The sequence below is a fragment of the Benincasa hispida genome, chromosome 6 (genome assembly GCF_009727055.1).
Source record: "Benincasa hispida cultivar B227 chromosome 6, ASM972705v1, whole genome shotgun sequence".
Lineage (NCBI taxonomy): Eukaryota > Viridiplantae > Streptophyta > Magnoliopsida > Cucurbitales > Cucurbitaceae > Benincasa > Benincasa hispida.
The window spans coordinates 3,298,523-3,352,780 of record NC_052354.1 but is presented as its reverse complement, the minus strand read 5'-3'; the positions used below and the strand labels follow the sequence as shown (position 1 = coordinate 3,352,780).

General features: G+C 38.0%; 3 protein-coding genes across 3 annotated transcripts; 1 reads left to right on the top strand and 2 right to left on the bottom strand.

Annotated features, from left to right (window-relative positions):
- The first annotated feature begins 20,239 nt into the window (after nucleotides 1-20,239).
- LOC120080099 (U3 snoRNP-associated protein-like EMB2271) lies at nucleotides 20,240-27,767 on the top strand. Its single transcript, XM_039034658.1, has 8 exons — nucleotides 20,240-20,499; nucleotides 21,423-21,825; nucleotides 22,449-22,791; nucleotides 23,282-23,506; nucleotides 23,675-23,903; nucleotides 24,255-24,433; nucleotides 25,243-25,308; nucleotides 27,364-27,767. Exons 2-8 carry the CDS (start codon nucleotides 21,428-21,430, stop codon nucleotides 27,439-27,441), a joined length of 1,518 nt encoding a protein of 505 aa, XP_038890586.1. The 5' UTR covers nucleotides 20,240-20,499; nucleotides 21,423-21,427; the 3' UTR covers nucleotides 27,442-27,767.
- Nucleotides 27,768-29,831: 2,064 nt separating this feature from the next.
- LOC120079956 (probable carboxylesterase 18) lies at nucleotides 29,832-31,227 on the bottom strand. Its single transcript, XM_039034434.1, has one exon. The coding sequence runs from the start codon at nucleotides 31,099-31,101 to the stop codon at nucleotides 30,049-30,051; it is 1,053 nt and encodes a 350-aa protein (XP_038890362.1). The 5' UTR covers nucleotides 31,102-31,227; the 3' UTR covers nucleotides 29,832-30,048.
- Nucleotides 31,228-32,854: 1,627 nt separating this feature from the next.
- Nucleotides 32,855-42,276, bottom strand: LOC120079671 (30-kDa cleavage and polyadenylation specificity factor 30-like). The gene is made up of 7 exons (XM_039033974.1): nucleotides 41,664-42,276; nucleotides 40,238-40,624; nucleotides 39,217-39,379; nucleotides 38,994-39,104; nucleotides 38,761-38,829; nucleotides 34,255-34,341; nucleotides 32,855-34,047 (listed from the first exon to the last, which is right to left on the bottom strand). Exons 1-7 carry the CDS (start codon nucleotides 42,068-42,070, stop codon nucleotides 33,142-33,144), a joined length of 2,130 nt encoding a protein of 709 aa, XP_038889902.1. The 5' UTR covers nucleotides 42,071-42,276; the 3' UTR covers nucleotides 32,855-33,141.
- Nucleotides 42,277-54,258: the final 11,982 nt, after the last annotated feature.

Here is a 54,258-nt window from a genome sequence, read left to right as displayed (position 1 = left end):
GAACAGACACACCGCCAGTCGCCCAGCTCTCCACTGCACCTCTTGCCGTCGGTCGCACCACTATTCAGCTTCAGTGTGCCGTTTTCGCCCAGGTCCGAGCCTAGCCACCGGATCTGTGTGTCCGCCGCCCTGCTGCCGTCGCCCCGCTGTCGTCTGCCACCGCCGTCATCTTTGGGTTTCACTGGATCTGGCAGTTTTAGGTAAGCCCTTTGTGAAGTTTTGGGTGGAAGTTTGGGCCCCCATTAAGTTTGAAATGAAGGTTAACTTATTCGAATTATTTTTGGCCTTTGATTTGAATCTAGGAAACTGTTAGAGTGGCTGTCCAGCGGGTTCGAGATCGTTCGACAAGAGTTTTGGTAAGAGATATAGTCCTTATTGTTGGTTTGTGGGCACGCTTTGATTACTAAATTAAGTTTGACTTAACCCTTATATCTTTAAGGTTCTAAGTCGTCGTCCATTGGGAGTTAAAATTTGTTGGAAGGAGATTTTTGAGTGGTTGTTAATCGAGTTCCTTGGGTAAACTTTTGGGTATTGTGGTTGTGAATCTGAGATGTCGCAATTATTTTTGGACTGAAACTTAATGGTTGTATTCATATGTTAGGGTCATTTTTTCAAACCGCGGCCATCGTTTGGTTGTCTGAGTTTATCTTTGGAATTTCGATTAAGGTAAGTAATCTTACCACTGGGACTGTCCACAGGCTAGGCTTTAGTTGTATGCTAGCATGATGAGTGTATGTTATTGTAAATGTTAGCATGTTGATTGATAGTATGACCTGAATCAAAGTATGTTCTGGCACGAATTCTGATTTGTTTAAATATACACCTAGGCACTTGATTGTTAATATGAGGTGGTATGTATTTCCATATGTTGGTATCTGATCTGCTGGTGTTAAGGCCTACTTGTATGTTGTGAAACTATGATGTTAAGGTATACATGAATGTTGTAGAATATGTTGTTGAGGATTATGTGTATGGGGTAGAGCCATGGTATCGAGGATTACATGTATGTCATAGATTCGTACGGTGTTGATTTTTGAATATTGAGACTGTGTGAATGTTCTTACTGATTAGTTAGATGCTCACCAGTTTTGTGTTTCCTTCGGGATTCACTAGTTTTGTGTTTCCTTCGGAATTCACTAGTTTGTGTTTCCTTCGGGATTCACCAGTTTTGTGTTTCCTTTGGGATTCACCAGTTTGTGTTTCCTATGGGATTCACTAGAGGTAGTGGGCATACTTAACTACAGTAGGATATGACTCAGTCTCTTACCTGTTTCATGTGTATATGTGTCATAGGTGGGTATCTAAAGGACATAGATGCCTAGCCTGACCCTAGTGGTGGGGTTACTTACTGAGTATTTCATATTCATTCTTTCTTATGTTTATATTTCAGGTAAGAGTAAAGATGTACCGGCAATGGCGCAGCGGAATCCATGATCGTGCCACTGGTACTAGTTTTTACGCTTCCACATCATGAAATTTAGAGTCCTTATTTTTTTTCCTTAATGTTTAGTTTTACTGTTTGAAACTTATTATTAAGGATTGTTTCTTTTATATACTTTTAATAGTTTTTACGAATTATGGGTACCCTATTATTATTTTTAAAATTGCATTTAGTAAATGGCTTTTGAACTTCCCTTATCTATTTAGCATTTATTTCAACATAACGGAGCGTCGTTTTTAATCCTATGCATGCATTTATTTTAGTAACGGCCTAACGTAAGTCCTAGGGGTTCGAGTCATTATAAGGTCTACCTTGTAGCACCGTTCGCATATCTTGATCGTCATTGGAGGGGCCCTGTAAGGCTTACAACTCGCTCATGCTTTCACCCTAGGGAGGATTCCCATAAGGTCTACCTTGTAGTACTGTTAGCATAACTTGATCGTTATGAGAGGGGCCTTGCAAGGGTTACAACTCTCCCATGCATTCACTCTAGGGAGGATCCCGATAAGGTCTACCTTGTAGCACCGTTCGCATATCTTGATTGTCATGGGAGGGGCCCTGCAAGGCTTAATACTCTCCTATGCATTCACCCTAGGGAGGATCCCGGTAAGGTCTAACTTGTAGCAGTTCGCATATCTTGATTTTCATGGGAGCATCTCGATTGCCCTAGGAATAATCTGATTGTTTTTCTCTTCTTTTTTTATTTTTGTTCAATTTAATGACGATTTATTTATGCTGGCATGTTTTCTATGTCAGCTTCCTGTGGCAAAATCGTTAGCCGGTCTTTTCGCTGATCGCTGGCCGAGTTTAAATGACAAACATGATCCTTTCCAAATTATCGATGGAAGTACCCATGATCTGAGGAGAGCGTGCATGGATCATGTGATCTTCTATTCATGAGGAAACCCCTAACCCAGATCGAGTGCTAACTCTCGGACGTCGCATAATTGAGGGTCAGGTCCACTAGAGCATTGGGACAAAAGTCCCTGAAGAATTCGGCTTCGTTGACTGTTACTGGAAGTGGCTTAAGGTTGTAGTAGGTCGAAACAAGCGATTCCTTCGTGACATTAATTGTCTTGACGTAGTGATGGCCTCCCTATACACATATGATATAGTTCGAGCTTTCTGTGAAGCCTGGTGCCCTTCAACCAACACTCTTCATACTACGGCGGGCGAAGCGTCAATTTCCTTATGGGACCTTTGGTTGTTCAGGGGCCTTCCTGTCTCTTATACACATCTAGATGTGTATAAGAGACAGGTATACATAAGATCGCAATGGTGACATAGTTCGAGCTTTCTGTGAAGCCTGGTGCCCTTAAACCAACACTCTTCATACTGCGGCGGGCGAAGCGTCAATTTCCTTATGGGACCTATGGTTGTTGCGGGGCCTTCCGATCAAAGGAAGCTTTTACGAAGAAGTGATTCCCTCCCTCAAAGAGCTAACTGGTCATCGTGACAAAGAGAAGTATTTGCCGAAAATGTGTGAACACCTTTTTTGGGAGTATTTTTTTATAGTGTGCTCGCAGAGAGAAAAACGCATGACTCCTACGAAACATGATTCCTCAGTGTCTATCAACTCATGGATCTCTTTTTGGTTCTTGGGGGCTCGCAAATATGACAAGCTCATTACACGGAAGCAAAAGAAAGCCTCTCGGTCTCGGTCCATGCAAAATCCTGACGGTACGTAGATCACGTTTCGAGATTGGTCGAGCAGAGAGAACATGCTATTCGCGGAGCTAGAGGTAGGAGACGAGTTAAAGGACAAGATCTATCTGGCCGCCTTTTTATCCTGTTGGTTATGTCTTTTTGTATTTCCCCAGAAGGGAGGTTATCTTCGCCCCAGGGTCTTTAAAATGGCTTGCTTGATGGCTCACGGAACGTTTATAGTCTAGCTGTTCCAGTCCTGGCCAACATCTATTATGGCCTAGGGTTGTTCCTGCAGATGTTCGAGGTTCTAAGATGGCCCACTTTTCTGTCGAAGGTAGCTCGATTTACTTTAACGAGTACGAGGCACAGAAATTGATCCATAACGGCGCAAGTATTCAGTGGCATGTAAGCATTCACAACAAGAGCAGGCATGAACGCCTAACTGATTGTAGAGACCTGCCTCTCCCGAAGTCCAGTTATTTTTCCACCATGTAAACAAGTTACTTATCCTCCCAGTGTGGGGATGTCCGAATAATAGAGTCATATAATCCCTTTCGCTTCGGTCAATAATTTGGCTTCCATCAGGACATTTCGAATGATATAGGGGGAATAACTCCCGCCGTTACGCCAAAAAATGCTTTATATTACTAGAGAGCGTGTATGAGACAATGGCCCTCGTCTCAGGTATTCCTGCCGGCCTGTACATTGGATCCGCACACCCATGTTACCCCACGATTTAAGGATTGGTGGTTAATGAAGCACGGGAACTACTTTGAAGAGAATCGTCATCTGTTAGTGATCAATGCTATCCTTTCTCCAGCATCACCAAGACTACACAAAGGTAAAGGAACCAACCATGGAGGGAAGCAGCTTCGCCTGGCTGAAGAGGCGGCAATGATCGCATAAAAAAACGCGTCCAAACTGATTGAGAAGGACAGTAAAAGTAGTACTGGTGACCACTATTGGAAGCGATGCTCCAAAAAACACAGGGCATCAGATGCCAATTTTTTTTAGCAGGCTCAGAATGATCCGATGGCTCCTAACGCTCTCAACTCATTAGTACGTCATTTTTTTTGCACAGTTTACATTCAGTCTCCTTCTTTTTTTGTAGTCGCCTCTGAACCTTTCTTTCCAAGGACTTGAAGCATCATGAAGTAAAGAATCTTTAATGGGCCCTTTTGTCGTTGACTCAGTCGTTGAGGGAGTTGGTACCTCTGAAGCGCTTCTAGAGGATCCCGTGCCCAAGTCCTGTCAAGCGCGTGCTATCCCCAGATACGTCCCTCGTGTCAATGAGGCGGTGGTTGTTGGGAACATTGAAACATCAGATTTAGTAGCCAAGGAAACTAGTTACCCCTTGGCGCCTGTGGTAGGAAGGGTTCTCCAACCCGGAGAAGCGTCAAGGGTCTTGGCAAGTCTAAGCGACAGTAAGCTCCCGAGCGAGCAAATAGGGCACCACCTCCGACCGTTCCCGAGATTTCTGAATTTTGTGCTGCCACTATGGTTTCCGACATCCGACGTCATGCAGCCTCAGCCATGTGGGAGACTATGCACAAGAAGATCATGCGTACTTCTTTCGAGAAGGTTCTTAGTCTGGAGAAAGAAACGCATGAGATATTCTAAGCCATTTCCGACATTTATGGTGCAAACCTCCTTCATAAAACTTGTAGATGAGTACTTCCGAAACGTGGAGAAATATAATCAGTTTCAGTTATCATATTCCTCTTAGTTGACTCAGACAAGTTGGAAGGAGGCCAAATCTGATATGGAGAAGATACTGTACGATGAGAGTAGTGCTTTTGCTAAACGAAAAGCGTTCCTTGAACCGACTATCAGGCCTTACAAAAAGAAGAGAAATTGTTAGCCAAGTTGGAGATCATCAGGGTTGAACGGGCCGAAATATCGCAGTTGATTTTCGAGAGCGAAGGCCTTTTGACTCGGCATAAGCTTGAGGCCTCGAAGATGCGAGGGGTGATAAACGAGCTCGAGACCACCTCAATCCTTTCTGACAAGGACGTCAAAGCTTTGGGTGCCATAAGTCATGTGTTAAAAGCCATGCAACAGGAGCTGGGGAGCTACAACTTGGTACCCTGACTTGACGTGTTTTTTCCTATTGGACTGGGCGTTCCTCAGTAGGAAGTGGCGTTGGAGTTTTTTTTTTAAAAAAAAACTAATGGAGTCGACTATTGTAGCACTGAAGTCTCTTATATGAAAGTTTTTTTTTGTTATTTCCTCATTTAAAATTTTGCTTCTCCTATTTTCTTATCTCTCATTGGACTCATGTACATGCACATATATATATTTTTTTATCACGTGACTGAACTTAAATTCTTTTAAACTTCTTACGTACCCTTTATAATGATAGGGATTAAGTCATAACGTAGTTCGTACAAAGGTTTTTTTTTTATTTTTTATGTGTGATTGAACTTAAGTTTCTTTAAGTTGCCTACGTACCTTTTATAATGACAGGGATTAAGTCGTAATGTAGTTCGTACAATTTTTTTTTTAACATTTATTAAGTGTAAAACTTCTTGAGAAACTTGTCATTGATTGGGTCAATTCTTAGCCCATCTTGATCAACTATCTTGTACGCTCCGGTTGTGTAGACTTCTTTGACGACGTAGGGCCCATCCCATTTAGGAGTAAACTTATTCCATGTATGTCTTGTCGTGATAATTGGTCTCCTTACGGCGAGCACTAGATCACCGACTTGAAAGGACCGAGGCTTTACATGCTTATCGAAGGCTTTAGACATTCGCGTCTGGTGACATTCCAACGCTTGTTGAGCTTTTAATCGTTCTTCATCCAGTGCTTCCAACTCTTGGATCCGCAGTTTGGCGTTGTCCTCTATAGTCAGCCCTTCTTGTACCGCCATTCTTAGCGATGGAATTTCTCCTTCCAAAGGAAGGACAGCTTCTACCCCATAAACGAGAGAGTACGAGGTGACTCCTGTAGGGGTACAGTGAGTGGTGCGATAAGCTCACAACGCTTCACCGATCTTATCTTGCCAATCTCTCTTTGACTTGGAAACAATTTTCTTTAGCAAGTTGCACAATGTCTTGTTAAATGCCTCAGCCAACCTATTTGCGGCGGCGTTATACATGGATGACTTGTACTGTTTGAATTTGAATTTTTCACACAACCTGTCCATCAAATTGTTGGAGAATTGTCTCCCGTTATCCGTCACGATTCGATGGAGAATACCGTACCGATAAATGATATGAGTGCGGATAAAATCCACCACGTTTTTTTTCTTAACTTCCCTTAACGCGACAACCTCAGCCCATCTTGAGAAATAGTCAGTGGCTGCAAGGATGTAGGAGTGCCCTGTTGACGACTTAGGTGTTATAGGGCCGACCAGATCAAGCCCTCATGTTTCGAAAGGCCATGGAGCTATGGTCGGATGTTTAGGCTCGGGCGGTTGATGAATGAAATTCGCGTGATATTGAAAGGCTTCACATTTCTTTGCATAATCCATTGAGTCCTGTATCATTCCCAGCCAATAGTAACCCATTCTTTTCAACTGGAATTGTAGCTTTGGTCCAGCTTGATGCGTGTCGTATATGCCTGAGTGTTCTTCCTCCAAAGCCTTCGCTGAATCTTCTTTACTGAGGCATTGAAAGAAAGGTTCTTTAAGGGATCGACGGTATAGGACCCCTTTGTAGTAAATGAAATGCGTGGCCCTCCTGCGAACCTCGGTTTTACGACGGGGGTCATTCGGGAGCCTTCCATGCTCAAGATAATCTATGATGGGTTGCCGCCAGTCTTCCTCGTCAGTTAGGTAAACTGATATCGCATTCTTTTCCTCATATGTAGTCCCAACCGGAGGTACAACCCATCTCCGCCAAAGCGATATATTAAAGGGCACATTATCCAGGTCCGTTAAGGTAGTGGCTAGGTTTGCCAAGGCATCCGCTTTCTTGTTCTCCGACCTCGGGACATGTTCCAACGCTATGCTTTCGAACTTCTCCATCAACTAGCAAGCATAAGTGAAGTAGGGTTTCAAATCGTCATGTTTCACCTCGTACTGGCATAAGAGTTGATTGATTATCAACTTTGAGTCACCAAAGATTTCTATACAAGCTACTCCAATATCTAAGGCTATTTAGAGACCAATTATCAAGGCTTGGTATTCAGCGATGTTGTTTGAGCATAACTCGACAAGTGCGAAGCTATAAGGCAGCATGTGCTTTTCTGGCGAAATGAGGACGATACCTTCCCCCGCACCACTTTTTTGTGCTGCACCGTCAAAGAACATGACCCACAACCCTGAGGTTTTTGTGAAGAGAACTTCGTCATCGGGCAAATCTTCACTTTACTTCCAATCCGATGGAACTGGGTGATCTGCCAGGAAGTCAACCAATGTATGCCCTTTGACTGCCCTTTGCGGTACATAAACAATGTCGTACTGTTGAAGCATGATTGCCCAATTGGCTAAACGTCCTAAGATGATCGATCTGGACAGAACGTACTTGATGGGATCGATTTTCGCAATTAAAGGGACTGTGTGAAGGCCTGATGTAGTGCCTCAACTTATCTATGGGGAAAAAGAGCGCAAGACACGTCTTTTCTATAGGGGAATAATTGCTTTCGTCTCCATTCAGGTTCCTACTCAAGTAATAGAGAACGGGTTCTTTTCTCTTTTCTCTTTCTTGTGCCAATAGTGCCCCTAATGATCTCTCTTGCACTGCAATGTACAGTATCAACGGCTTGCCCGTTACTGGGGCTCCTAAGACAGGAGGGTTAATCAGGTACCTCTTTATGTTATCGAAAGCATTCTGGCAGGCCTCATCCCATTCGAATTTCTCTCCCTTTCTCATCAGTCTTTGAAAGGGTTGACACTGCCCTGCCAGGTTAGAAATAAACCTTCGGATGTAGGCCAGACGTCCTTGCAAACTTCTCAACTCATGTAGATTCCTTAGCCTTGGCATCTTCTGGATGGCATCGATCTTGGATTGGTATATCTCTACCCTTGATGTCTCACAACGAAGCCCAGAAACTTTCCTGAAGTTATGCCGAACGCGCATTTGAGGGGGTTTATCTTTAACTGGCACTTTTGCAGGAGTTCGAACACGGTTCTTAGATCTTTCAAATGGTCTTGTCGTCGCTTGGTCTTGACCCCAAGGTAATCCACATAGCACTCCACGTGTTTGTGCAACATATCGCCAAACACCTTCTACATGGCACATTGATAAGTCTCGTTGGTGTTCTTCAACCCGAAGGGCATTACCTTGTAACAATATATCCTTTTTGGGGTTCGAAATGCCGTCATTTCCTCCTCTGTGAGGGCCATTCTTATCTGGTTATACCCAGAAGATCCGCCCATGAAGGATAAGGCCTCATGTCCCATTGTCACATCGACCATGATCTCTGTGATGGGCAATGGAATATCGTCTTTTGGGCATGCGCTATTTAGGTCACGAAAATCTACACAAACACGAAGTTGTCCATTCTTTTTTCTAATCGGGACAATGTTGGCTATCCATGTTCGATATTTAACTTCGCGAATGAACCCAGCCTCAATCAGCTTATTGACCTCAACCTCAATCTGGGGAATAAGTTCTGGCCAAAAGCGTCGTTGAGCCTGCTTAACGGGTCGACACCCCTGTTTGATCGCAAGATGGTGGATTACTACTTTTGGATATAGTCCTGGCATCTCTTTGTATGACCAAGCGAAAACATCCCTGTATTCGGTGAGCAAGCTCATGTATTCGTCCTCTTTCCCTTCCGAGAGGGATGCACTGATGAAAGTCGGACGCGGTTCTTCTACAGTGCCCAAATTCACATCTTTTAGCTCATCTACCGTGGATTGACCAATATCCTCTAGACCTTGCGGAGTGTCCTCCACTTTCTCTTCGGTCATACCCTCTTTGGATTCTTTGGTGATGGGGATGTGGTGGCACAAAGACTTGCCTTCCTCCTACTCTAAATTTCCATTATGAGAATTGGTGAAAACGACGTCGCGCCTCTTTACTTTGAGCAAGCCCTCACTTGTGTTTAGAGTAACAAAGGTCTTTCTCTTTATGCGTGAGGGGACGGTACTATGGATTTCTCCATCACTTCTTGCCTCTCCTGATGGCTTCTGACCCGTTCACCCTTCAGCATTTTTAAGGTCGATTCGTCGCCAGATGGACGCTCGGGGTATCGGCCCCCTCTTTCTTATAGTCATTTCGGGGGCATCAGCGTAGGCTTTTCCCTTCCTCTTTGTCTCACTAGGGACATATTGGTCGAGGGGATCTTCATCCCTCTCGTGCTTTAGGCGATAAAAAATGGGAGTGTGGGGTTTTCTTTCACTCTTCTTTGGAACTGCGCCTAGTCTTTCAAAGGTTGCGGTCACACCACCACCGACAATTAACAGATGATTTCCTCATTTCCTTCATTCGGCAGAGTTAACCTTCAAAAGACTGAGCGTCGAGTAGCTCTGAGAATAGTATGTGGGCTTCCTCTTTCTGCTTCTGCCATGCTTAATCTTTCAAAGACCAAGGCGCGTGCGGCAGATAGTCTAATACGGTCGAAAGTTGAGGCTCTTTTATCTTGTATCATCGACTTCTTCTACAGTGATATGATTGTTGTTGTCCACTTTTCCCTTCGCCTTTCTGATTATGCGGATTGGCTCTGACGACTCATATCCGAGTCCTACCCTCGACGTGGGTATAACGTGTTCTTCTTGCAAAAGTTTCTTTTGGGTCGGAGAGAATCGGGGTTGCTCATAAATCTTCAAACTCTTGAATTCAGTGTGAGTTGTGAAGTCGTAGCCCACCTTCGCCAACAGCTTGTAAGCCTTGGGATCGAATCCGCCCTCAGTTTGCCTCTCGGCAGCTTTAACCCGGTCACTTCTGCCTCTGGCTTGTGAACTTCATGCTTCGTTATCGGCGTGAGGGGTGTGATGAAACTCACCTTTAGAATTTCTATGTCACCGACCTGTATACCTTTTGAGTATTCCATAAAAGGTGACTCACCTTTTTTTCGTCTCGACAAAGAAACATAGTGCAGAATCGGAGGTCTTGAGGCTTTTTCGCCCCTCACCACGGGTGTTTCTTCAACCCCGAGGGATATTCTACTCTCATTTGGGTTGGAGGCTTGTACCTTGCTACCTGCCCTTTTCTCTATGTCTATTGGCGACCTCGAATGGGATCCACCTACTCTCTTTGCCAGCAAGATTTCTGCCGACATAGTCTCACCAGAATTCTCACTCTTTTTATGCAAAACTTTGCATCTACGAAGTGAGACTCAACCTCAGAAAATAGATTAGAATCTGTTTCAACCTTCTTAATCCCATCTTGGTAAAACTTGAAACACTGATGTAATGTCGATGTAATCACACCATTCCCATGAATCCAAGGGCGTCCCAATAATTGTAGGTGGTCTTTGAGTCTATCACATGAAACAACGCGTCAGCCTTCAGATTGTCAATGAGGAGCTCCAAACGTATCATGCCTATCGTCTTTTGGCTACCTTGATTGAAACCCTGAATTACTAATTTTCTGTTTGATAACTCTTCCATGAGTATGGCCAATTGTTTCATAGTCGTCTTAGGCATTATATTGATGGCGGATCCATTGTCGATGAGGATTCGACCCACTCTCTGTTCTCGAATGTATCTAGAGACGTACAAAGGCCTATTATGAAATTTGGATCCCAGTAGCAGATCTTCGTCTGAGAAGCCTATGGATGTGCAACACGCGGCATAAGCACGTGTTGCGGAGGTCGATGCACCAAAGGCGGTGGATTCTAATAGTGCCTCGATGAGGGGTTGTCTTAGCTTCTCGCGAGAGTGAAAGCAGGTCGTATATGTTGAATGGTGACGAACCCTTTGGTTCTCCTGTCGACTTTAATGGGCCTAGAATGGTGTCTTCTTCCTCCCTGACACTGACAACATGACATGCAACAGCCTCTGGTATCTCCTCTGAACCCCAATTGCAGAAGTTCTTCGGGAGGAAATCTGCTAACGTCATCTGTCGTCTAAGACGAGGAACATCTTCATCTTTCTCGTCAACAGCCTTGGGCCTCCAAGCCTTTTTTCTACCATTCCTTTTTTGTGTCTTGCTCCCACTCTTGTACCTTTTATGAGAGCGTAGCTCTTTTTGGGTAGAGTTTAGTCTTTCCGTCTTACGGTGCGCCATAAAGATCCAGTCTTCGTTATCGTCATCGTTGGCGCTCTCTCTTCTGTTTTAAGGATCTGTAGTTTGGACCTCCTGCTGAAACTGCACTACCACAAGTTCGAAGGTCCCAAACTGGACCGAACTCTCCCTTTCTTCATAATATATGATTGGTGTCGCCACGCTTGGAGTTACCATCACCGCAACATGATTTATTTGGACCACCTCGTCTAGATCTAGCTCTATTTTCCTCTCACGGGCCAATTTGAGGATTAATTCCTTTAGTACAAAACATTTTTCGATTAGGTGGCTAACGACTCTGTAATACTTGCAGTAGTTGGGATCATCTACTTTGCTGGCCTGTTCTGGTTGTTTACATTCTGGTAGCTGGATAAGGTGGTTCTCTAGTAGTTGCTCAAGCATATCCGCAACGTCAGAGTCGGGGAACGGGTAGACTTTTTCCTGTCGCTCCTTCAAGGTTAGGTGACGTCTTTCGCCTCCTTCATCTTTCTTTTCTGCCTCTTTCATCTTTCTTTTCTATCTTCTTTTCTTTTCCTTTCGAGGAGAACTTCAACGGGGTCGTATTAATGACCATTGATTTCTTTGTGGCACCTTTCACAATTTTCTCGGTGCCTTCACCTCTTTCTTGTCTTTCTTTGGTTCGTGGCTCAAGAAGTCCCTCGTTCCCTTGTTGACGATACTTAGCTCCATGTCATGAGGGTGGGTCGCCAATTCTTCAAAGGTACGGGGCTTTATTCCCTGCAGGATATAGAGAAGTTCCCAATGCATACCCTGCGTGCACATTTCTACAGCAGATAATTCGGTGAGTCGATCTTTGTAATTCAGACTCAAAGCTCTCCATCAGTTGATATAGTTGACGACCGGCTCCCCTTTCTGTTGTTTGGTCTGTGTCAGCTCCATCATGTTGACGATGCGCCTAGTGCTGTAGAAGCGATTCAAGAATTCTTTTTCAAGTTACTCCCAGCTGTCAATCACCTCAGACTCTAAGTCTGTGTACCAGTCATAGACGTTTCCTTTGAGGGTTCTGACGAACTGCTTGACTAGTAGATCTCTCCTTGTTCCCTCATTTTCACATGTTTCTACGAACTTGGCGATATGTTGCTTTGGGTTGCCCTTTCCATCGAATTGCCGAAACTTTGAGGGTTGATACCCTACAGGCATTCTCAGATTGTCGATCCTCTGGGTGTATGGCTTGGAATACATGAAGGAAGTTTGAGCCGGCCCTCCATATTGAGCTCTTATGGTGGTCATGATCATGTCTTGCAGTTGTTGGACCGACAGAGAGGCCACCGAGTCTGACTGTTGCTATTGGTTTTCTTGCAACATGGTCTTCCCCTTGTCAGTTGCTTTGACCGTAGGTGCTTGGCTTGATTCAGCAGCCTCTCGAGACTACATTTGTTCTCTTAGGGCAGCGATCTCATGGTCTCGCTCCTCGACAGCTTTCATCAGCAATTTAATCTACCTTTCCATTTCTGCCATGGCCGCTTCGCCCGTCACATCTGCCATCATGACAGAAATCACCTCTAGTGGTGAATCTCTTTTTGGCTTGCTGGAGGCGAAAATAGAGTTGTCAAATAGGGGGTTTTCCTTGATGACAATCCCGCCTTGTGAGGATTCCATCATTTTCTTCAAGATGTTGTGGGCGATGAGAGAGCTCTGGTCTTGCTCTTGCATGACTTCTCTTGAGCGGCTGCGATTGACATGTCCCATGTATGAATCGTTTGTGGAGGAAGCCTTGGATGTCATCTTCTTAGGTGTCATTCGCATTGTTTGGATGCTGAGAGAAAGATAAAAGGTAGAGAGGTCCCACTGGGCGTGCCAATTTGTTCACACGATGTTTCCTGAGAAATGCGTTTCGTGGAGTTGAACTTGAGTTGGTGTTGATATTGAAGTTGATTTGATGCGATGTGGTTCGATCTCTAATACTTGATCCCCTGATTCTCTCTCAGTTGGGTGAATGTGCTTGACTTGAAGAAGAAAAGCACCAAACGTTCTTGAAGTAGAAGTCTTGGAGGAGTGTTTGTGTCTTCAAGGGGCTTCTGTCTTCTAGGAGTGCAGCTTCAGGTGTCTTAGGAGTCTTCTGCTTATTGAAGAATTCTCTGGGCTCTCTGAATGTAGAAAATCCTCCTCTGAAATAAGAAGAGTGCCTCTATTTATAGGGCTCTCTGATGGGCTTCATGGACTTGTACTTGGTTGGTCCATGAGCATGACCTTTGGGCCCAATTAATTGGATTTAGGCCTGTTTTGACATTTGGGTCAAATTCAACCTATTTTTGGGCTTAGTTGAACTTTGACTCAAATAATAATATCAAATTGGGCCAAATTAATCTTATTTGATTCAACGGTCATGATAAAACCACGTGGTGTCACTGAAATTTGTCTTCATCTTCAATTTGGGACATATGTCAATTTCTAATTGGACCCAAATTTAATGATTTAAAATTTCGTCATTAATTTAGTAAATGACATGGCAACTTGTGATTAGTCCAAAATTTCTCATTCAACACCAACCATATCAAAACACATCATCAGTTCATAATAACATGATGCATAATTATGCATAATAGTAATAAATCAAGGATCATGCTAGCACACAAGAAAACATATCTCAATAAGTAGAATTCTACTAACTTAGGCTACGAAGCACAAACACATATACGGCTACACGATACGGATACGATCGGTTACGATGATTCGTCAATTTCTAAAAAACTAAGATACAGATATGTCTAAGGATGCGTCATTTTTTAATATATATATATTTCTAAAAAAACGAGGATACTGATACGTTGAAGATGCATTTTTTTCTTTTAAAAAATATAAGATATAGATAAATTTAGCATACAAGTTAATAACAATAGCACAAAATAAAATACAAATACTGAAATATAATACAAAAAAAGCAACATCTAAGATGTTGAAGTACAATAGTTAATAAAATGCAATAGAAAAGTGACTCGTATTGCAAAGAAGAAAAATAAGAAGATTAGAGGGAGAAGTATGAAGATAAACGAATAACTTATTGTTGAAGATATCCAAATGATTTATATTTTGGTGAACTTTGTGGGGGAATCAAATGTGGAGATGAAGATTGGATGTAACTAGGGTTTGGTTCGTTATTTTTCTTTTTCTTTTAGTTTTGGACTTGAGTAGTGAGCTTTTTAAATAGGTTGCCTAATTTTAGATTGGGAAAGATTAGATGAGTTACTTGTCTTTTTTCTTAAAAAAAATAAGTACACATAGAAATAGATACGTCAAATTGCGTGTCAGATACGTATCTAGGAAGTATCTGGAAGTATAGATACGTCAAATCGTGTGTCTAATACTGATTCTATGCCTCACATGAATTATTTGTGCTTCATAGAACCTAGGAGTTTTAAAAGTGCTTCTCAAACGATCAAGAGACTCCTGAAATATTAACATTCAAGTTCTAAGGTTAGAACCTAGTTCGAAACCTTATTTGAAACTGAAGTGAATAAAAAGAACCTTTGATGTCTAGGGTAACATTTGAGAAGAACCTTAATCCCCAAAATTTATCCAACATTCATAACATTTCGACCTAAGTTCAAGAGACTAATAAATGATTAAGAGACTAGTATCTCACCTTAGGCATGAAACCAAAACAGAAAAATGTTTGATGCAACTGTAAAGGAAATATAGAAGCAAGAATAAAAAGAACCTTGATCCCCAAAATCATGAATGTCAGATGATATTTTCATAAGAATACCAAATTGTCTAACTTTGATTCCACATGAATGAAAAAATATAATCCAAAATAGACCAAAGAGATTGTAAGATACCTAATCATATTTTCACAAAATTACCAACTTGTTTAACTTTGATTCTACATGAGTGGCAAAATATAATCCAAAATAGACCAAAGAGATTATAAGAGTACCAACTTGTTTAACTCTGATTCAGTCCTGTCATAACACAAACATATTTCCACAACACTAACAATTGCCATATAATAATCACAAATAAGCAAAAGTTATGATTCACAGTTGATATATTAAGATGGAAGTTGCAAGAACCAAGGAAAACATATATAATAGAAGTTGCAAAAACTAACAAAAGATATATACACACAATATCGTGAGCTTCAAATATCAAATATCACACAATACTAGACATTTTCTATCCTTGAAAAACTGTAGCAACCAAAATCAAATAAATAAAATGTCATCAACATAATAAGAAAAATAAATTAAAATATTCAGAATTCACAGAGAAATAATATAGGACACAATTAACTAATTTGAGCCAAAAAATTCCAAAAACTTACAACTAAACAATCTTTCATTCTAAATTTTATTCACTAATTTAAAGTAAATTTTTTTTTCAAAAACTTACTGGTTTCACTCAAAATTCCAGTAGGATGTGACAAGATCTGACAAGATGTTGGTGAATATGTTCAGATCGGGTGAGTCGAGCTGCACGACAGTCAAATCCGGCAAGATGGAGCTTCACTTCCATCAGATCCATGGTCGAGAGAAACAAACAGAGGATATTCAAGAATCTCTAAGAAAAACCATAAAAACTTCCAAAATCTTACCCAACAAACTCCGCACGAGAGGCGCTAGATTCCAATGGCTATATCTAGCATGTGGGCTGCAGATTGATGAGAGTGAGAGAGAGAAGAAGAGAGATCGGGAGATCAATAGTGCGAATCTACTGATGTGTAGGTTAGAGAGAGCTCGATGGGGGAGAGAGAAGGCTCACCAACGATGCTAGGCTATGGACGTTAGGAAGTGGACTATAAGGAAACAAAACCAAAACCATTTAAGTCTAAGATAATAGTGTTGCTAACCTCTCCAGCATAATGGCGAACACGAATAGAGTGATGAACCACAACGAACAAGAAAATTGCAACAAACAACAATGAACGAGAAACCCACAACGAACAAAGTGACATCGGATCGACCTACACATGAACAAGAGAACAACGCTGGCGACTCGATCTTCCTACACGCGAAAGGACAACGACAAGGGCTTGGAAGGTGAGGTCAAAGGCCAACAAGAGGGTTTGGAGAAGAGAGGTGAGAAAGAAGAGAAAAGAAAATTGTGAAAGAGAGAGGATATTTTACAAAAAAAAAAAAAAAAAGTATCTATAATGTCGGTTTAAAACCGACATTAAAGATTTCACTTTTTTTTAAAAAAAATCGACATTATACATCTGTTTTTTATTTTTCCAATCGACATAAAAAGTCAAATTTCTTATAGTGTAAAGATTTTATATCTATTTTTGCGACAGAAAAGAAATATTAATTTAACAACAGAGGAAGAGAATAAAAAATGAAAAATCTTAAAATGTTAAATATATAATGAACATGCAACAATAAAAACAACCATTATTATAAAATGAAATACCTATGCTGAAAATCCAATAAAAAGGAAGATACTGAGTTTTATTTATTCGTTATAAATAAAGAAATAAATAATCAATATGCAACAACAATAACAACAATTATTATTCAGTTTTATTGTTTACCATACTTTTCAGTATGGTAAATGGATTTTGGCTCAAATTTCCTCTTCTATTTATTTATGCATTCTCTTTATTTAGAGTGGTGATAAAGAAAAGAGTAATATTTGGATCCATGCATCTCTTTCAATAATAAAATAAAATAAAAATTTTTTAAAAAGAAAACTTTTCACGTGGTAATTTCTAATTAAACATTTAGATGAACTACACTAAGATGCAGCTGAATCCAATTATTTTTCTTAAAAAATGGTTAATTTAAAGGGAAATTATTTCAAATAGTAAAACCGTTGAAAATATTTATAAGATATAACAAAATTTCAAAACTATCAATGATAGACGCTAATAAATATTGATAGACTCCTATCAATGTCAATCAATGTACACTGACTATCAGTATCTCTCATTGATAGTTATGAAATTTTGCTATATTTTGTAAATATTTTAGTTCATTTTTTTTATATTTGAATACAACTCTAATTTAAAATTAGTTTTTACAATTAAGAAAAAAAAATTAATTTGCATAATTCAATTTCAAATACTCTCATAGTTTGATAAAAGACTAGACATATTTTCTTGAAGAAAAAACGCACTCTAGACGGAAGAAAATAAATTAATAATATAACCATTACACATTGTTATCCTTGGCAAATTTCCGGCAAAGAAATACTAGGGTTTTAGTTCACTAATTTTATTTTTTCAAAGAGAGTTTTAGATATAGTAGTAAATTTTTATCGACATGTTGATATGTCCATCGATACTTTACGTTTCTATAGATTCGATATCGACATGAAAGGTGAATCGATATTTCCATTATATCGTAAACAATCCCCGAAAACATAGTAATTAAACCACAAATGGGTTGTTTGGGTGCTGAGTTGAGATAAGATGTCTAAAGTTCATATGTTGTGTAGTTCATATATTTGTGGAGTTTATATGTCTGTGTTTAGAGTGCAGAGTAGGGTTGGCAACAGGGCGGGGCAGGGTTGAGAATGCACTCTCCATCCCTGTCCCCATGTGGGATTTATAATCCCGGTTCCCACTCCATTCCCCGTTTTGAGGAGTCGGGTCGGTGGTCCGGGGCCTGGAATCCCCGTTCGAGGATTAGGTCCCCACGTAGAAAAAAAAAATTCCGTTTATATTTTTATATTTTTAATTATTTAAAAAAATAAATTTTGGTATTTATATTCAATTTTAAATATTTAATATAACAAAGTAGTATTATTATTATTTTATTATTTAACTTAATAATTAAAAAACATTTTAAGTTTAATAAAAAGTTTAAGATAATTATATTTATGAAATAAATTTTAAAAAAAAGTTAAAAAAGAATTTAAAAGCTAACTGTTTGTTGTATCATTATTATTATTATAGATTATTATTAAATTTAATTAAAAATATTCAGGGCGGGGTCGAGGACGGGGCGAGGATACCGTCTCCTTCCCTGCCCCGTCCCCAGTTGGGGACCTATTTTTTATCCTCGATTTGACCCCCATCCCCGGTCAAACCGGGGATTTCCAGGGCGGGGACCTGACCCCCGGGGATTTTTGCCAACCCTAGTGTAGAGTTGTTTAGTATAAGTTCATATGTCTGTGTTTTGGGTGCAGAGTTGAGTTCATATATCTGGGCATCTAATGCAGTTTTTTGAACTCTAAATAATATGCTTTTATGATTACTATTTTTGTTTTGAAACTTTTTTATTCAATAATTCTACCCATCTTTGTTTGAACAAAATATGGACCTTAATTTTTTTCTTTTAATTTTTTAGAACTTTTCTTTATTTCTTTCTTTTTTGGGCAATGAACATCAATTAACCCATTACACTTCTTATAGAAGTATGGTTGAATAAAATGAGAAACTAAAGTAAAACCAAAATTTTCAAGCTAATTTTCTCTACGAATTTCATTATCATCATCATCATCTTCTTCTTCCTATCGTTGCTCTATATTTTTACTATGTCATGTATCTTTTTAATTAAATCTCCTCTATCATCGTAACAGCCAATGAAATGTCACCACATTTTTTTGACAGTTTCACTTTCATTTCCTTTAAATTTGGAGGATCGTCATAGAACAAATCTCTATTTTTCATTAATTCTTACTAGACAATGTTTCGGGATTTTTTTTCATTTTATGATTTTTTTTGTTATATGTTGCATACGTTTCAACTACATACATATTTTTTGTCTAAATATTCTTAATACTCATTTGATATGTAAATTCATCACGTATAGATATTACACTTAATGTAGACAAAATAATATATTTTTTTTATATATAATCAACAACCCTACTACATACTTTAAAAGTCATCGGTCTTATAATAGTCAAAAGTGGTTGTCGAAGTTGATTATCGAAGATGATTTTTGTTGGAGTTTGTAGCTGGAGGTGATTTTCGGAGCTTGAAGTTGGTCACATGAAGGTGTATTGGAGTTGGTTGTCGAAGTTTGTCATTAAGGGTGGTTTTCGAATCCCGGAGTTGGTCGGACGAAAGTAGTCATCGAAGTTGATCATTGAATATGATTTTAGCTGGAGATTGTAGTCGGAGGTGGCTGTCGGAGCCCAAAGTTAGTCGCATGAAGGTGGTATTAAAGTTAGTTGTCGGAGTTTTGTTGTCGAAGGTGGTTGTCGAAGTTGCTCGCTCAAAGGTGATCATCGAAGGTGATTTTCATCGGAGTTTGTAGTTGTAGGTGGTTGTCGGAGCCTATGAAGGTAGTTATCGGAGTTGGTCATCAGAGTTTGTTGTTCGAGCCAATTGGTAGTCGAAGTTGGTAGTACGAAGGTGGTCATCGGAGTTGGGCCACTGGAGGTGGTTGAGGCCATAATTGGTTTGTCGGAGTTGGTCGCGCAAAGTTTTTCGAAACTTGGAGTTGGTCACCGGAGCTGTCATTGGAGGTGGTTATCGGAGTCCGGATTTCATCGCCAAAAATTTTCATCGGAGGTGGTTGTCGGAGCCGGATTTGGTCGCCATAGTTGCCATCGAAGGTGGTTATCAGAGTCTAGGGTTAGTTGCCGAAGTTGTCCTTGGAGGTGGTACTCAAAGCCCAGAGTTAGTTGTCAGAGTGTGACAGTGGGCAATGGGTGGAGTCAGAACATGAGAAGAATGGAGAGTTGGGGTGAGTTGGTAAAATATACCAATTCAACTCCACAATAATGAGTTGATATATTATACGAACTCAACTCAACTCATGTTGGTGAGCCGAACACCCAAAAATATCACTAATGTAAATATAATATAAATAATAGACATCTTAACTTATTTGAAAATCATAAACTATTTAGTTATTAATTAATTTTTTTTATTTTTATAACTTTTAGAAATATCCATCAAAATCAATTTTTTACAGATATTTTTATTAAAAATTTCATAAAATTAAGACTTTAATATTTTGTTGACATCCATATGTTAAAGAGGTTGGTTTTTTTCTTATATGAAATGTTTAAGGCTGGTTTTTAATTTTCTAATTCTTTTAAGGTTGGTTTTTAATTTGATAGAAAATGACTATTTTACCCTTCAGAGAAAAACCCTACGTTCTCCCTCCCAAACACGCACGTTGCCTTCTCCACTCTCCACACACACGCTTCTGTTGCTCTAGCTCCGGCTACCAGGCGACGATCAATCTCTGAGTGAACTTCTCGTGTCACTCGCATAGACAACAGCAACTTCGATTACCAGCGCCGGCGACTGGACTGGGACTACTCGACGGCGACTTCTACTCTATCGACTACGACAACGGCGAAGCATACGGAAATCACGACGACTTCTTTCTCAAACTTCAACCATTTGTTAGTGATTTCGTTTGGGTAAACTTGGTGAGAAAATTTCTGCTTCCTTTAGAACAAAGTATGACCTGTTTGCTGATTTTTTTTTTTGTTTTGTTTTGTTGTTGTTGTTGTTGTTGTTGTTTTGAGACATTCGATTATAAGTTCTGATTTTTTTTTATTGTTAGCTAATATTTAAGGTTATTAGCTTGTTTTTCAGATTTTTTATTGGTTGCAAAAACTGTTAGTTGAGTTTATGTTGCTCGGCTTCTTGCAAAAACTATTGTTGGTTGGGTTTATTTCGTAAAAATGAGAAGTGTTCCACATTTATATATGTGTTTTAGGTGATTTAGAGAAGTTATACAAATGTTAAGGAAGTTTTTCATGTCATTTTAGATAGTGTCTTCTATCTTCCAATTATTTTGCACTTATCTTCCAACATAAAAATTCTAAGCTCCGAACTCCGGCGAGGACCCAAGTCCTTTCCGGTAAGTTTTGGGTTTGTTTTACAGTTACTGCTAAGTTTGTCGTGCTAAATTTTTTCTTCATAAACTTTTTCCATAAACCCAAGTATCCATCTTTCTCTGCCATTGCAAATAATAATTAAAAAAACGTCTTCCCGTTTTTCATAGTAGAAAAAAGAAAAGAAAGGGAGTAAAATAGTAAGTAAAAGCATAGAACTCTTCGGTTTCGAATCTTCTTCCTTCAACATCTCTTAATACTCTCTCTCTAAGTTCTCCTGGCGGCTCTCCACCCCCAACTTTGATTATCCTTATGCAGAATTTGCCCACCGCCACCCTTTCTCAAATCACACTTCACTTTAGCCAACAGACGAGGCTTTTCTCTCAAGTTGCCGCTAACTCTTACTTTTGTGTTATGGTTGTTTGCTCTGTCAGTGCCAATAATAAAATCATAATTAGTAGAAGGAATTTGTTTAAGGATTAATGTCTCTTTGTGTCTTCTTTGTTTTGCAGTAAAAATGACGAAGAAGAAAAGCTTGGCCCCTCCTAAAGGGGCAAAGAAGGGGAAGAATTTTCCACTCAGTAAGGATCCTTTCTTCAGTTCTGAATCAAGGAAACGAAGGAAGATTGTTGATGACGAGATTGAGAGTGGTGAGTCAGACGAGGATAATGGGTTAGTGGGCGTCGAGGACGAGGAGTTTGAGGAAGAAACTGTTGATGAGAAAAGAAAGAGAGTAGCAATCGAGTACTTGGAGAAAATTCGGGAAATTGCGAAAAAAGAAAAGGAGAGGGAGGATGAAGAGAAGGATGAGGATGAGACTGGTGATGAAGGCGAAAAAGATTCACTTGTTGCACAAATTCTTCAGCAAGAGCAACTTGAAGATAGCGGAAGGCTTCGGAGAGAAATTGCATCGAAGTATTGTTTTCTATTGGTTTAGTTTTCATTGGAATTTTTTATTTGTATTTTTGCTGATTTACTTATTGTTTATCGTCCCTGTTTTTCCAAATTCATAGCACTCACCTCTCTCCCTCACACACACACTTTGACACAATTTGTTTTCTCTCATGTAGTTTAATTATTTATTCCACCGATACATGGATGCTAAGCTAAAAACAACCCACTTATATAACATTACTATTCTCTTGAATAATTTTTTTCTTATTTGAACTCCATGTTGTTCCCTTGATTACAACAACTCGTCTTTGTTGTTCATATAATTTTTCAAGTAACTTTCTTTAAGAACTGGGACATATGTCCAAATAACAGTGGGATGTCAGACACATTCTTGTGCTATTTCTTCAAGATGAAAGGTAGAGGTTTACTTGTTATCCTCATTATATGTGGCTAAGGTTCACTTCACTCATTGTAATTTTATAAAGAAGCTTGGGGAGCATGTTCTTATGATCTGCTTGTGTCTTAAACCCCTTGTATGTGAGAAAAAAGAAAAAGGAGAGGCAAAGGAAAAATGTGAAAACAAACTTTAGAAAATTAATGACGGGTGCATGGTGTTAGATTGTTAATGATTATACAACTTTCAGGGTCCAGAAGCCAGTAGCTAAAGATGGATTTCAATTCTTGATTAAGCACAGACAATCTGTTACAGCTGTGGCTCTATCCGAGGATGATTTGAAGGGGTTTTCATCGTCCAAGGATGGTACCATCTTACATTGGGATGTAGACAGTGGTAAAGGGGAAAAATATCACTGGCCTAGTGATGAAATATTGAGATCGCATGGTGCTAAGGATCCCCAAGGCCGGGCTACAAAGCATAGTAAAGTCACTTTGTCATTAGCTGTCAGTTCTGATGGTCGATATTTGGCAAGTGGAGGCTTAGACCGCCATGTGCATATATGGGATACTCGTTCAAGAGAGCATATTCAGGTAATTGCTATTTATTTCTGTAGCTTATTGCTTATTGTTACATGACATGGCATGATTGAGAACTCCTGAGATTAAATCTAAACCTAATACTTTGGGTTGGGTTTGTGTGGAATAAATATATGAAGCCTTTTGAAATTATCCCTCTTTTGTTGTCCTATACAATGGGGATTTTACTATATTTTTTTTTGTAACTTTAAATATAGCAACCATTTCCACTAATATAAAGGAAAGAGACGGTATAAAAAGCTTACATAAACCAAAGATCCTCCAAATGGTCCAAATATAGGATATGTTTAAATTAAGAAGAATAGTGAGAAAGTATACAATGTTATCCCAAATTCTGTATACCATTTCTATCACTTTGATTGGAAGCTTCCCTCTTCCACCTCTCTGAAACTTACCATAAAAAAGGAGCAGAAAACTTGACAGAAAATAAAGTATTATAGCTGTCAAAATCTTTTCTCAGTGATTTTACTGTCTCTTCTTACAGGCATTTCCTGGTCATAGAGGACCTGTTTCGTGTTTGACTTTCAGGCAAGGGACTTCAGAACTTTTTTCTGGTTCATATGATCGAACTGTGAAGATATGGAATGTGGATGACAGGGCTTATATAAATACATTGTTTGGTCATCAAAGTGACGTATTGACTATCGATTGTCTACGGAAAGAAAGGTTACTTACCGTTGGACGTGATCGGAGTATGCAATTATGGAAGGTAGACCCTGTTTTTTACTGCTTGCAGTTTTTAGCAGGTTCTCTCATTGGACTGGCCACAGTTCACTAATTTTAATTTGTGCAGCATGCTTGTGTTTTCATATACCTGCAATAGTCTTATTTTCCGTTTATTATTTTGACTAATTAGTCTTTTTGATGCTTGAAACAGGTTCCAGAGGAGTCCCGTTTAGTATTTCGTGCTCCTGCATCATCCTTAGAATGTTGCTGTTTTATAAGCAATGATGAATTCTTATCTGGATCAGATGACGGCAGTATTGAGCTCTGGACTGTATTAAAAAAGAAGCCTATTTTTATTGTACGAAATGCTCATTCTTCTTCATCATCTTCCACGAACTTGGAACTAAAGGAAAATGGAACCATCCCCAATGGTTGTATGGGTACGAGTTTCTTCAAGAATTTTATATATTTTTCTCTTCAATCATTCTGCAAATTATCGCTGTACCCGAGAGGCTCATTGGTGGTTATTTCTAGCTTTAAGGTTGCCACTAATGCACAAATCAGTCCATAATTGTCACTTGGTCAGTTGGTCTTTCTGTGTTTCCTTACGAGCTTACTTGCAGGAATGGCCCGTTGTTGGTTGTCTGTTTTCATCTTCCTCTAATGGTTCACTTTTCCATTAAAGTTAATATAAAAATGAAAAAGGTTGATTTAAATAAAAAAAGCAACTATGTGCCAATTATTATTCAAATTATTATTATATCGTGAATTTTGTTTTGTTTTTTTTGCAGGAAATGGGGATGTCAATCATAATACCTCTCACAGTTTGTCAGCATACTCTTGGGTAAGCTCAGTCTCAGTATGTAGAAACAGTGACCTTGCTGCATCGGGTGCTGGAAACGGTTCTGTTCGTTTATGGGCTCTCACAAGTGATAAGAAAGATGTTCGACCATTATATGACCTCCCTCTGGTATGCAAGATCCCCATTTATTTTACGTTACTAGTTGTTTAATTTTACCTCTTCTAATGAAAGTAACTTGAATGTGGCTTATATTGTACAAACACATTCTTTTGTATATCAATATCATTGCTTGAATTTGTGCCCTCACATGTCTCCACCTCAACAAGAGCTTTTGGGCACCTGCTGAGTTTGACTTCCTCTTGATATAACCTTGTTTCTACTTTCCATATCTTTTGCTTTTGGAAGTACTCAAACTGAAAATTTAAGGCCGTAAGGGCTTCTTCTATACTTTTTTTTTAGTACAATCAACTGTAGGGACAAGTGATTGAACCTTTGACCTTTAGAAATTAGAAAAGAATGTCATGCCAATTACCGCTGAGCTAAGCTCACTTGGTAGGGCGTCTTCCATACTTGCTCTCTCTCTCTCAAGTTGCTTTTGGTGGATTGTACCTCTTGCTTCATTTTTTCCCCTTATATTTTTGAAATTTTTTACAGTACTAATTTCCTTCTCTCTTTTCTAAGGAAAACTTTACTTGTATAATGTGTGTGTGTGTGTATATATATATGTATGTTTATATTGGAATGAGTTCCATTTCTTGCTTTTCTTATCTTAAAGTATTTTTGGGCGTCCATTGTACTGAAGCTATGTGCTCCTCACCTATCGTACTGTTTGACAGAGATATTGTCTGGGTTCTTCTTTTCAAGAAAAAAATATTATTGTTGCTATTATTTCTTTTGGAGTTTCTTAGACATGAATTGTGCTTAAGAAGTTGTAGTCTAGTGTATTGCTTACGTATGGCTAATTTTTTCAATTTCAGGTTGGATTTTTGAACTCCTTGACTTTTGCCAAATCTGGAAGGTTTGTGGTGGCTGGAGTTGGGCAGGTAATCATGGCACAAGTTGAACTTTTAAGCATGTCTGATTATTTTTTGTGGTAGAAGAATACGATTACTGGTTTCTATATGTTTAACATATATATATAAAACAATCTAGATGCTTCTCTTTTTTTAAGGAACAATTTTTCACGAATCTAACTAGTCTCCCAACTATAATGACTCTCTCTCTCCCCTCCTCCTCCTCTTCTTCTTCTTCTTAAAGGGGAGATTTATACCAAGTCACAACCATATTAACATGAGTATCAAGAAATCTGTTGTAGGTAAATTCCTTATACTTGATTTCTTTCTTGCCAAATGTTCGCTCTAACGAGTTCTGCCAAAGGAGCTTTTTTCCTTTTTTGAAGGGGTGACCACCCAAAGTGTGTGAAAGAAACATCTTTGGGGCTCTGGGTAGGGCATTTTGCCAACTTATAGGATATTAGTAGGTGGAACCAAAATTTCCTTGCACAATCACAAATAATGAGAGATGATTCTGTGGTTCTAGGTCCTGTTTGCAGATGATGCACCATTAAGGAGATAAGTTCCAGTGGGGTAGCTTTCTTTGAGCTTGCCATCTGTATTGATGGTCTAGTGTGATAGTTCCAAGTGAACTTGATTTTCTTTAGGGTAGCGTTCTTTCCCAATCCATTCAAAAAACTGTGGAGGCGGCTCTTTTTTGTGCTGGTGGAAAAAAGATGTTCCAATTTCAATATGCCTTTGTCCTGTCTTTGAGATAAAATGGTAGCTCCGAGGCTGTTCAATATAGTGCACACTCTTCAATCTTCTCATCTCTGATATTTCTTCTAAGCCTAAGGTTCCATGAATTTAAATCCACAAGCCACACGTCCTTTACTACCCCATCTTTTGAGAGCGAGAGAGAGAAACCTCAAAAGAGGAAAACTTCTTAAAGTGGTTCTTACTTCTTCCCCAAACCAAGTTTCTCTCCAGAAGGATATGCATGTTCCATCTCTGATTCGGTTGGCCACTGTCATGATTCATGAATAAGAGGGGGCAGTATTTCAGGATGTTCTTACTTCTTCCCCACACCAAGTGTCTTTCCAGAAGGATATATTTCCTATGAGAAATTGCAAGACCATTTTTGGATCATGGTACTTCCATGCCTAAAAAATATGTTAAACCTACCATTCTTTGATTTCAAACTCGAGTCAGGTGGAGAATCTCTTCTAAGATCTTTCTTTGCTATGATGATCATTATCAGCCACATACAATCAAAATTGCTGCCTTTCTATTTTAGGGTTTTATGATCAAGGTATGATCAATTTTGGCATTCTTTTATATAATGCTGTAGTGAATCTATTCATCCATGCACGTGGAGATTGTCTTAATCCATACAAGAATTTCAACAGCTTCCAAAGTTGCTATTGGACCTATCTCCTCTTTTCGAATGTTAATAAACGCTTTCTCCTCCACCTAATGAGACCTCTTTCCATCCCTAGCACGTCTGTCCTATGGAAAATTCCATAGATCTCTTTCCAAGATTTTCTACGATCCTTGTAGGAATCTTGAAAATTGATAATAAGTAGGCAAGTCTTACATGATAGAATTGGTTAAGTAGAAGACAATTGATTTAGGCAAGCCTACTTCCTTTGGTGATGAAAGAAGCACGTTTGCGATAATTTCAAAGAAAAACTGAGTTTTTGTTAATCTCTCTTATTCGGTTATTTGTAAATGCTTTTTGTTAAGTTCTTAAAGTGTGCTCTGGTATATTTGTGCCTAGCGATAGCAAAATCTTCTAACCAATTGGAAAAGTCCGATTATTCTTGATTCTTTTTGTAGTTTTCATGCATCAATTAAATTGTTTCTTATATGAAAAAAAAAAAGCTCGTATTGTTACTATGATGATTTGGAGTCATATCTAGATTGCCGACTTCCTTGTTTGGCTGCTCTGATTGAATATATTTCTCTCTTCTACTTCTTTGGTTTGTGTTTATTTGGCAAGATAGTTGTCCGTCATCTTCTCCCTTCATAACTTTTGTACACTTGCTATGCCGAGAGCATAACGTCTTGCTCAGTGCTTGATACCATTAGTTAACTTCATGACAGGAACCTCGTTTAGGAAGGTGGGGGCGAATCCCAGCTGCTCAGAATGGAGTTGCAGTTCACCCCCTTAAGCTCTCATGAGACTGAGCTGAAGAGTTCTATACCTTATCCAATTTTGACGACCTCGAGTTCTATAGTAAAATTGAAAGAGTTCCCCCTTATTTCTCTATGTATTTTTTTTCACTAGCCTGCCTAACTGAGTTTTTACCACATTTTGGCCATTGTAACAATAGTCAAATTAGAGCATTCCCGTTCATTTTTCTTACTGAGAAGGGTGAGTTTGCAAGCCATTGTGACCGTAAAACTACCCATAGCTATGAATTTCAAAGATAGATTATGTTTATAATCAAATGTCCCAATTAACTTTACCTTTTTGGCAATTCATTATTCAACTGTTTCCTAGTAAATCGTAGCAAGGCTCACAGTGTTCACATTCTTAACTTTGTACATCGCAAACACTTTTTATGTTGATTTGAAATTTTCCAGGTTAAATAATTGGATCCATTCTTGATATAATGGTGTAATGATGATGATAAAGGCCTTGGAATGAATACATTATAGATTTTTATAGTCATTATAATTATAATCGAAATTTATTTATTGAATTGCAATTGTTTACAAAGTAATAATTTTATAGATTAATGTTAAATATCAAGGTCACTGGTGTTCTCGGTCTGACATGACGTCGTAGATTTACAAAATTAATTGATTTTGTTATTCTTCCAGATGAGCTATCGATATTTAGTCATTTATCTTGTCACTATTAAATTATGTTTTTAGTAGGTCTATAACTTCAATTCCGTCAGTTTTGACTATTGCGTCATTGATTCACTACGACCCCCCCCGCCCCCCCCAAAAAAAAGAAAAAGAAAAAGAAAAAATTGTCATTGAAGCCCTAAAATGGCGGATGTACATGATGGATAATTTATGAGACAAAAATGTTAATATTATTTTGATTGATGTACTTTAGGTATTATTGTTGATGTTTCCAACAAAAAAAAGAAATGCTTATGTTTGCATTTTCGTACATGGTGTTTTTCTGTAAATTATTACCGTATCGAATCGATTTGATAAAATAAATTAAGTATTGTCCCTCTCGTTTAATAAATTCTAAATTTAGTCATTGTTATTTAATTTTTATCAAATTGGTTTGATAAAAAATGAATATAGTATGTGAATATATTTTCAAAATTTATAGTGATAATGTTAATTAATGACAATTCCTTTTTAAGTTGTTATCATAAGTTAACTTATTTATAAATATAATAAAATGTTATGAAGTACAGACACAGATATGACTACACGATACGGATATGATCAAATACGGCAATTCATCAATTTCTAAAAAACTAAGATACGGATACGTTTAAGTATGTGTCATTTTTTTTAATATATATATTTTTAAAAAACGAGGATACTTGAAGGTATATTTTCTTTTTCTTTTTAAAAAATCTAGAATATAGATAAATTAAGCATACAATTTAATAACAATAGCACAAAATAGACTACAAACACTCAAATATAATAAAAAAAAAAGCAACATTTAAGATGTTGAAGTACAATAGTTAATAAAATGCAATAGAAAAGTGACTCATATTGCAAAGAAAAAGAATAAGAAGAAGATTAAGAGAGAAGTATGAAGATAAACGAAGAACTTCTTCATTGAATTGTTGAAGATATTCAAATGGTTTATATTTTAGTGGATTTTGTGGGGACTCAAATGTGAAGATGGAGATTAGATGATTGGATTTGATCCGTTATTTTTTTTTGTTTTCCTTTAGTTTTGGACTCGAGTAGTGAGTTTTTTAAATAGGTGCATAGTTTTAGATTAAAAATAGATACGTCAAATCGCGTGTCAGATACGTATCTGTGAAGTATCTGAAAGTATCGGTATTTGATACGTGTCGGATTCTTTGCTTCACATGAAATATCTGTGCTTCATAGACAAAATGTCACGATAGATATTTATAAATCAACAATAAACAAGTAATATGGACTAAATTTAGGAAAATTCTTATAAATAGAAAATTTCCAAAAATGTTTTGTACTTTTTAAATTTTTTGCTATAAAGTATAAATATTTATAAATATCTTTTATATTTAAAAAGGACCCTAAATTTAACTGTTCTAAAAAATACAATAACTAAAATTGAACAATATAAGAACTAAAATTATTTAATTTTTAAAATATAGAAATCATAATGATAATTTATAGAAAAAAATAAGTTTAAATTTGAAAAATCTTCAAAATAAAGATGTGAACCTATTTATAGGAATAAAAAAACAATATCGATAGATTTATATCATCCTCTATAAAAAAAAAAATTAAAATTTTACTATTTTATATAAATAGTTTTTCTTCACAAGATTAAGATTTATTAATAGAGAACTAAAATGGTATTCTAATAAAAAAGAAAACCTTCATGAACATAAATTCGAGATCAACCCTACATATTATCTTTAAAAAAAAAAAAAAACTCTAGTTTGGAGTAACTAAAGATCCATTTAGATTGACTTTCTAATGGTTTATAAATATTTTTTCTATACATATATAAAGACTTATTTAGATACTTAAAAAGTCAATCCAAACACTCTAAAAGACTTATTAGATACTTAAAAAGTCAACCCAAACACAACTAACTATGTCCTCGAAAGTAGTTTATAATTCAACCATGAACCTATGACTTTGTTAGGAAGAACCATGAACAATTAATGGAGGAGAGTTATGGAATTCGGTGGCAATGAAATCCTTCATCTCTTTAATCATGGAAGAATATTGTGGCAGATCCCAAAACGCAAAGAATCCATGAATGGCGTTTGGAAATTCCACCATTTTCACATTCTTCCCCATTCTCTTCAACCCTTCATAGTACTTCCTCTGCCCATCCTGCAACAGATCCAACTCTCCGACGAAAACCACCGTCGCCGGAAACTTCACCACCTCCGAAACATCTCTTCCATTCGGCCCAAACACATTCGCCGCCGCGTGGTCTCGATTTTCCCCCTCCGGCAAAAACGCCTTCCAGAACCAATCACAAAGTCTCAGACTCAACGGCGGCTGATTCCGCAGCCGCATCTCCGACTCTGTTCTCTCCTCCCCGCCGAAAAATGGCTGCGACGCTATAAAACCAATCAACTTCAGTTTCTTGAACGTGTACTCGCTCGCTCTCACTGCCACGTGGTGCCCTAGATTTCCTCCGGCGCTTTCCCCCAAAATGAAGCAACGGCTCAGATCCGCCTTTTCCGGAAGGATTCCCTCATCCGTTTCGTCGATGAATTTCACGGCGTCGAATCCATCGTCGTATTGGCATGGACACCGGAACTCCGGAGCGAGGCGGTAGTTGACGGAGATTACAACGGCGTGTAACTGTTTGGCCAATCGGTGAGCAGCCATGTGGAAGAGGGCTGAATCGGCGTAAGAGAAGACAAAGCCACCGCCGTGGAAATAGAAAATCACCGGCACAGATTGAAGATTTGGATGTTCACCGTCGATAATGGGATTGAAGATTCGAACCCAGAGGTTGCGGGAAGTGTCGATGGTGAGATCGAAAGAGGAGACGCCGTCGATTGGTTTGGTAGAAGGAGGGATTTTCCAGTCGAGGATTCCGGTGAGCCAACGGTTGACGGTGAAATTGGATCGGCAACAAGCGTCGGTGATTATAGTACCTAGTCGGAGTAATAAACGGTACTTCCATGGAAGTTTGGAGCTTGAAATTTCACAAGCAGAAATGGAAGAAGACATTTTTTTCTTTTTCTTTTTCTTTTTGAGTAATATAATTTTTCTCTTGTGTCCTAGAATTTCAAAATAATAGTAAACCAAAAAAGTTTGGTAGCTTTATCTTTAAAAAAAAGTAATAGGTGGCAATGGCAATTGCCAAGTGGCAGCTTCTTTTTTACTGTCCACTAAAGTTTTGGTGAATTATCAAGATAGTTCGAGTGACATATTATTTGTATTATGAATCTCCAGGTTAGAGTTCGGTTCCCTCATCCATCATTTTAATTATAATACTTTTTTAAAAAGAAAAATTCAGTGAATTTATTTAAACCACTTTACAGATTAATGATCACTGACAAAAATGGCAGAATAGGGAAGAATGTTGTTGTTGCTAATTCAGATGTACATTTTGTTCTATTTGTAGATAGATATATTTTGAAAAAATCTTCTTACCCAGCAGCCTGATAGAACCACAGAATCAGTTTAAGCTTCATATGATTAATTTAGGTTTAAATACAAGGTTGGTTCTAGTACTTCTAAATTAGATCGGTGATAAAACATGATATTTGAATATGAATTTTTTTGTTCAAACTTTCTTTAATATTTACCTTCACCTGTTTTGCTTTCTATAAATTTTCAAGTCCGCAAGTGAATTAGAGTATGCCAACATGAAAAATAGTTTAGTGGTAATTGACGTGTACTTCTTTCCTTAAGGTTGGAGATTTAAATTCTCATATCTTACATTTGTTGTATTAAAAAAGTAAGATGAAGGGAGTGTTATAGTATCAATGAAAAAAAAAAATTAAATTTATAGTAATCTATCAGTTTAAACTTTTGAGTTCTATGGTAATTTAATATAGTTTTTTTCTTTTTTTCGAGAGTTTTTAGTATTAAGCTCACTCAAATTCAAACTTGAAGCCTCTAAAATTGATATGACCAAGAGACCCTAAACCCTTGTCAATAGGGCCTTCCCTTGGAGACTGTAATTTAATATGGTATGAAAAGAGGTTATATGTTCAAACTCCTATAATGTCATTTCCTTTCTAAGTGAGGAAGAGTATTAAAATATTGATATAAATTTACTATAAAAGCATAAATTATGGTTCCGAAGTTTTTTGTGTCGAATACACCTACTAAAGAAATGCACACCAAAGGGAGAAAATTTCTTTACATTGCATAGTATATAGAATAAAACATATAAATGTGAAATAAGATTTAAGATCATTATTAATTTTATCTTATGATGATAAACGAAATGCAGGATGTTCAAGAGGCAAATAGGCTTTTAGAAAGCTTTTACATACGCTCTGATATTACCATTATATTAAGGAACTCAGTTATTAAAGATGACTTTGTCATATAGAAATTCTTCTTTTCCTTTTTCCAGTTATTAAACCAAATTAGTAAAAGAAAAAACTCATGACTACCAACATGCTCGAATGTCAGTCGAACTATGCTCACTTTGGCAACAAAAGTAAACACAATTGACACCGCAATGAAAAAGAATAATTTGGTTTTCATCCTTATAAGAGATAGGTATAGGAAAAGTAAATCTGAATAATTTGGTTTTCACAAATTTGAAAGGATTTGGCATAAGAAACATTACACATTTCAATGATGCATTAGGAAGTTTGTAATAGTCATGCTTTGTACAAATTAGCAATCTTTCATTTCTGTCATCAAGTGCAATCCCCCTTTTCCTTCCTTTCTTTTACAGGGAGATGGTGAGAGTAGGGATCAACAATGAAGGGGCAAGGGAGGAAGACATAAGAGCTTCACATCATCATCAAATATCGACATTATGAGATTCTTCCCTTCATATGAAAGTTCATTTACAAATTTGTAAAATAATGTGTAAATTATGACTCTACTTAGAAATGTATAACATTCGTAGCAAGAAGTCGCCTACAAAGGAAGGTATAAAATGAAAAGAGGAAAAAAAAAAAGAGTACTCCAATTTTAGAACTTAAAACACTAAGTTCAACTATGTCTTGCCTAAGTAGGAAGACATCCCTGATCAGTGGCAAAACAGAGGCTATTTGGTCAGATATAACTAACTACAAGTAATCACTGATTAGAGATTGCAGTCGCATCTCCTTCTGAACCTCGCCGCTTCTTCTTACCCTCTCCATGCCTAGATCGTCGAGGTGCCTCGTCTTCACTTTCACTTTCTTCATTCCTAAAGGTGGTTCCCACTCCATATTGCTCATCAGAATAGGCTTTTGATCCCTGCTTATATTGCATTTCGTCATCGCGTCCACTACTTGGCATTTCTAGGCCTTTGTTTTGGTCCAGACCCACAATATATCTATCATTCCGCTCACTGGCCGGTCCCCTTTGATCCCTCTTAATAGCTCGATTCATGTTCTGAGATGAGGGTACTGCAGGAGGTGGATACAATGGAGACACACCCACAGGACGACCAGGTCGAGATGGGTTAGTACCGGCAATCCCCATCCCACCCATGAAGGGACCACGTCCTTGACCCATCATCATGCCAAATCCACCAGGGGGAAACATGGCCCCAGGTTGAGAAGGTCGTCCCCGAAACATCATAGCAGTTGGAGGACCCATAAAATCACCGGAAAACCTAGGACCGTACGGACCAAAACCACGAGGGGCCATACCAAAAATGTCAGGCATGGGAAATCCATCAGGTGTAACAGGACCATAAGAAAGCCCATCCGGACCCATCATCCCAGGTGGAAAACCCTGCATTCCAGGGAAGGGTCTGGCACCACGTCCCATTGGCATATGTGGGGGCCACACGATTCCCCTACCCCTTCCTCTGCCCTGAGGTGGTAGACCAACGGACTGGCCAAAGCTCTCCTCCTCCTCCTCTTCACTTTCTTCCTCTTCCTCTTCTTCATTGTCCTCAAACGGGACAATATCTGGGTTCTCACTTCCAATATCAGGATTAACTCCCTTTGCTTTCTCCTCCTCTCGTTTTGATTCTGCTGCTAGTGAGACGGCCTGATCAACAAATAAGATAACACACTTGAGAAATCCAGCTAAAGCTATCCCACACAATTACACAATAATGAATCCTGGAACTGCCAAAATCCATCTCCTCAAATTTTATTTTCTCCCTCGCCTGCTTGCATATGTAATCCTTATCATTGTAATGGGAGTGTATTTCAAAGTTTCCTGATTGGACCAAGATGAACAAAGCAAGCATACCATGAGTTCACCATCTGGCTCAAGATAAAGCAAAGACGCCAGCTGCTCACCAATAGAGGGCTCTAGCTCTTGGCAATCTCTACTGATCTGCAGTTGTAAGAATACTAAAAAAATGATGGCTCAATTTATATTCAATGCTAACACTGATTGCAGAACAAGATATGAGGGAAAGAATATCATATCTTCAAACAATCATCCTCTACTTACATGTGGATGGTCGACAGGAAAGAAACCAAGACAATGAGCAGTTTCAAACCAAATGAGTAGAAAAGGGTGCCAATTGAACAATTTTAAAAGATAAACGGAATGACTTTCAAATCCTTCAAAGTTGAAGCATAGTGAAGGTATCAAAGCCATCCCATGTGAAACACAATCAGCATCATCAATTTTCCAGAAAATCATCTCGTTTCCTCTCAATCAAACTTACTATCAAATACCACTATCTAAGAAAAGATCATGGTTTTTTGCTGTATTTCTCAATCCTCCTAAATATCAAGGTGAATTCACAAATTTCTCGGTCATGGAATGATTAACCTGAACTGGGTCGCCCAATTGATTGCCTATAGTGACAGCAAGCCACGGTGCAGTTAGCTTATGAAGCAGCTCCACTCAGGTGATTGCCTTGATCAACTTTTTGACACATTTTTATTGCAGTTTTATTTATTTATTATTATTCTTTTTAAGTATGAAATCAACAACTTTCATTGAGAAGGGAGACATAGTCTCAATAAATAGCTAAAAGGTTAAGGGTTCAATCCATGGTTGCCACCTACTTAGGAATTAATTTCCTATGAGTTTCCTTGACACCCAAATGTTGTAGGGTCAGGCAGGTTGTCCCATGAGATTAGTCGGCTCGAAGTGCGCGTAAGCTGACCTAGACACTCACGGATATTAAAAAAAGAAAAAACTTTCATTGAGAAAAAAAAATGAAAGAATACAAGGACGTACAAAATAGTTAAGCCCACAAAACAACCCTTCTAGAGAAAGGGTTCCAACTAAGTAAGATGTGTCCTAGAGAGTAATTAAAAAAAAAAAAAAAAAAACTCTGAAACCAAAGCCCACAACGAAACATGAAATCTCCCAAGGGATAAACCTCACTAGGATCCCTATCCCTACCTCTGAGCACTCTATTGTTCCTTTCTCCCCAAATATCCCACAAGATAGCACATACTCCAACAAACCACAAAAAGCGACCTCTCTCTGAAAGGCGGATGGAGGAACTCCTCGATCGACGTATAAACATCACTTTGCCCAGCCATTTGCACATCAAACTCCTGCAAGAAATAACTTCACACAGACCTCCCACACGAACAGCCCCACAGAAGGTGATCCACATCCTCCTCTGCCTTCCGACACAAAATACAACAAAAAGGACCCATTAATGAAGTCCTCTTCCTAACAAGCCTATCCAAAGTATTCACCTGGCCTGAAAACACTTAGCCAAGTAAAGAACTTAACTTTCTTGGGAATCTTAATCCGACTCTCTAATAGGGGTGGGGATCCAATAACTAACTAAAGAAAGATTTGAAAGAAAACCCTTCCAAAGGGTCAAGGATCTAGTTGCAATCCCTTTTCCTTTCCCTAAAACTGCATTCTTCCAACAAAGACAGAAGAGAGATCACCTACATTGTTTCCCTATTGCATAAATGAGAACGAAACCCAAAAGAAAAGGACACAGAGCTTCCCGACTAGACCAACAAATTAGAGATTATACATTTTTTAAAGGAAGACATATGATAAAGATAAGGAAATGTGGAGTAGAGGGATCTATCCCCCACCCACTGATCTTCCCAGAAATACGAACCCTACGATCCCTCACAACACAATGGACCAGAGGGGAAAAAGAGGAGAGCTCAAGCGCAATATCTTTCCAAGGATTCCAGTGTGTGCCTTCAACCCCTTTAGCCGCCCAATAAAAAAGATAGGTGCCATACTCCCAATGATCCTATGCCATAAAGATTCGGGTTCGAGGGCAAAACGAAGCCACTTAGCTAGGAGGGCTTTGTTGCAAAGCCTTAGATTACTAATCTCCAGCCTTCCCTCGTTCACAGGGTGCCTAACAACCTCCCAGCTAACAAGATGAGATCTTTTGCTTTCCCTCATCCACCCCCTCCTAGAGAAAGTCTCTCATGTACTTCTCCATATTCTTACGAACCGAACTCGAAGCATGAAATAAAGAGAAGTAAATGGGGATGCCGTTCAACACTGATTTGATCAAAGTATACCAGTTTTGAAGAAGAAGCATTTCTTCCACGAGACAAGCCTCTTACAAATCTATTCGAAGATGGGGTCCCAAAAAGAGATCCCCCCCCCCCCTCCGAGGAAGGCCAAGGTATGGTATGAAGAGGGAAAGGAGCCAACCTCACAACCAATCATCTCCGCCTACTTGGCACTTGCTCCTATTGGTTTTTAGTCTGGAGATAGCTTCGAAAAACCCCACCATATGATTAAGGATAAAAAAGAATCCTCATTGCAAGAACAGAACAACATTGTATCATCAGCAATCTTCAGACAAGGCTTCCTCTTCCAATCTAACCTTAAAGGGCTCAAGAATATGTCCCTCCACTCCCTTTGAGATGAGGCGGCGACTTAAAACATCCACGACAACTAAAAACAAAAAGGGAGATAGGAGATCCCCTTGTCTCAAGCCTCTAGAAGCCTTAATCGATCCCTTAGAAATTCCTTTGATGAGGATAGAGTAGTCACCTTTCTACCACAACCCCACATCCATATCCTCCATTTATACCCAAAGTCTTTCTTCCGCATAACCTTATCCAGAAAGTCCCACCACATCCACATCCCCCATTGCAGCCTTTTTGCCACATCTTGGAAAGGGGAAACAAGAACTTCTGGTCTTCTTCATACTTTTGACTAAATATGATCCTATTTTCAGTCATTATATGAAAGTATTTTTTCTACAAACTTATAATGCCCAATTATATATTTCATTTCTCACTACGTATAATGAAGGCCAAGGTCTTAAGAAGATAAAAAAATAAAAAATTTCCAAAGTCTAAGCAGGGTGGAAAATTTACCTCGTCCCCATAAAAAATAATTGATAAAAATTATTTCCCTGGTCTTTTACTCAACCTCCTTAGAACTAATCTTGGCAGGGCTTTTTGCCATCCCTACCTAAGAAATTAGAATAGAGTGCGGGTTGCACTTAAAAAAAAAGTTTAGCATCTAAGCAATTGCTTTCCTTTTGAACCTGCGTAGAACAATCAACAGGCCATGCACCAAACTAGGAAAAGCCATCTGGGATTCAAGACAAGTGGTTGAGATCTTTGAAAAAATTCCTATACAGCACAAGCAATTTTTTTTCCATAGTGCCACTCATACTCGAGCAATTTTTTTTTCCATAGTGCCACTCATACTAAGGAAAACTGACCATGAAAATAAATTAGCTTACGTGAGGTAAAATTTCATAAAGCCTGGCTCTACGCAATTCCATGGTAAAAGAGAATCTCCTTTACATAATCTCTTTTCCTATACATTTGAAAAGGGAAACTAAACCATCCAAAATGAACATAATAATCTCGTTCCATTCTTCCAATTCATCATCATTAAGATTTTTTCCCCAAAATTCAATCATCCAACTACTTGAAGAAAGGATCCAGCATTGTGCAAAAACAACTAGCCCTTGTTCCGTACTAAAGAAAGGGAGATATGGGAGTCAGTTATTATTATTTTATGTGAAACAAATTTCATTGATGCGTGAAATTTACAAAAGTGAAGGTCATTGCCCATACCAGAGAATATGAGAGTCAGTCAGCGACTAAAAATTCATCCCAAGACTTTACCAACATTAGCAATCTGGATAGTGTAACACTATTATAGGAGAAATCTTGAAGTATTCTTTACTAAAATGTCCTTTCATAACAACATAGGAGAAACTATTTAAAGGCTACAAAACAGCCTTAGAACAACAAACTTACCAGACCAAAGAAGTAATAGTAATAGAAATAACGCAGTAAAACTAATAGAGGGTCACAATGAAACAAGCAACAACACAGTAACTTAAAAACAAAAGAAAGCCTTGCAAACAAGGATGATGGGCGTCGGTATGCTGCATGTTAAAGTGTGAGGTCAACCATATTAGCACTCTCTGCCAGATGATTCCTGGAATATAAATAAAATAAAGATCGCACAGTCCACATGGGGCAGAATGTAATTTCTAGAAACTAAATCCTACAGAAAGCTCCCAGGTAACCCCCACACCCACACCCACACCCACACCCACCCAAAAAGGAGGAAAAGGATAAACTTTCATCCACAAGATGCAAGTTCTTAAGTATGCTTTCAGATAATTTTACTTCAACCTAACCGGTAATATATATTATCACCAGAAAGTGCAAAATAATATAAGGATCATATACATAAAAGATAAAAGAAGTGGGAAATATTTTCAAGAGTTCACAACACAAGTAAAAGAAGAAGCATGACAAAGACATCTGCAGATGTAAATATAAATAGAAATCTTTCTTCATCAAGCTCGAGTTACTATACCTTTACTGGTAAGTTTTCATTATATGGATTCCTCAAATGGCGTGTTTTCTGGAAGGATAGTTCACATAACTGCAAATAACAAAGTCAAATTATTCATCACATCATGCAGGGCTCAAATTGACGGCATCAAAATCATCCTAAACCCTATACCCTAAAATGCAACAGCATGATGAGATACATAATTGTGATAAGTTTCTGAACAAAACTATAGAACTAAGAAACGAAATATCAACCTTCAGCCATTTGAGTGAAAAGTTTTGCCCATAATGTGCAGTTCCATGTGCATATTTCCAATTGCCCCCACTGACAGATCCACCAATCCTGGACATCATCTTTGCACAACCCTAAGCAGCAAATAGTAAATCAGTATGATTCTCTCAAACAGACATACTTTGGTCCTCAATGACCAAGTAGTGTCATAACTCATACACATACACAATAATGAATGATTAGCACCTGAAAATGCCGAGTCCGATTGACTGAGAAAATCAAAATAACATTATCAGCAGAATCAAAAGCTTCATTAAGTTTAGCTTCATTGCTTCTTTGAGTTGCCCATACCCCTTGTTGTACAGATAATTCCAAATTCTCACGGTTGCAACTTTTAACAATAAAGTACCTAATCTTTCAAAAATAAATTACAACATTTAGAGTATTTAAAAGGTTCGTGTGAAAGTCAGATTTTTTATTCTGTTTGCAAAATTATATTAAAAATGGGCAACCACTTGTCTTTATCAGGAGATGAATAGAAAAGGTTACGGTACCAAAGAAGGGTACACCCTTGCTGATTGAGTTTTACAGAAAACAACTCCACTTGGCATAAATCACAAAGCGAGTATAATTACAGAAGCTGGAGAGACCACATCAATTTCAAGTATTGAAGCAAACTACATCAAAAAGGTCTGTTAGAAGTCTCAGTCCACAAATTTAATGAGACCCTAACATAACAGAGTATGAGCTTTGAGCCAACAGATTCTAGCCAATCTGTAACAGAGCCATAAACGTGAGGGGATAAATAGTTTCTAGAACTTGGAAATTGACATGAGATACTAAATGAAAGGAGGATGAACATATGGTAATGAAGCTTCGACATAGAATTTAATAGCTTGATACAGAACATGTCAAATCACTAATACCTTAAGATGATACCATTTGTGCCCTTCTGTATTCTTTCATTTTTTCTCAATGAAAGCAATTTATCTGATATAATATTTACATATACTCATCTTAAAATCTCAAAAGGTACTGAGTTAGAATCTCCTTCTACCTAAAGATTCTTGTGGTCCATGGACTACAAATTGATATGAAGAACAACATTATTGACTAATGATTACTGGGGCTTAAAGTAACCAAATAAAAGCACAAATATGATTTGAACAATGAAAGTTAAATAATATCTCTGCAACATTGTGTCCATATGATACAAAAATTTGGTTAAAGTAACATGCAAAAAGACTTCAGGTCTCTTCAGACACACCTAGATATTCCTTGAGGCAAAGACGTGGCAGTTCTGTTTAATTGATTGGGCTGGCCATTAGAAAGACTTTGTATCGGAGTCTGGCTGGTTTGTTGTGCAGACTGTTGCCCTTGCTGTTGCGGGACATTAGCAGATTCAGCTGCAGAGGGTTTTCCTGTCACTACTCCTTGAGTGACGAGGGGCTGACCCTGAGGAAACTGAGATTTTTCATTCTGTTGGGATAATCCAACTCCACGTTGTGTAAAGAATTTGTTTGAGGAGCCATAATTGTATGAACCTAAATGCTGTATTTTCTGAAGGATTTCTTCCACTGGAGGTGGAGGTCCAGGCAGCTTTGCGTGCCTATAACGACAATCAGGACCATTTGGACAGAAACCAAACTTGTACCTGCAGTTACAGTGTTTAGCCTTCAGATGTATAACATCCATTGTTTCTGAAAGAACAAAAATGGGTCTAAGAAAATGTACTATAGAAATTAATTTAAAAGATTATGTTATTGCAATAAATTTCGTCAAAGTAAAACCAGGGATTCATTTTGTAAAAACTTGAATGAAGATTCCTCAAGATCTGGCGCCATAAATATGTCTAATGATAATATCAACTTTACATGTAATAGGCATGTTCATATTACAGCCATACACATGGCTTAAACTTAAAACTTCAATATCTTTTTGAGAAGAGGGAAAACTCAAGGAAAGAAGTATGCATTCAAACAATGCCCAACATTACCTACAATTACTTTGCTTGTATAGGAGAGATGTAGGGATACTCTATTTCATTATTTTTACCTCCCTTAGATCCTTTGTTCTTTTTCTTTTTTTGGATAAGAAACAATTTCCTACGTCCTTTGACACTTCCACTAGAAAAATAATGATACAGTTGTTGGGTGGCAAAAACTTTAAAGAAAAGGCTTAAAACTCTTTGGACTAATGCAGCTAAGGCAATTTTGGGCTTTATGGTTAACAAGGAATTCAAGAATGATAAAGAAAGGAAAGAGATTGGAAGGAGGCTTACGATTTGGATAAGTTCCTCTTCATGGTGCTTATTGTCTAACGACTTATGTAACTGTTAATTTTGACGCTCTTTAGTATACTCCTGATGGAAGAGTAGATTATGTTTGCACAATTTCATATATTAACGAAAACTGCATCCTCTTATTTAAAAAAAGAAATAAAATATGAAAAAGAGTTAAAGAAGAAAAAAGAATTAAAATTTCCAGTCTGCAATCTATGAACTGCATAAGATACTAATAAATTCAACAACTAGGGACAAAGAAGAAGGGCTTAAACGATTAGAGCAGACATTTAATCACCTCCTATTGAAAGAAGAGTACAAAGAAATTAAACAACCAAAACCGTAAATCTGACGAACAGCCAACAATTTAAAGACTAAAACTGAATTCCAAGTTTCAATTCCCAAAACATACATATTACACTCTTTGATATCTTCGTTGGTATGTTTATAGACGCAATCCTGTTCGCGGCACTCGCCATAGAGACGGAAGAACCGGCAAATGGGCATCCGAGACTTATCATACTGGTGAAGGAAACCACAGGCATCGCCCTTCATGCAGAGGCTACGGAGCCAATGCCGGCAAACCGTTTGCCGGAAGCTCCTCCGGTTGCCGACGTTGCCGGTTGAAGCGCCAGGAGGTTCAGCTGAAACAGCAGGACCGAGGGCGCCGGAAAGGGAGTTGGAGACGGCTGAGGCGGCAGGCGGGGCAGAAGAGTCGGAGTGGTTAAGGGGCAAGGAGGAGGTGGCGGCGGGGTTGGTGGGGCCGGCATCGAGGCCGCCTTCGAAATCGAAGCTCAGAACGCCCTCCGAATCCTCCATTAGGAAAGGGAAATGGTTACGGAATTAGGGTTGTAAAGCAGATCATAGCTCAAAACGAAGAAGCAGAGAGATTGGAGAGTTGGCAATGTTGTTGAACGGAGTTGAATCAGAGAGTGAAGGAGAAGAAGAATTTCGGTCTTATTTACCTTTAGCTGAGGGATTCTTTCGACCGTAACAATATGGATTATGGGAATAAATCTATCTTAGACGTCGGTGGATAGGGGTTTTTGTACCTATGACCTCTTTCCAATAGAGTATGTTTTATAATCTTTCACTTACTTCATATGGCCTTTTTCTACGTTGAGGATGACCTTACGTTCGAGTTGATCTTCATATTCCACGTTGAAGATGACCTTGCGTTCGAGTTGATATGCCTAGTCCGACAATGAATCGTTCCTAACCCGATGACACTTCTAATCACAAACTTCATATTTTAATAGATGTTGCCATTAACTGTCACTCGTGACAGGGATGATTAAGCGAGTCCAATACATTTAATAAAACATTGGTCTAATTATGTAATGCAACCCGATGTTTACATTTGTTCTTTGTTGAAGTCTGAAGCTTCTTCTGATCGCGATAGGGATTCCCTTAGCCCGATGAAACCTACAAAGCCCTAACCTGAATTCAAAAAGATATCATGACATAGGATTTTGAACCCCATATAATAAGATACATTCAAGTAATGATCGGTAACCCCTTACCTTTCAACGCGATAGGGACGCCCAATCCAGCCCGATCAAACCTGCAAAAACCTACCCCAATTTTAAGCAGAAATGCAATTTTAAGAAATTTAGAGAAGATCGATTCAACATTTTTCGTGGATTTCAACTATTGTAAAGACAGATATTTGTAAGAAGTCGTCTTCTTTCACCTGCGTCTTTCAATTGTGTTAACCATCTCATACATCCAAGTAGTTAAGTTGCGTTTTTCTCCCATTCTAAAAAAAAGTCAACTTAAATTGGGATGCACATCCATCTGTTTATAGAATTAGGACACATGTAGATAGTCGATCCCATTCAGTAATCTATTAGTTGCTCGTGTACGATCTATGTTTTTCGATGAAATGTAGGTAATACATGGTACCGATTTTGAAATACAGTCTAGAAGATGATTTATATGCACAAATTACAAACCTGTCTCACCTTAGGCAAGCGAATGAGGTTGTGAAGAAGAAGCTTTCTGTAACACAGTTGGACATGTTTAGGCGAACTATATTTGGTCATTTCATAGATCTGGATTTGTTGTTCACAATTAGCTTGCGCATTACATTCTTAGAAGAGAGGTTTGACTGTAGATTTTTGGAGCGTCGTTTAATCCCAAAAGCCTAAAGGTGAAAAGAAAATTTGTAAATATCGAACTACTTATATCACTACTAAAACATAGTAACAATAGTAAGTTCAAGTTGATCCGCAAGGAAGCGTGATTTGTTTCGTTAAGACAATTTCCTAACTAGAGCGGTAAATGGAGGGTTTTGATGTAGAAGAGATAAATGCGTGTAATTAAAATAAAAGGGTAAACGTAATCTAGGATAGGGGTCTATCTAATTTCAAGCGCAAGAGAGAGTTTCCTATACAATTTCTATCATGGAAATTAATAATTAAACAAACATTCTATTCTATGCATGCACGACTACTAAATCGATTCGACTTGATTAATTTCTACACAGGCCGACAATAAATTAAATCAATATCAATCAAGTGTCCTAATTATTAATTCAGGTCAGAAGGACCATACCCTAATAAACTATATGCTCTTAATTCTATTGGGTTCTCAGTAATCATATAGAATTTAAAATCATATGCATTAAGAATGAGGATTCAATTGTGTTGATTAAAAAGAAAAAAATAACCTAAAGATACTAAACATCCGATCCATTGATTACAACCCAAAATAAAAAGAAAAAATAACCTAAAGATACTAAAATTTGAAGGGAAAAGAAGAAGAATGAAGATCAACCTCGACCTCCATCAATTTGGCCCCAAAATTCAGCATACCTTGACCTAAAGGCGAAAAGACATATTTATAGGAAAAATCGCAGCATTGCAACGTTGCCCTGTGTTTGGGCCAAAGAAGATGCGTGTGCGGACGACATGAGAAGCGTTACTCCAGTCGGAGCATTGTAACGCTGTTGACAGCGTTGCAACGCTGGCCTACACACCAACATTTTGTCTTCTGGTGTCAAGCAAGCGTTAGACCAAGGCAAGGGTTGAGTGTTGCGATGCTGAAGCAGGGGAATTTTGGTCTTTTTGCTTTTTTGATGTCTGGATGCTCAAATTTGCTTCAAATTAACCTCGTTCAGCTCCAAATACTCGGTTCTACCTCTTGATTGCTCGGTACCTACAAAGTAGGGCAATAAACACATAAAATCCCATAACAAACTCAAATTAAGCAAGGAATAATAGCTCTTTTTTAGAACTATCAAGGTTCTCACAAGCACTCCAAACAAAAGAAGTTCATTTTTGGGTCAATTGAGTCAAGGGGGAGGTTATGCGAGAAAAATCCTTCACAAACCACCAGTAGTAGCCTATTAACCCCGGGAAACTGCGTACCTCATTGACTATGGTTGGACGAGACCAACTTGTAACTGCCTCAATTTTTGTAGGATCATGGAGACTTCTTCCTTCGACACCCCATGTCTTAGAAAGGACACATGCCTCAACAAAAACTCACATTTAGAAAACTTGGAATACAACTTATTGGCCCACAACGTCTCCAAAACTTTTCGTAAATGCTCCTCATGCTCTGCCTTTGTCTTGGAATAAACCAAAATATCATCAATGAAAACTATTACAAAGGTGTCAAAGAATTCCTTGAATATTCTATTCATCAGGTCCATAAACATGGTTAGAGTATTTGTCAAACCAAACGACATTACGATAAACTTATAATGCCCATACCCCGAATGAAAGTCCGTCTTGGGTATATCACAGTTCTTTATTCTCAGCTGATGGTAACCTGATCGGAGATCAATTTTGGAAAACACTGTAGCTCCCTGCAACTGGTCGAACAAATCATCAATCCTGGGAAGTGGGTACTTATTCTTTATGGTCACTTTATTTAGCTTTCTGTAGTTGATGCAGAGGTGCAATGACCCATCATTCTTTTTCACAAAAAGCACGGGTGCACCCCATGGTGACATGTTGGGGCGTATGAAAACCTTATCTAACAATTCTTGCAACTGGACCTTAAGCTCTCTCAATTCTGCTGGTGTCATTCTGTACGGAGCTTTCGAGATAGGAGTTATGACTGGCTCCAACTCGATAACAAAATCTATCTCTTGCTGTAGTAACAATCCGGGGAAATCTTCTGGGAAAACATCTGGGAAATCTTTTACCACTGGCTCCGAAGTCAAAGTGACTTCAGCCTCTCCAGTGTTAACTACACTGGCCAAGATGTCTTAGGCACCTTGGTTAAACAATCTATTGGCCTTCAGTGCTGAAATCACTTTGGGCAGGACCACAGTCCCAACCTATTTAAACTAAAAACTGGCTTCCGTAGAAGGGTTAAAGATGACCTCCTTACGAGAGCAATCTATGCTGGCATGAGTAGCAACTAACCAATCCATGCCCAGTATCACATCAAAATCACGCATGTTCAGAATTATTAAGGTCACATCTAATGCATGATTTGCTATCTCTATTGGCATACCTTTATCTTTTTAGTAGCTAACATGATTTCTCCTGATAGAGCATAAAGCAAAGGTTCTGACCCTAACATGCCATGCTTTACAAATGCTGAGGATATAAATGAGTGTGAAGATCCAGAGTCAAACAAACTAAAGCATGGTGCCCTAAGATGGGAAGCGTACCTGTCACAACTATGCCTGACTTCTCGACCTCACGCGAGTAATGAAAAACACTCTACCCTGCTGCTATTGATGGCTCGGGCCTCCCTAAAACGAGCTTGCAGACTGGCCTCTAATTTCAGACACGTTTCTCCTTGGGCATTTTTCTAACATGTGCCCCTTCTGACCATACTGAAGACAAACTCAAGAATTAGCCAGACAACGTCCCCAATGACGTCTACCACAAGATGTTACCTTCCTTGACAGTTACAGCTTGAGAGCTCTGCTATCCCCACTGACGTGGAGCATTAATTACATTCTGATTCCTTTGTTGAGGCTCAGGAGCCCTTCGCTCGGCCTTCCTTTTTTGACCTGCAGAGGTCCCAATTTCGAACAACTTTCTATATTCTTCTCCCTCCTGGGAGTTAACGTTAATTCTCATGGTAGCCCGTAGTGCCGTGACGTAAGTCTTAAGGTTAAGAGCATGCATCATGCCTTGCAATCTACTCCTTGGACCCTAGACGAACCTCTCTGTCCTTGATGCCTCGGTGGCTACTAGTTCAAGGACAAAGTGGGATAACTTATCAAATTCCTGCTCATATTCCTCTATTGACATAACCTCTTACTTCAAATTCAAGAATCAACTTGCTTGTTGTATCGAGCATTGGTTGAGAAATATTTCTCGTAAAAATGCTCCTTAAACTGCTCCCATGTCGCAAGTCCTCCACTGGTATTGATCATCTTCTCTGCTGAACGCCACCAAATCTCTGCATTGCTAGTCAGTATAAAAACTGCACATCGGAGCTTGTGTTCCTTCGAGCACCTCATATAATGGAAGATTGTCTTAATCGAGGACAACCATATCTCAAATTTCCTGAAATCCCTCAAGTGTTTAGCCTCATGGGTCAGATCCTGCATGTTTTGACTTTGCAGTTGGGTCTGTTGCAGCTGAACTGGTGGTACTTGTTCCTACCGAGTCTGGTCTTGGGAGGTCTGTCCTCTTATTGCATTACAGATCAAAACTTGCAGTCTATCCATTATAGAGGAAGCCATAGCTTCCTCAATTATTTCTTCTATTGCTTTCTCATCAACTTGAGCCATAGATGGATTTGAAGCTGTCGGGACAGTCTGACTTCCACCGCTCCCTCTTCCTGCACCCCTAATGGGGGAGGATTCTGGACTTGTGGATGCTGAACTTGGGGGTCTCGAACCCCTCCTCTAACTGGCGTCCTTGCTCTGAGCTTAGGTGCCATGTCCTATCATGACTCCCGGATTAGCTCTTTCTGGATCCCTCTTAAGAAAACATGTTCACAAAAACATAATATCAACTAATTCCAACTTCATGAGAATTCTATCGCACAGACATGCAACATACCTTCCAATATCTGGTTCAAACGCTCTATCTATCCGTCAGTCTACGGATGAAAAGCTGTACTAAAATTCAACCTAGTTCCCAATGCTGTTTGAAGGCTATTTCATAAGTTAAATGTGAAATGAGGGTCTCTGTCTGACACAATGGACACAGGTACTCTGTGCAATCTCACCACCTCTTTCATGTATATTTGCACCCACTTGTTTACTGAGAAAATAGACTTCCCTGGTATGATATGTGCTGATTTAATGAGTTTGTCTACTACAACCTAAATCCCGATAAAGGATTTTGCTGTTTGGGGCAATCCGATAATGAAATCCATAGACACGTTCTCCCATTTCCATTCTGGTATGCTCAAGGGCTGCAACAAGCCTGCTGGCTTCTGTCTCTCGGGGCTTTCACCTACTGGCACGCCAAGTACTTACTAACAAACTTAACTATCTCTCTTTTCATGTCATTCTACCAGTAGTAACGCTTTAAGTCCTGGTACATCTTGGTACTGCTAGGATGTATTGAAAACAAGGATCTGTGAGATTTCGACAATAGTTCATTCTTAAGCACCGTCCGCTGGCATGCACAAGTGTCCCTAATAAAGAAGACCATCTTCGCGGATACAGAATATTCACTACTCTGACCTGACTCCACCTTACGAACTCTCTCAACCAGGTAAGGAGCCTCTATTAATTGGCAAAAAATAACCTTCAAATTCAAAAAGATAGTAATTGGAGAAGGGAAGGGGCGGAGGAGTGGTTGATTGTAAAGAGGCTAAAAGCTAACTAAAATGAAGATGAGGCCAAATTGTAACACAAACTTACTATTTTGTTAGAAGAGAATTGATAGAAAAATATTTTTGGGAATTCTTGTAGCTAGGTTTAATCCTATCATTGTTCTTGAACAATTACTTGAAAACTCAACATCCCACAATCCAATAAGGAAAGACCCTTAAAGACTCTTGTAGGTAATTAACATGAATCACATCAATTGACCATAATCTAAGTAAAAAACACTTCCATATGCATTTATCATGTTCTTTTTTTAGATTCCTTTAAAGACATGTGTTATCATGATTATGACATTCAAGAAACACATTAGAGTAAGTTTAAAAAATGATTGAATGAATGTTTTAATTAAGAATTTTATAAGTTAAATTCGGAAAAAGTCTTAATTAACTCAAGAAAACTTAATTTTGTAACCTATCTCACCATTATGCAATAGTACCAAGCAAGAATTACATACAAGAACTTAATGGAATCAGAGTGTCAATTATCCTCCATTAGTTTTCTATTCAAATTCAGCCCAAGAACATTCAAGAATGAAGACAATTCAAGAAAATATACAAAAAGAACTCAAGAATTCAACCTAGAGTTAAGAATTCCCACGAAAAAGAATTACCTAACCATAGAGATAAGAAGTCTTGAAGAAGTTCTTAAAAGTATGATGAATTCCATGAAGCAATTCACTAGGGAATTGTAAAAGTTGCAAGAAATCTCTCATAAAAACACAAAGTTGGGCAATTCGCTCTCTAATTTCATTCTAAGCTCTCTATTAACTAAAAAAAAAACGAATTTTCTCCTCGTTCTCCCTACTGAAAACGAAACAATTGAATTTATATCTGCAGGTGTAGCATCTTGACGCCAAGGCTAGCATTGCAACTCTAAATCGTAAAAAATCCAAGCAGCATTGGGCTAGCATCTTGATGATGCACTGATGCTCGATTGCACAAGGCGCACGCGCACGCGTGGACGATTACATCAATCTCCGAAGCGTTGCGACTCTTCCCTATTTTGCAGTAAATGGGTGCATTCCGTCTTCAAGCTTCGAGCTAGCGTCATGCTCAGTGTTGCGTGGAACGTTGTGACGCTGCAAGCATTGTTGAAGTTTGTTGACTTGTTCCTTTTGAGGGGCAAAGTGGTAATTTGTCATGGATCTTTTTCTTAAGCGATTCTTTGGTGTCTGGCTCAAATTAGCTCCAAATCCTTCGAAATAACTTCATTTGAGTCGGGATTGAAATTTACCTACCAAAATAGACATTTTAAGCAAATAATTGAAGAATAATAAAGGGAATTAGCACTAATAAGATAGTTCTTTACAAGACCTATCAAAATACCCCCAACTTAGCTCTTGGTCATCCCAAACAAGTCAAAATTAGAAGTAGCACTCATTCAAGCAAAAGTGGATTGTTTATTGTTTATTTAAAGTTTCATTCATTTATTCAAAATTAATTATACAAGTTGGCACATTTTCATCCTCACATTCAAATGGTCAATACATTCAATTGTCTTATACAATGAATTGATTCTCATCTCTTTTCTCAACAATCAAGGAAGTAAGGATATAAACAAGCATTTAGAATTTTAAAGTTTTACTAACAAAAGGTTAAAGCTTATATTGAAAAGAAGAAGTCTTTTTCTTGCAAAATCATAAAAGAAAAGACTACCTAGTTTTAGTTATTTAAAGGACTAAACTAATAGAAATAAGATATCCAACTTTCAATTCCTCTTCGCCCTACACTAGCCCCATTATTAGTCTAGGATATACCTTAACTTGCACTAGTGAAAGGCAATTCTAATACAAGAGTATCTTTTTAAACTCGTGCACACAAAATGTAATTGGCATTTCTTTTACCTATAAGGATAGCTTTCACACTCACATCGATGGAAATCTATCGCTCTTTTCTCGCGGGCCTTGACTAGACACGATAGAGGTAGCTCTTTTCACCTTTATCCATGCACACACACACGTGTTAGTGAATGTTATGTTAATTTTGCAAATTTTATTTATTATTTTTTTTATGCTAGCATTTTTTTTTATACACTAGGCCTTTTTTATTTCTTTTTGTCTAGACTTGCTACTCTAACAAGATGATTATTCTTAGACTAAAGGTTGTCCTATCGGCGCAATAAAGAAAATTAAGTAGATATGATGTTTCTAAGAGTTTTAAGATTCTAAATACATCTAAAAAGCTAAGTATTCATTTTTTTTTTATAATTAAAAGGAAAAGAAAGTTTCTTTTGAAAAATGAGTTTCAAAATTTTGTTAGAAAATTTTAAAAAGCCTAAAATTTTATTTGTATCCTTACTAGAAAGAGTGTGTCATCAAAGTTTCATCGATAAGAATCGAGAGATTGTATAAAACAAATGATGCATAGAACAAAGTGAATGAGATTCTTGAATGTCCAAACATGCATTTATTCAATCATGAATTTATTGCATTCAGGGAAAAATGGTCTTTTGGAGCATAAAGAATTTAGTAGTTATGTTTTTTAAAGAATCAAAATTACGCTATCAAAATGAATCAGATCCTCAAATTTATTCAGATATGTCAGAACAGAATCATAAAATCTATGTAATTAGTCTAATCAACAATCTATTAACTTGAGCTTAGATGCTCAAGGGTTCCAGATATGCATTTATGATTCTATATAGTCATTATAAAGCAAAAATTTTCAATGAGGCTCATTTTTAAGGCTAATCATAGAATACTAAAAAAAAATACAAAAAACATGTAATGTTTCCCACCCTCAACTTAAAGATGGAACATTGTCCTCAATGTTTGGAATAAACAAATGAATTCTAGAAACAAAAAAAAGAAGGGATGTATGGAAGAACTTCCCTAGTTTTTGTTGTTAAAGAGAAAAGAAAAATGGAAAAGGAAAGAAGAAAACTTGTCCTATCTTTAAATTTTTAGCGTCATTTGATCGATGTTGGTGAAGAGGAGTGTCATACATATGAGGAATTAGTCAAACACAAGTCCAATTGGACTTGGTTTACATGCCCTTCATTGTAAATTTTGAGTCTATCTCTATTCACCTTGAAGATTTTTCCCGTTTCAGGGAACATCAAAATTTTCCCTTTTTTTAGGTTTTTGCTACTTGGGGTTTTTGAAACAACTTCTCAGGTTCTTGCTCTTCTTTGGAGATGGGAGAGCTTTAGGCTCAATCCCTTTTACCTGCACATTGAACACGGAGCAAAGATTAGAAGTTTTGTTTTGTTTTTAGTATTACAAATAAATTTTGAATTTGAATTATCAGTTGAAGACTTTTCATTTATGCAAATTTTGTTTTGAAAATTTGAATATACTTTTAAAGTATTTACATTTTGGCAAAATTTGTTATTGAAAGAATTATCATTATCATCTAAGAAGCACATACATAGATACAGATACGATACGATACGACAATACATTAATTTCTAAAAAAGTAAGATACAGATACGTTATATATATATATATAATGTCTAATTAATTGCTATAATACTTATTTTAAGTTAGATTAAAATAGATTCAAGAAGAGAGTGAAAACTTTAAAAAAAAAATACAGTAATGTTGAGTGACTGTGAACGACTAGAGTAGACGGTAGGAAAGAAGTAGAAGATGAAGATTGAAAAATGAACTTGAGGATGAAGGGGGTGTGAATCATAATTTAAATAGTGAGAGAGAAGGGAAGAATGATGATTTAATTATGTTTCAGTTTTTTTTAAAAATTTTTTTTTATGTTTTTTTGTTTTGGATGGCTCAGTTTAAGTAGACTTTTATGTTTGGAAGTGATTTTAAAATAGTTGAAATCACTTTTGTCATTTTCAAAATCATCGTGAAGCATGTTTAATTCTTCAAAACTAATTTTGATGATATGAAAATTGCATTGAAAAGTGTAAAATTGAAAACTAAATTAATTTCGAGTCATTAAAAGTGTGTTTTTGAGTGATTTGAAAAATAAAAAAAGTGATTTTTGATGATTTTAAAATCATTCCTAAACATGAACTAAAATAAAATGGGTTGTGGGTTGGGCTTAAATTTGAAAAAAAAAATGACCCACGTATCCTCTTCACGTATCTGAAAATTAAAAAAAAAAATCAGATATTCCAAATCACGTATCAGACACGTATCTACCACGTGTCTGGACGTATTCACATCGTATCCATATCTGATATTGATTCTCTGCACAATTAGAAGTATCTGTGCTTCCTAGATTATCATTTTTTTTTGAAGAAGATTCATTCTTTTCACAAAAATGAAGTGAAGAATTAGAAATAGACTTTTTATTTGAATTATCATGATCCCAAAAGTGAAGAGATGCATGAGAAGAATTATGAGTAATCAAATCAAAACAATAATGAATGGAATGAGCTACCAAAGAATTAGAATTTTTGTACAACATGGAATCAACAATGTGATTAATTTCATATGTGCCTATGGAGCAATGAGAATAATACTCCTCTGAAAATTGCATGGCATCATATATGTTAAAGGACCTTACCTCTCCGTCAAATTCTACTGATAAAGATTTTTATCTACATCAGTTCTAGTTTTTGTAGTTTTCATGAAGGATCTACCAAGTAAAATATTAGAGGAAGAAGTAGAGCATGGTTCATCCATTTTTAATATGTAAAAATCAACACAAAAGATTAATTCTCCAACTCTCAATAAAACATCCTCTATAATGCCTAGAGGTTGAATGTATGACCTATTGGCTAGTTGTATGCAAACATTCATTTTTTGTGGGCCATTCTGTTAGGAAACTGATTCTTAAAATTCTTTGTTAACGTAACAGGTTGGAACAGTCTTCCAGAAAAGCAATTAAACGATGAACAACTTCTTTATTAAACGATAAGAATCAAACGAGACTAATCGGTCGCTTACAATTGTTACTCGATCGCTTACCAACGCTAAACGATCGTTTACAAGTTCTACACGATCGCTCAGTATTACTAAACGATCGCTTACTAAATCGTCCGTGATCGCTCACAAACTTCTATACGATCACTTATAAACTATTACACGATTGCTTACCAGTTACTATACGGTCGCCTACCGATTGCTATACGATCGCCTAATAGAAATAGACGATAAGCAGCACACTGTGATAGCTTCTCCACGACAACGTCTTTCGAACTTCTACTCTCGAGAGCTCCTCTTCCTCACTTCTAATATTCAGAATTCATTGCCTCCCTTCCAGTTTCTTCCTTCTTTTTAAACCTCAACTTCTCCCAACAATTTTGACAATATTTTAACCGATTCAACCGCTGACTTTCCTTTTTCTCTTTTATTATTATTTTTTTTTATATTGCAACGTAATTGGAGTCTTATCATTATTTCCCCACCCCACTTTTACCTTGTCCTCAAGGTAAATTTTATTTGTCCAGCTACCTTTTTGATAGTCTTCTTCATTTTCTCTTGAGTCACCCTCAAATACTTTTGAAGTACTCAGAGGACCTCATCCCATATCTTCATCGTACATTTCAGACTAACCCCTGCCTTTGTCGGACTTGGATTCTCTTACAGAGTAATCTTCCTACCCTCACGAACAAATGATATTGTTAGGTTCTGCCAATAAACCTTTGTTTTCCCAAAGAGTGTAGCCATTGCATCCCCAAAATCACGTCAACACCTTCCAACTTCAATGGAATGATACTTTCACACACTCTCTAATCTCTCAGCCTTATTTCCATATTTTTGCATACTCCCTAGCCTCGCAGAGTAGGTCAAGATCTCAAAACTATTCCGTAACTGGTCATGGCTGTGATGTTCAACAGCAAACGATTCGCTAGACCCTCTGATATGAAGTTATGTGTCAATCTATAGTCTATCAATACCACTACCGATTCTCCTTTGATATCCCTTCTAATCTTCATTGTTCATGGGTTCGTCAATCCCACAACTGAGTTCATAGATAGTTCAGCAATAGGTGAAATTTCCTCATTCAGTGTCAGCACACGCAATTCTAACGTCTCTTCTCTTGCTTCGTCTTCTTCATGCAACTCCCATTCCTCTCCGGACGCCTGCACCACTAGCAATCTCAATTCTCTCAACCCTCGCCCTTTGCACCGATGTTCGACAGTGTATCTTTCATCGCACCAGAAACAAAGCCCTTTTTCTCTCTTCGACTGAAATTCAGCATATGTTAATCTTCTCGCTGGAATTTCTCTCCGGTATCATTATTCGATGTTCCTCGCAAGGTGATGGTCCTCATCAGAAATGACTCTCCGATCTTCTCTCTCTCTTTCGGATCATTTTTGCTTATTGATTTCTCAC

What these genes read in the sequence shown, in the direction of transcription:
- LOC120080099 (XM_039034658.1), top strand. Translation starts at nt 21,428, where the DNA reads ATGACGAAGAAGAAAAGCTTGGCCCCTCCTAAAGGGGCAAAGAAGGGG. An exon ending in GTTCAAGAGAGCATATTCAG is followed by an intron (nt 22,792 to 23,281) that starts GTAATTGCTATT and finishes CTCTTCTTACAG; the next exon opens with GCATTTCCTGGTCATAGAGG. An exon ending in CATTATATGACCTCCCTCTG is followed by an intron (nt 24,434 to 25,242) that starts GTATGCAAGATC and finishes TTTCAATTTCAG; the next exon opens with GTTGGATTTTTGAACTCCTT.
- LOC120079956 (XM_039034434.1), bottom strand. Translation starts at nt 31,101, where the DNA reads ATGTCTTCTTCCATTTCTGCTTGTGAAATTTCAAGCTCCAAACTTCCA.
- LOC120079671 (XM_039033974.1), bottom strand. Translation starts at nt 42,070, where the DNA reads ATGGAGGATTCGGAGGGCGTTCTGAGCTTCGATTTCGAAGGCGGCCTC. An exon ending in TTGCCTCAAGGAATATCTAG is followed by an intron (nt 39,380 to 40,237) that starts GTGTGTCTGAAG and finishes TTGAAAGATTAG; the next exon opens with GTACTTTATTGTTAAAAGTT. An exon ending in AGCCAGATGGTGAACTCATG is followed by an intron (nt 34,048 to 34,254) that starts GTATGCTTGCTT and finishes TTTGTTGATCAG; the next exon opens with GCCGTCTCACTAGCAGCAGA.